The sequence below is a fragment of the Emys orbicularis genome, chromosome 13 (assembly GCF_028017835.1).
Source record: "Emys orbicularis isolate rEmyOrb1 chromosome 13, rEmyOrb1.hap1, whole genome shotgun sequence".
NCBI lineage: Eukaryota > Metazoa > Chordata > Testudines > Emydidae > Emys > Emys orbicularis.
The window spans coordinates 12,150,851-12,222,939 of NC_088695.1; the positions used below are offsets into that span (position 1 = coordinate 12,150,851).

The window sequence follows — 72,089 nt, forward strand, 5'->3', positions numbered from 1 at the left end:
AGTGGGCAAATTACTACGAGGGCTGCTGTGATCCAAGTAGCCAACACAATCACTGAGCTGCTGCTAACAAGGGTAGTGACTCTGGGAAATGTGCAGGTCATAGTGGATGGTTTGCTGCAATGGGGTTCCCTAACTGTGGTGGGGCAATAGACAGAATGCATATACCTATCTTGGTACTGGACCAGCTTGCTTATAAAATATACCTAATGCGGCTAAATTCAACCTACCCTCATAGTGTAGACCAGCCCCTAGTCCCATAAAGCTCTGCTGACTCTCAGGGCTGGGATCAGACACTCCAGGGCCATGCATGGGGCTCGGTCCCCTTGACCCTGTGCCCATGTGAAATATCAGTGGTGGGTGGGATGGTGGCATGGGACCCCTGCTCCCTCCCAGAAGAGACAGTGGGTGACTCTCCCCCACCCCTTGGGATCAGCAAGGTGCCCACAGACAGACAGAGGGCAATCGTGGTCCCCCCAGTCCTTACATTCCTTGCCAGGGTGTATCTGCTTGGGTGAGGGGGTCAGGACTGCTGTGCTCTTCCCCTTCCTCTGCACACTGAGCCCGCTGATGGGGTGGGGTTGTTGGGGTCCTCAGAGAAGTGGGGCTGAGAGTTCAAACCCCATGGAGTTGTGTGGGACAGTTTCCCTCTCCCAGAGCCATTGTCTCAAGCTCTCTGCAGACTCAGGCAGATAATGCTGCAGCTGCTGCACTGGGGACAGATCTCTCCACTTTCCAAACCTTTGCTCCAGGCTGTGGATGGTGCATCCTCTGGGGCTGGCCCCAGTCAGACCCAGGGCACTGGTCTCTGGCAATTCCTATGTTCCTGTGGAAAACAAGGAAAATCTGCTTGAAAAAAATAATTTGACAAACATTTCACCCAGATCTCTGAACATTCATTAAAAGCTCAAACAAAATGGAATCATGGATCAGCTCTAAATAAATGATTCTTTATGAATTGTTCTTCCTGTCTCAGTTAATATTCCTCAGATTAATTGTTTTGGTAAACTGAGGCACAGAGAGTTGAGGTAATATAGTGCATAGCCAGGTTTAGATCACAGGAGCTCCCGGTGTCTTGACCTCCTTTCTCTAGTCACTTCTGACTGCTCTACGGGCTATGATTTGAGGTTGTGATTCTTAAGGGAGTCTTAGGGAGTTAGAAGCCCAAGATGTACATGCCTTACTCCCTTAGGGTCCTTTGCAAATCCCTGCTGTCATTTTCTGAAATTGAAGAGAAGCCTAGGCCGTGGAAGTCAACAAAATAGATGCAGAGCCAGGATTACAAAGGGGTTTAGGCACCTAAAGAAGCTGATAGATGTCTACTGGGATTTGCAATAACACCAACAGTTTAGGCATCCAACTTCCATTGAATGCCCATGGGATTTAGCTACTTAGCTCACATAGGAGCTTTGATAAATCCCAGTCAGTGCCTGTCTCCATCTAATTAGATGCCTAAATCCATTTGTAATCCTGGCCTACAGATAAGACAGAAGCTGGGCTGGAATGAGGGAACCCTGGGGGAGATCATAGGCCCTGCGCTAGGCAGTGGATCAGATTAGAGGATTAGAAGGAATCTTTTGGCTTTATCACCTAGGCATCTATGCACTTGCCTCTGGGCCTTTGCTGCTGAGCTGTGCAGGGCTCCTGGGAGTGAGTCCCGCTAGCCCTTAGGAAATAGAAGTGGATAAATTACCTTCCTGCAGCATGGGTCCTTTAATGCCAGTGCAAATCAAAGCCAGCTACATACAGCTCACCTGCAGAAAGCAACAGATCAGAGTCTAGTTCAGTCACAGAGTGAGGGGTGAAAGGACACTCAGATACCTGGGCCTTTAGCTTCTAGATTGTGATATATAGATAGATATTGACCAAAGAATCCTGGTTCTGGATGACTGAATGCATCATATGTTGGGGAAAAAAATCCACAAAGATCATCATAGTAAGTTTGTTATTTCAATTAAATATGTTTGGGGATCAACATACAGTGGGAAATTATGATGATGAATATGAATTAAAATATGAACTTGTTAAGACTTTACTCTCAGTTTAATCAATTACCTACTGCTGATAGGAATTTTTCAGCTTCTTAGGGAAAGGTTGACTTTTCACTGAAAACGCAAAATCAATTTATTTATATTTTAATTTTTGGCAAAGAAAACTTTCTACTGAAAACTCGATTTTATCACAAAACCAAAAATGTTTTTTTTTTGAGATTTCAGATTCTTTACACAATAATCCCAAAATGTTTGAGAAAAGCAGACAGATTCTGAAATATGTTGTTGTTTAGCTAAAAAACCAACATCCATTATAAAAGATACAGCTAAAAATTTCCAACCAGCCTTAAACTTTAAATAAGTTGGGGAACATTAATATTCTCTGATAAAGCATTAATTTCAAGTCCATTTATTCTATTGCATATGTGTGATTTCTCTTTCAAAGTGATATTTGCAAGAAGGTAACAATGGAATAACAAGTAAAGTTGATAGTAAACAGAGTGCATTTAATACAGACTAGCCCCTTTTAACCCTGGTTTAGAGTTGAATCAAGCAGCCAAAGCCTGTCTATCCTGACCCTGTTCAAGGACATCATAGAATCCCATGGCTCAAAGGGACCTGAGGAGGCCATCTTGTTTAACCCCATGCTCAAAGCAGGTCCAGTCCCCAGACAGATTTTTGCCCCATATCCCTAAATGGTCCCTTCAAGAATTGAACTCACAACCCTGGGTTTAGTAGGTCAATGCCCAAACCACTGCACAGCTCACTGGGAGTAAAGCACAGAACTTCTGGTCTAGCTTCACACTCCTGCTGGCTGAGTATAAATGGTGTAAATGGCTGTGCAGAACTTACACATACCAAGACATGGGGCCATGTTTCCAAAGGTATTTTGCTGCCTACTGGAATTTTCAGAAGCAACTAGGAGTTTATAACTCGTTAATTTCAAGGGGTGTTGAGGGCCTAGATGTTTTGAGAATCCCACTAGGTGCCTCTATACCTTTAAAAATCTGTCCCACAGCCTCTCTCCAAAAGACCTTACAGTCCCAGTAGACAGAGCAGAGAAAGGGAGGGAGGGGAAACAGAGGCAGAAAGAGGGGAAATGACTGGCCTAAGGTCAGACAGCAGGTCACTGGCAGAGACAAGAGTAGAGCCCAAGTGTCCTGACAACCCCTGCACCGCACAGCACAGAGTAAACAATACAACATAGCAGTGATGGATGGATGCTGCTAGTCTATGCTTTCACGCATTTAAAATGTGTTGGCATTTTAGTCTATTCGTTTCATGGCCAAGCTGTGAGCTTGGTGATGGTCGCAACACAGGGACGTCCTTTGGAAGAATTGTTGGATTTGTATTGTACTTTGTTCCATCCTTCATACTGCATTTTAACAGGCCACATCTTGGGCCAAATCCTCAGATGATGTAAAGTAATGAAGCTCCATTTACTTTAAAGGAGCTGACCGAATTACACTAGTGTGATAACATGACTGAGTGATTGTCAGAGGCGAGGAGCGCTAACAACACCTAATCATTGTAAGTGACAAGTGCTGTGCACCTTTGACATTCATATAATGAGATATTAGACAAAGGGGAATCAGGGCTATTCCCTCTGTCACTCTAATCCTGACCATTGTCTTTCTCATTCCCTCCACAGACATCACACAGCGTAATGAGGAGGAAAATGTCCAACCAAACCGCCGTCACCGAGTTCCTTCTCCTGGGATTCTCTGACATTCAGGAACTGCAGATTTTACACTTTGTGGTGTTTCTAGTTTTTTACCTGATATCCCTGCTGGGGAACCTTCTCATCATCACAGCCATAGCCCTCGACCACCACCTTCACACCCCCATGTACTTCTTCCTGATGAATCTGTCCATCCTAGATCTCGGCTCGATCTCTGTCACCATCCCCAAATCCATGGCCAATTCCCTCATGAATACCAAATCGATTTCTTATTCTGGATGTGTTGCCCAAGTCTTTCTCCTCGTCTTCTTTGCTTCAACAGATTTTGCCATACTGACCGTCATGGCGTATGATCGATACGTCGCCATCTGCCAACCACTGCACTATGAGACAGTGATGAATAGAAGAGCTTGTGTCCAAATGGCAGCCAGTGCCTGGATCAGTGTCATTCTCTACTCTGCAGTGCACACTGGAAACACATTTGCAACATCCTTCTGTCGAGGCAACGTGGTGGATCAGTTCTTCTGTGAAATCCCCCAGCTCCTCAAGCTCGCCTGCTCTGACTCAGACCTCAGTGAAATTGGGTTTCTCATCTTTAGTTTATTCTTATGCTTAAGCTGCTTTGTTTTCATAATTGTGTCATATGTTCAGATCTTCACCACAGTGGTGAGAATTCCCTCTGAGCAGGGCCGGCATAAAGCCTTCTCCACCTGCCTCCCTCACCTCAGTGTGGTCTCCTTGTTCGTTGGCACTGCCACTTTTGCATACCTGAAACCCATCTTCAGCTCTCCATCGGTTCGGAATCTCTTGGTGGCCCTTCTCTATTCTGTGTTGCCACCAATGATGAATCCGATCATCTACAGCATGAGGAACAAGGAGCTCAAAGGTGCACTGAGTAAAATGATAGGTTGGAGGTTATTTATTAAGAATTAAATGTCCATAGTTATCTTTTGATCAAGATTTCATTCTGTGTTTCTTTAGAAATATAATTATCTGATGGAATTATTGTCTTCATGAGAACATAACATGCTATCTCTTCATGCCCAATTGGGTATTTAAACTAGTAAAAATCCAGACAAACTTGTCTGAAAAAAACAAAAAAGTGTTATTAAAGGTTTACACCAATGTAAATAAGATCAGAATCTATCTATCTATCTATCTATCTAGTAATTATAAAGGATTACCCATCACCATACTATATGAGCACCTTGCACATAATATCAGTAGCCATACCAAAAGACTCTAGTGGGGTCTCTGGCTCTTCTTATTTTGGGGGATAAGAATTCTGATTGAGATATCAATGCATTTGTTGTTTGTTTCTCTGTTTTTTTAATTTATTTTTGTTTAGCTGGTTGGTTGGTGGTTGATTTGTTTCTTTGTTCCAGGTGGTTTTGGAGGTGGAAAGGCGTGGGGAGATGGTGAGTGTTTGGTTCGACCTGATTTTCAACGTTTGTCCTCTCTTGGGAGTGCTCATATGTCATCTCTTTGATGAGGTTTTTCTGAGCGTGCTGAAAATTTGCTCCCCACAATGATAAAAGGGTGCAAAAGAGGTTTCTTCGTGGTTGAATTCCTGCTGAAATGATTATGTTTATACTATTGGGGTATTATTGTATTATTAATGATGTGTTGGGGAACAAAGAGCCTCAGGGAGGCATCTTTTTATCTTTTTAACTTAAATGATTATGTAAATGCTGTGTCATTGGTGCTTTGGTGGAAAGGCTTTTCTGAAGAGAAACTTTTTCCAGGGTTTCCTAAAGAAAATCTGATTTTGGATAATGAGGCCAAAACTGGATCCCATTGAAGTCACTAGGGTCTAACCCCTCACTTCTAAGATATCATGATTTGGACAATAGCCAGTGCACATAAGGATCAAGATTTGGCTCACAACACCCTGGAAAAAGTGAAGGTGACAGCGATGTAAGGGTCACATTTTCCAACTCAGCTAGACCAGCACCAGTGCAGAGTAGACTGACTGACTGAACCACTATAATACTGATGTTGTTTTGGCCCAAAGTCCCTTGGATACACACAGTAGTAATATAAACACTGATGTAAGTTAGTTGTCTGGGGTCATTTTGTTCTAACCGTGGTGTATTTCACTGGGGGGGGTGGGGGGGGGGTGAAGCACCGGAATGGATTACCTAGGGAGATGGTGGAATCTCCATCCTTAGAGGTTTTAAGGCCCGGCTTGACAAAGCCCTGGCTGGGATGATTTAGTTGGTGTTGGTCCTGCTTTGAGCAGGGGATTGGACTAGATGACCTCCTGAGGTCTATTCCAACCCTCATATTTTATGATTCTATGAAAAATGCCATCACATGCACTGATCTGGTGTTCCATATGCAATCCAGTGTAGTTCTACCCACATTCAAGCGGAGAAAGACTCTCAGGAATTATTAGTTTTAGAATACCATCTTTGTGCATGGCTGTGAACACTACATATGTGATAGTCAAAGGCAGAGCATGTGATTAGATAGACAGACATAGAGATAGGACCATTCCCTGTCCTAACACACAACCTCTTTTAGTCATAAAGATGGATTTTTTTTATTGTGAATTATGTTAGATAGATTAGATCAGATAATTTATGAACATTATTGTGTTTCTTTTCCTGTTAATGATTGTCTGTGTCCAGAGTATGATTGTCCTATAAGTCATCCTTATTAAATGTTATTTAGTAAAGATTTTTATGACTATATCTTACACCATCGCTCATTTACAAACAACTCCTCATATGTACTCTGTGTTTGAACTTTTAGAAGTTTTGATTGGATACATTTTTAACATGATCTCCTTCGTTTCTCTGAGTAAATGGAAGTATCACACTCAGGTTCCTTAAGAACGAAGGAGCCAGTTCTCAGGAGGTGTACATGGTTCTAGCTCCTCTGAAGCCAATAGAAATCTGAGAATTTACATCAGCTGAGGATCTGCTCTGAACAAAACTCACTTCCTTTGAAAATTCTGTACAAAGGCCATGATTCCACAAGCCGCTTCAGCACATTCTTAACATTAAACACATGAGTGGGCCCACTGAAGGTTTAAAGATAAAGCCATGTTTAAGTCCCTGTTGTATATGGGTTAGTATTATGGATAGGACTTAAGGCTAATACCAAACGGGTGTCAGACTCTGAGACTTCCTCAGTTTCTCTCCTTTCCGAGTCAAACAAAGCCCTACAATTGATGCACTGAAATTACTCTCCTCTTCTGGAGTCTAGATTATTAATGTAAAATAATAAGTTTATCTCAAAGCCAGAATCTCTGGGTCTTCTTCTCCAGACTCACCATTCCATTATGTCCTTCATCACCAACCTCTCCCTCCTGGAGGGCCTGCTCACCAGCATACTCATCCCCAAGATGTTGACCAATATGGTGAGTGAGAAGAAGACCATTTCCTTCTCTAGCTGCCATGCCCAGACTTATTTCCTCTTCCTGGTGGGCTCCATGGAGTTTTTCCTCCTTGCTGTCATGTCCTTTGACCACTATGTGGTTATCAGATAACCACTGCAATACGCCACCATTGAGAGCACTCATGTCTCCCTCATGCAGGTGGCTGTTGCATGGAAATGGGGGTTCCTGGCCTTGATTCTGCCCACTCTCTTGGTGGCTTGGCTTCCACACTATGGTCTCAACCTCACTGACCATTTTTTCTGCTACGTGGCGACACTCTCAAGCTCTCCTGCTTCAACACAGCTCTCTCCTGGACAGTCCAAATATATTAAGTCCGTTATTTCTTTAAGGGAATAATATATCAGCTTATTATTTTAAATAGCTATGCAGACACTTCAATTTAAATACACCGGATTAGATAAAACAATAAAACAAATTTATTAACTACAAGGAGATAGAGTTGAAATGAGTACCAGTAACGAGGTATAAAAGTTGGAAATGGATACAAGAAAAATAAATATAAAATGCTGCCCAACTTCACAAACTTTATTAAATTTGAAGCAAAGGTTTCTCCTCATATGCTTCCAGCAGTCTGACTGACCAAACCCCTTAAGTCAGGATCCGTCCCCCAGAGTCCAACAGCAGCTTCCTTTGTTTCCTTAGGTGCTTTGAATGCTATGAATAGGAAGAGAGAGGTGTCTTGGGGTGTCTGACCCTTCTTTTTATAGTCCTGTCCCCTTTTTGAGAAGCATTTCCAGTCAGGAGCAAGGCAACACGCAGTCTATGTGGAAGGGAACTCCATACTGTTTCTTTGCTAAAATGTAGAATTTTGCCACAGTCCACTTTCCTGCCAAAGCATGGCCACATTTCAGATAATGGCACATCAGCCTTGTTGACACCTGGCTGAGGCATTGGCTTGTTCTTTGTCTTTGAGAAACTGGTTTGGCCACTCCCCAGTCTTATATGGAAAACATCCTTTAAGTCATGAGAGATAAAAAACCATCTTTTAAAAAGTAGTAAATAGAAAGGAGCATAAACGCTACCAAATTAAGTGTAAAAATGTAATAAGAAAAGACAAAGAGGAGTTTGAAGAATGGCTAGCCAAAAACTCAAAAGGTAATAACAAAATGTTTTTTAAGTATATCAGAATCAGGAAGCCTGCTAAACATCCAGTGGGGCCACTGGACGATCAAGACACAAAAGGAGCATGTAAAGACGATAAAGTTATTGCGGAGAAACTAAATAAATTCTTTGCTTCAGTCTTCATTGCTGAGGAAGTTATGGAGATTCCCAAACCTGAGCTGACTTTTGTAGGTGACAAATCTGAGGAATTGTCACAGATTAAGGAGTCACAAGAGGAGGTTTTGGAATTAATTGATAAACTTAACAGTAGCAAGTCACCGGGACCAGATGGCATTCACCCAAGAGTTCTGAAAGGACTCAAATGTGAAGTTGCAGAACTATTAACTATGGTTTGTAACCTGTCCTTTAAATTGGCTTCTGTACCCAATGACTGTAAGATAGCTAATGTAATGCTAATATTTAAAAAGGGCTCTAGAGGTGATCCCAGCAATTACAAACCGGTAAGTCTAACGTCAGTACCGGGCAAATTAATTGAAACAACAGTAAAGAATAAAATTGTCAGACACATAGAACATAAATTCTTGGGCAAAAGTCAACATGGTTTCTGTAAAGGGAAATCATGTCTTACTAATCTATTAGAGTTCTCTGAAGGGATCAACAAACATGTGGACAAGGGGGATCCAGTGGACATAGTGTACTTAGATTTCCAGAAAGCCTTTGACAAGGTCCCTCACCAAAGGCTCTTACGTAAATTAAGTTGTCCTGGGATAAGAGGGAAGGTCCTTTCATGGATTGAGAACTTGTTAAAAGACAGAGAATAAAGAGTAGGAATAAATGGTAAATTCTCAGAATGGAGAGGGGTAACTAGTGGTGTACCCCAAGTGTCAGTCCTAGGACCAATCCTATTCAACTTATTCATAAATGATCTGGAGAAAGGGGTAAAAAGTGAGGTGGCAAAGTTTGCAGCTGATACTAAACTGCTCAAGATAGTTAAGACCAAAAGCAGACTGTGAAGGAACTTCAAAAAGATCTCACAAAACTAAGTGATTGGGCAACAAAATGGCAAATGAAATTTAATGTGGATAAATGTAAAGTAATGCACATTGGAAAAAATAACCCCAACTATACATACAGTATGATGGGGGCAAATTTAGCTACAAGTAATCAGGAAAAAGATCTTGGAGTCATCGTAGCTAGTTCTCTGACAACGTCCACGCAGTGTTCAGCAGCAGTCCAAAAAGCAAACAGGATGTTAGGAATCATTAAAAAGGGGATAGAGAATAAGATTGAGAACATCTTATTGTCCTTATATAAATCCATGGTACGCTCATATCTTGAATACTGCATACAGATGTGGTCTCCTCATCTCAAAAAAGTTATACTGGCATTAGAAAAGGTTCAGAGAAGGGCAACTAAAATGATTAGGGGTTTGGAATGGGTCCCATATGAGGAGAGATTAAAGAGCCTAGGACTTTTCAGCTTGGAAAAGAGGAGTCTAAGGGGGGATATGATAGGAGTATATAAAATCATGAGTGTTGTGGAGAAAGTGAATAAGGCAAAGTTATTTACTTGTTCCCATAATATAAGGACTAGGAGCCACCAAATGAAATTAATGGGCAGCAGATTTAAAACAAATAAAAGGAAGTTCTTCTTCACATGGCGCAGTCAATCTGTGGAACTCCTTGCCTGAGGCTAGTTTAAAAGAGAGCTGGATACATTCATGGAGGTTAAGTCCATTAATGGCTAGTAGCCAGGATGGGTAAAAAATGGTGTCCTTAGCCTCTGTTTGTCAGAGGGTGGAGATGGATGGCAGAAGAGAGATCACTTGATCATTACCTGTTAGGTTCACTCCCTCTGGGGCACCTGGCATTGGCCACTGTCAGTAGACAGGATACTGTGCTAGATGGACCTTTGGTCTGACCCAGTACAGCCATTCTTATGTTCTTATGAGCTCATCTTATGTTTATAACTTCACATATTACGCTGCTACGTGCATTTTGCCATTATATTATTGGTCATCAGATTCTGAGTTTTTAAATGATAACTCTCAAGGCATAACTTGTATGGACTTTATCACAATAGTGTGTAGAGTGTGAACAAAGGGATATATTAAGAACATAATAACGGCCACCCTGGGTCAGACCAAAGGTCCATCAAGCCCAGTATCCTGTCCTCTGACAGTGGCCAATGGGAATGAACAGACAGGTTATCATCAAGTGATCCATGCCCTATCACCCAAACCCAGCTTCTGGCAAGCAGAGGCTAGGGACACCATTTCTACCCACCCTGGCTAATAGCCATTGATGGACCTATCTTCCATGAATCTATCTAGCTCCCTTTTCAACCCTGTTATAGTATTGGCCTTCACAACACCCTCTTGCAAGGAGTTCCAGAGGTTGACAGTGCATTGCATGAAAAAATACTTTCCTGAAGGAGTAAATAACACTTCCTTATTTACTTTCTCTATACCACTCATGATTTTATAGACTTCTATCATATCAACAATTAGTAACCTCTTTTCCAAGCAGAAAAGTCCCAGTCTTATAATCTCTCCTCATACGGAAGCCATTCTACACCCCTAATAATTTTTGTTGCCCTTTTCTGAAACTTTTACAATTTCAGTATATCTTTTTTGAGATGAGGTGAACATATTTGCAAACAGTATTCAAGGTGTAGGTGTACTATGGATTTATATAGAGGCAATATGATAGTTTCTGTCTTATTATCTATCCCTTACTTAATGATTCCCAAGATTCTGCTCACTTTTTTGACTGCCACTGCACATTGAGTGGATGATTTCAGAGAACTATCCACAATGACTCCAAGATCTCCTTCTTGAGCGGTAACAGCTAATTTAGACCCCATCATTGTATATGTACAGTTAGGATTATGTTTTTCAATGTGCATTACTTTGCATTTATCAACATCAAATTTCATCTGCCATTTTGTTGCCCAGGCACCAGTTTTGTGAGATCCTTTTGTAGCTCTTCGCAGTCTGCTGGGACTTAACTATCTTGAGCAGTTTTGTATCATCTACAAATTTTGCCACCTCACTGTTTACCTCTTTTTCCAGATCATTTATGAATATATTAAAAAGGACTGAGCTCAGTACAGATCCTTGGGGGACACCACTATTTACCTCCCTTCATTCTAAAAACTGACCATTTACTCCTACCCTTTGTTTCCTATCGTTTAACTAGTTACCAATCCATGAGAGAAACTTCCCTCTTATTCCATGACAGCTTATTTTGCTTAAGAGCCTTTGGTGAGGGACCTTGTCAAAAGCTTTCTGAAAATCAAAATACACTATATCCACTGGATCTCCTTTGTCCTCATGCTTGTTGACCCCCTCAAAGAATTCTAGTAGATTGGTGAGGCATGATTTCCCTTTACAAAACCCATGTTGACTATTTCCCAACAAATTATGTTCATCTATGTGTCTGACAATTTTGTTTTTTATGATAGTTTCAACCAATTTGCCTCGTACTGAAGTGAGGCTTACTCACAGGTAGTTGACAGGGTTACCTCTGGAGCCCCTTTTAAAAATTGGCATCACATTAGCTATCCTCCAGTCATGTGGTGCAGAAGCTGATTTAAATGATAGGTTACAGATGATAGTTAGTAGTCCTGCAATTTCACATTTGAGTTCCTTAAGAACTCTTGGGTGAATACTATCAGGTCCTCGAGACTTATTACTGTTTAGTTTATCAATTTGTTCCAAAACCTCCTCTAATGACACCTCAATTCGGGACAGTTCCTGAGATCTGTTACCCAAAAAGATTGGCTCAAGTTTGGGAATCTCCCTCACATCCTCAACAGTGAAGACTGATGCAAAGAATTCATTTAGTTTCTCTACAATGGCCTTATCATCTTTGAGTGCTCCTTTACCATCTGGATTGTATAGTTGCCCCACTGGTTGTTTAGCAGGCTTTCTGCAAGATAGGTGAAGAAACATCTTTTATTGGAGCAACTTCTGCTGGTGGAAGCCACAAGCTTTCACACTTCTCAGAGCTCTTCCTTGGGTCTGGAGAAGAGAACCAGAGTGTCCAAGCTAAATACAAGATGGGACAGATTGTTACACAAAGGAGATCACACATGTTGTAGGAGACCACTTAAAATGAAGTGGACAATTAACATGAAGTAGGCAATTAACAGCTCTGCAGAGTAGGCATCAGGGACATAGACTGCAAAGGAGCTACAGCAAATTTACACATGCTGGGCATCTAATATGAATTACAGGTTTTTAAAATGTCATGCAGCGTTGCATCAGCACCCCAATGAGCCTTTAAGTTTAGTGCTGTCTGCAGTAAGAAGAAAAACAATGCAAATGTTGAGAAAGAAAGAAAGAAAGATTCTGGGCCATTCATCCCAACAGAAGTTGAAGATCAGATACAGAAAATCTTAGCAAGACTGAATTCCTCCAAAGTTCTATCCCGAGTAGAAATGAATCTCTCCATCACCATTAAAAGTTTCACTTGTAATTAATCCCAAGGGGCAAAGACCTAAGAAAGTGCAGACAGGTTAGGAACTTTGGAATCAGCTTCAGATCACTTTCACATGCAAAGAATATGGTTTTGAAACTGTGTAGCGGGCCAGATCCCCAGCTGGTGTAAACCAACATACCTCCATTCAAATCACAGGACCAGATTTCCAGTTGGAGTAAATAATCCTAACTACCCTGAAGTCAATGGAACTGTATCAATTTCCACTGGCTTTGTACCTGGCCCTTAGTTTTTAGTCTTTGCCTCTGGGTACCTCCTAGTGATCAGCTTCAAGCAACCAGGTCAGCCTGAGCAACAGGTACCTCTGGTGGCTGCATCCCAGGAGATGCTGGTGCAATGCAAGAGAAAAAATATCTCTGTTCTCCCAGAGGTAATTATGTGGGGTTAATGAAGGAACAGGCTATTCTAGGCCAACTGAGGCTCTGGTGCCACTGGGCTCTTAATTATTGCAAGTCCCATGGTTGTGCTATATATTTTATTTCTGCAAACACCTTGTGGTACCCTTTCAGACTCTGCCCTGCTTTTTTTTTAACCAAGGGTTCTTCTTCCTGGGTTGCTGTCATCATGAGAGACCCAGGATGGACTCTCTTTCTCCTTTGTGGGTTAGGATCAGGTAGGGAAGGTTGTCAGGATGGTTTGTTCCTGTGGTGAGATCAGAGCTGGGTTCACAGCCCTGGAGACCGGATTCAGCTGTTTAACCCCAGAGCAGGGACATCCTGGGCTGTGACCATGTCTGAAGCCTGCACAAGCTGGGATCAGCTCTAGAGCTGGGAGGGTCTTTCAGTCCCTGATCCCATTTAGTCCATTGCCTCTGAGCCAAGCCTGCCTTAGGAGGAGAGCAGGGAGCTCCCACCTGTGGAGTAGATCCTGATCTGCTAGGAACTTCAGAGAGAGCCAGCAGTTCAGGACATACAGCAAGGGGACAGCAAAGGGCTGCTGAATAACACAGTGACGGGTGCTAGATAGATAGAAAGATAGATAGATAATGTCCAAACAATTCTGATGCCTGAGAATTGACTGCATCACAAGCTGAAAAAAATTCCACAAACACCAGAACAGTAACTTTGCTATTTCAGTTGCATATTTTGGGCTATTAATATTTAAGAACATAAATGTGAAATTACAATGTGAGCTGTTTTAGGGCTGGTCTACACTACCATTCTAAATCGATCCGAGATACACTACTTATGTTATGTAAACAATGTAACTGAAGTCAATGTAGCTTAGATCCACTTACCACGGTGTCCACACTAAGCTATGTCGAAGGGAGACACTCTCCCGTCGACATAGCTTCTGCGTCTCGTTGAGGTGGATTATCGACATCGACAGGAAAGCTCTCTCCCATTGATTTAGCGCATCTTCACCAGACCCACTAAATCGATGCCGCTGCATCACTTAGGAGTTTTGATAAATCCTACTGGGTCCATGTCTCCATATTTAGGTGCCTAAATCCCTTTGTAATCCTGGCCCACAGAAATTACAGAAGCTGGGCTTTAATCAGGGTACCCTGCGGGAGATCCTAGGGCCTGTGCCATGCAGATATCAGACTAGAGGATCATACTAGCCCCTTTTGGCTTGAAAATCCATGAATTCATGACAGTTTGCCTCTGGACCTCTGCTTCTGAGCTGTTTAGGCCCCAGGGAATGAGTCCCTGCAAGCCATTAGAAAATAGACATAGATAGACAGCCTTCTACAGCATCAGCCCTCTAGTGTCAGGGAGGCTCAAAGTCAGCACCACACAGCTCATCTGCAGAGAGCAACGTTTCAGTCTAGTTCTGTCAGTTCATTCTCAGAGTGAGGGGTGAAAGGGCTCTTACGTAGCTGTGTCTTTGGCTTCTAGATATTAGAGTGGTAGGGAAATGGACATAGAGAAATTATGATCAAAGAATCCTGGTGCTGGAGGATCGAATGCATCACACGTTGGGGAAAAATCCACAATGACCAGCACAGTAAATTCACTATTTCAATTAAATATAGTCGTGGATTAATATACAGAGCAAATGTAAGACCCTAAACATAAATTATCATTTGGACCCTTTACGGCTTTAGCTGTCAATTAAGTCAGAGAGCTAGAGCAAATCAGAAAAAAAATCAGTGCAAAAGTTTGCCTTTGCATCAGATACCCAAAATCAGAAAAAGATTCGGGATTTGGCAACGAAACATATTTGTTTTTAGCAAAATACTAGGGTTAAGTGAAAATGTTACGTTCCAACAAAAGAAAATTGAGGTTTTCAGTTTAAAAAAAAAATTGTTTCAAGTATTGCAGAAACTTTCCTTGGACATTTTTGTTTAGTTTTAAATCCCATTTTGAAAACAAAAATGGGCAGAAAATCTCCGACCGCTCCTAATTGGAAATTGAGCTTTAAACAAAGTTGGGAAACATTATTCTTATATTTAATAATGCAGCCATTTCAAACCTGTTTCTTCTATTGCAACCGTGTTTATTTCTTTTTCAAAGAAATAGTTATGGAAAGGTAAAAAAAACAGGATAGCAGCAAAGCCTGCAGATTGTGTTTTGTACACACTGGCACCTGTAAACTCAGAGTCAGCTTTGCACCAGCCACCTGAAGCCTGTCTATCTCAACCCTGCCCAAGGACACAGAGGAAATTAAGGGAGACAGAATCAAGATCTCCTGTTCCAGCCCCATATCCTCTGTCCCACACTGGTGCCAGCAGAACACCAATGCTGTAAACAGGTGCACAGAACATACACATAGTAAAACACAGCCCCTCCCTAACCGAGATCACAGTCCTAGTAGACAAGGCAGAGAAATGGGGGAAGGGGAAACAGAGACACAGAAAGGGAAGTGACTTGCCCATGGTCACCCAGAAGGTCAGTGGCAGAGACAAGAACATAACCCAGGTCTCCTGATTGCCACTGACCTGCACAGCGCAGACATGAAGGTAGAGAGGAAAACGATAAACCATAGCAGTAACAGAGGGATGCTCCTAGCCCATCATTACACAGAGACACAAGTGCAGCAGGTATCAGGGGCCATGAATCTATCTGTAAGCAGGTAGCAGGACATCTCTGCACAGAACTCGGTGTGGAATCATCACAGACGAGCTGGTGCTCAGGACACTGGGTATGTCCATGTCATGTTTCCCTGGGAAGAGGGGATCAGGCTGTGCTGCTGGTTTAGAAGTTTAGTTTCCTGTCCAAGTTGTTTGTCCAAAGGAGAAATGACTGGAAGGGACCTGGGTCACGGAGTCCAATCCCCTGCTCTCACTGGCAACCCAGTCATATAATCCCCACCCTAAACTGACACAGCTCCATGTTAACACCAGTTAGGTTGTTTCTCCCCAACTGCTCCTATTCGGAGGCTGCTCTATATCATCCCTGCTCTGATGGGGACAAACTTTCTTCTCATTTCCAAGCTGTATTTACTCCTGGCCAATTTATCCCCATTCCTTCTTGTGCCAACATTGTCCTTTCGCATCAATAGCTCTTCTCCCTCCCTGGTGTTTACCCCCTCGATGTATTTATAGAGATATTCATAACCCCTCTCAGCCTAACCCTCTCAGCATTTTGCTAGGTTAAATTACCCAAACTCTTTTAGGCTACATCCACTCAGCAAGCTAGGACTGTGATTCACCAGCTTGCATAGATGTACTCGTGTGCTAGCTTGGTGAGCATAAATAGCAGTGTACCTGCAGTAGCCATGCTGAGTATAAACCCACCTGAACCCTGGGGCTATATATTCAGCACAGTTTCCCCTCCTGCTATGGCTATACTACTTTTCAGACTGTGCTAGCCATCGTCGAGCTATTGCAAGTAGTGTATGTGATCTGGGAATCACTCCCCTAGCTTGTAGTGTAGATGTAGCCTTACTCTTCTTTCCTAAACTATCTCTCCATTGTTGCAATAGGATGACCATCATTCCTAAGATTGTTGGGTTTCAGTTGTAACTTGTTCCATATTTGCACTGCGTTTTATCAAGCCTCATCTTGGACCAGATCCTCAGATGGAGGAAACGGATGCCATCTGTTGGCTGTAAGGGAGCTGTGGCAATTTCCACTGGTGTGACAATGCTTTTCACTAATGGTGTGATTGTCAGAGGTGAGGAGGCAGGAGTGCTCTAGCCTGACCATTGCCCTTTCCCTTCCTTCCACAGTCAGTCCATGATGTACTAAGAAAGAAAATGTCCAACTGAACCACCGTGACCATGTTCCTTCTCCTGGGATTCTCTGAGGTTCGGGAGCTGCAGATTTTACACTCTGTGGTGTTTCTAGGGATTTACCTGGCAGCCCTGGTGGGAAATCTCCTTGTTACTATCCTTGTAGTGGTCGACCACCACCTTCACACCCCCATGTACTTCTTCCTGATGAATTTGTCCATACTAGACCTCGGATCCATCTCCGTTACTGTCCCCAAGTCCATGGACAACTCCCTATTGAACACCAGGTTGATTTCTTATGCTGGATGTGTTGCCCAAGTCTTTCTCTTCATTTTCTTCACTGCGGTTGACTTTGCTTTTCTCACCATCATGGCGTACGACCGATACGTCGCCATCTGTCAACCACTGCACTATGAGACTATAATGAACAGGGGAGCTTGTGTCCAAATGGCAGCCAGTGCCTGGATCAGTGGAATTCCCATTTCTACTATGCAGACTGGGAACATATTTGCATTAACCTTTTGTGGCAGCAACAAGGTGGATCAGTTCTTCTGTGAAATCCCCCAGCTGCTCAAGATCACCTGCTCTGACTTATACCTCGGTGAAGTTGTTATTATTTCTTTTCTCTTGTTCTTAGGCTTAAGCTGCTTTGCTTTTATAATTGTGTCATATGTTCAGATCTTCAAAACAGCGCTGAGAATCCCCTCTGACCAGGGCCGGCATAAAGCCTTCTCCACTTGCCTCCCTCACCTCACTGTGGTCTCCTTGTTCTTTTGAACTGCACCTTTGCCTAAGTTATTCAAAAAGAATAAAATTTCCAGATTTCTCCCATGACCATGTTTTCATTCTATGCTTCTTTACAGATATAATCAACTGATGACATTATTGTCTCCATGGGAATGTGATGTTGAGGCTCTTTATGCAAAAATGTTGTGCATAAAGCCTTCTCCACTTGCCTCCCTCACCTCACTGTGGTCTCCTTGTTCTTTTGAACTGCACCTTTGCCTAAGTTATTCAAAAAGAATAAAATTTCCAGATTTCTCCCATGACCATGTTTTCATTCTATGCTTCTTTACAGATATAATCAACTGATGACATTATTGTCTCCATGGGAATGTGATGTTGAGGCTCTTTATGCAAAAATGTTGTGTTCACAATAGTAATAACCCCGACTAAGTTCACTGAAGTCAGTGGAGTTACTCTTCTGTGAATTAGATAAGAATCTATCTAATCTAATCTATCTATCTATCTATCTAAATTATTAGGGCATTTAGTTCAATTCTGCATTTCCTTGCTAGAAGCATCAGTGTAGCTGAACTTGACCTTCTGGACAGGCATGAGCTGTCACTGGGAAACCTTAACTCTGGGTTAATGAAGTTTTTTGCCATTTTATTTCCTAGTTTTTTAACAGAAAGAAAGCTTGTTGGTCAGAGTTAGTGGTCATTGTGGCAGCTGTAGGTGGCCATGGATATGGATGATGAGTGAAGTAAAAGGCTCTTTTAACAATCATCACATTTTTCTGAAAAGCAGCTGTATTCTGTTCACTGCTTGGCCAATCTGGGTTCCCCTCACTTCGACCCCTCATCCCCAAATCTCTCAGTAAGTGCAGCACAAAGCTGGACACAGCCATCTGCCACAATACAGGCTCAGAAAGATGTGAAGTGGCCTGTTCATCTCATTGAGCTGTTCTCAGCGGAGTGAGAAACACCTGCAGGAGATGGTACAGCCTGAAACAATCGCTCGGAGACGTGTGAACTGCTCCACTCATATCAGTCACCCACGTGCCAGCAGGCTGTTCAGTGTGTTGTGGGTTCATGTCCCCCTTTGCCTCTTCTCAGCTTCACACCCTGATGGACGGCGCTTCCCCAGACCTTGGCACACATTGGGAGGGGTGATTAGGGAGACAGGCTCAATTCCCCCTCCTGCCAAAAGGCAAGGAGAAAGCCCCCATAAAGCTGGAGAGGGAGGGGTATCAGACACCCATAGATGCATCGAGAGCCCCCTGATATTGGCACCCATAAGGGAGGGGAATGTGGGGCTGTTGGGCACCCTGCCCATTGTTCTAGTTCTGGGTCCAGCAGAGAAGGAGATAGACACACAGGCACAGAGAGCGCTGATGGAAACGCAGCTGGGTGCTGTGCTCGCTTTATTGTTCCTGTTGCAAAACTGAAGCTAACAGGAAAGTGAGGCTTTGCACTGGGGAGCGGAGAGAGCTTAGAGCCCTCTGAACATTGAAAGAGACAGGATATCACACCCCTCTGTTCTCCCAGTCCCCCATCACTCACCTGCATGTCCCCTCTTCCCAGTGTGCCACCGCTCCTCATCTTCTGACCCCCAACTCATCTCCTAGCTACCCACCCTATTCGTCCCCTTCCCCATAAGCCCCCTCCCCTTGCTGCCCCCCAAACCCCACTCCCGCAGTTCCCACCAGGTCTTCCACACTCATCATCCTTCACTCCCAGCAGGTAACTGCATTTCAAAATTTGTTTCATCACCTTCTAAATATCCTGCAGTGCCCAGGTGACATTTTCCCACAATTTGAAACCCTCAGACAGAGCCAGGTGCCTCCTTATTCTGAGGTTCAGATTTCGGCTCAGGGTTAGATCTGAACTCAAAGTGCCCAGAGGGCATGTGGGTTTGTCAGCCACTACTGGACATTCCCCCTTCAAAGACTCACAGCCTGTGAGCCAGAGGTAGCTTTCAATCAGCTCATCCTCTCTCCATGCACGTGTACAGCATAATCCATTTGATGCGACTCCAAGCACTTCGAAGGCTGACGGGCCTAACTGAGAGCTAGACCCTTTGGCTAATAACTGTCTCTTTATTTCCTCCAAAGAGCTGGTGAGTGGCCCTTGAGCACTGGAAACGCTTCCTGCTATGAGGATCTGAGCCCTGGTTTGATCTCTGTCTGTGCACAATAAATCAGCACCAAATCACACCAACATTAAGAAAAGTTAGAAGTAACTTCTTTGGAGTCAATGGAGTTGATTCCCTCTCACTCACCCTGGTGTAATCATTGGACTCAGTGGGGCTGATTTCCCCCTCACTCACCCCAGGGTAAGTCCATGGTGTGACAATGGAGTATGTCTGGTCTAAGGAAGAGGAGATTCAGGTCCTTTGACTTCAGCCCCTGCTGAGGTGTGGCCCTTGTGTGTGTGGTCCTGAGCCCTTCTGTAGTAGTAGGATTTTATGTTTGTATTAATATAATTTAGAATGAAGGATAACGAATAATAATGTAGCATGTATTAAATGTATTGGTGTATGATTTGATCATATCTTGCCAGCCACCCTTTTGGAATAACAGAAAGGAATGGACTAATGGGCCATTGGTAGAGATACATCAGCCAGAATCTGATTTCAAGGTAGTGACAGACTTTGAGGGTCACTAATTTGTTTTAGGTTTAGCATTTTAAAATAAGTAAAAGAATGCAATGATTGTTTTTCTTTTGTGTTGCAATTTGATGCTCCTGTTCAAAATGTTCTGTGTAAATTAATTCTGTTTTGTGTGTGAATGAGGAATGTATGTGTTAAGAGATAAGGGTGAAGGCCATCACTGAACCAGATGTAAGAGGGAGGAACTAGAGACAGATGCAAGGGCGCTAGGACGCTGCAACACACTCCTATTGAAATGTCAGAGGAGGGCATATTGATCACACTAAAGATGAGACAGGCTCTTATCTATGGGGATGAAATAGCTGTGATAAAGAATGAGAAGGACCATTTAAGAAAACAAGCACTCAACAACCAACAATTGATTACAGCATGACGGAGCAAAACTCATTGGTCCCAATGAAGGAAAATCACAATATAAACAGGTTGCCTTGCCAGAAAACTTTGGGTTTGTCCTGCCAAGACTTCTCTGGAGCATCGTGTCTTGACCGACAGAAACTGGCTCCTCCCTACCCGTGATCAACCTAGCTGGTCATTAGGTTGATCCGGTCTGGTAACTATAACATCGACTGGCGGAACAGTGTGCATGGTGTGTGTATGTGTGACTGAAAAGCATATGCTAACTGCTGTATTCTCAATAAATGCGGTATGTTGCCTTGTCCCCTAAAAACTATCTTGTGTGCTTTGTACAAGCATAACACTTCAATCCCAAATCCTCTTGGGGCACAGCCCTTCTTTATGAGTTGTTGGGACCCTCAACCCAGAATCCCCTGGGGCATGGCCCTTCTCTATGGGGTGCTCTGCCCCCCGTCCCCTACTGTCCATAGCATCTCCTACCCCATTTTGCTATCCTTCTGCCCCCCCTCTGTAAACCCCACATCTGGCAAAGCTTAACGAAACCCCCCTGATATCAGAGTGCCTACGGTACCACATCAAAGACGGCATGACCAAGCACCAGGAGTGGGGCGATGCTGGGGTTCTATGGGTGGGGGTGTCCAGTGCCCTGGATATGACTGGGGCCAGCAACAGATGCTGCATTACCCACAGCCTGGAACAATAGGCATGGGATGGGGACATCTGCCCCCACTGTCGTAGCCGCAGCATAAGAACATAAAAATGGTCCTATTGGCTCAGACCAAAGGTTCATGTAGCCCAATATCCTGTCTTCCGACAGAGGCCAATGCCAGGTGCCCCAGAGGGAATGAACAGAACAGGTAGTCATCAAGTGACCTATCCCCTGTCACCCATTCCCAGCTTCTGGCAAACAGAGGCTAGGGACACCATTCCTGCCCATCCTGGCTAATAGCCATTGATGGACCTATCCTCCATTAATTTATCTACTTCTTTTTTGAACCCTGTTATGGTCTCAGACTTCACAACATCCTCCAGCAAGGAGTTCCACAGGTTGACTGTGCACTGTATGAAGAAATACTTCCTTTTATTTGTTTTAAACCTGCTCCTGATTAATTTCATTTGGTGACTCCTAGTTCTTGTGTTATGAGAAGTAGTAAACAACACTTCCTTATCTAATTTCTCTACACCACTCATGATTTTATAGACCTCAATCTTATTCCCCCTTAGCCATCTCTTTTCCAAGCTGAAAAATCCCAATCTTATTAATCTCTCCTCATATGGAAGTTGTTCTATACCCTTAATCATTTTTGTTGCTCTTATCTGAACCTTTTCCAATTCCAATATATATTTTTTGAGATGGGGTGATCACATGTGCACACAGTATTCAAGATGCTAGCGTATCATGGATTTATATAGAGGCAACATGATATTTTCTGTCTTATTATCTATCCCTTTCTTAATTATTCCCATCATTCTGTAAATTTTTTTGACTGCCGCTGCACATTGAGTGTATGTTTTCAGAGAACTATCCACAATGACTCCAAGATCTCTTTCTTGAGTGGTAACAGCTAATTTAGACCCCATCATTTTATATGTATAGTTGTAATTATGCTTTCCAACATGCATCACTTTCTATTTATCAACATTAAATTTCATCTGCCATTTTGTTGCCCAGTCACCCAGTTTTGAGAGATCCTTTTGTAGCTCTTCGCAGTCTGCCTGGGTCTTAACTATCTTTAGTAATTATGTATCATCTGTAAATTTTGCCACCTCACTGTTTATCCGTTTTCCCAGCTCATTTATGAATATGTTGAATAGGACAGGTTCCAGAACAGACCACTGGGGGACACCACTATTTATCTCTTTCTCCATTCAGTTTTCTATCTTTTAACCAGTTTCCTATCTTTTAACCAGTTACCAATCGATGAGAGGTTTCAGAGTGGTAGCCATGTTAGTCTACAACTTATGCCCAAATTTATTTGGGCATAAGCTTTCATGGGCTAAAACACACTTCCTTAATTTATTAGTCTCGTTATAGTTGGTATGGCAACACCCATTTTTTCATGTTCTCTGTGTGTATATATCTTCCTATTGTATTTTCCACTGCATGCATCCAATGAAGTGGGTTTTAGCCCATGAAAGCTTATGCCTAAATAAATTTGTTAGTCTCTAATGTGCCACAAATACTCCTCGTTCTTTTTTTCAATCAACGAGAGCACCTTTCCTCTTATCCCATAACAGCTTACTTTGCCTAAGAGCCTTTGGTGAGGGACCTTGTCAAAGACTTCCTGGAAATCTAAGTATACTATATCCACTGGATCCCCTTGGTCCACATGCTTGTTGACACCTTCAACGAATTTTAGTAGATTGGTGAGGCATGATTTCCCTTTACTAAAACCATGTTGACTTTTCCTCAACAAATTATGTTCATCTATATGTCTGACAATATTGTTCTTTATTATAGTTTCAACCAGTTTGCCCAGTACTGAAGTCAGGCTTACAGGTCTGTAATTGTTGGAATCACCTCTGGAGCCCTTTTAAAAATTGGCGTCACATTAGTTATCCTCCAGTCATCTGGTACAGAAGCTGATTTAAATGATAGGTTATAGACTACAGTTAGTAGTTCTTCAATTTCACATTTGAGTTCCTTCAGAACTCTTGGGTGAATACCATCTGGTCCTGGTGACTTATTGCTGTTTAATTTATCAATTTGTTCCAAAAACTCCTCTAATGAAACCTCAATTTGGGACAGTTCCTCAGATCTCTCACCTAAAAAGAATGGCTCAGGTTTGGGAATCTCCCTCACATCCTCATCTGTGAAGACTGATGCTGTCATAAATATAAAGGGAAGGGTGAGAACCTTTATGTATGCAGTAACATAAAATCCCTCCTGGCCAGAGTACAGAATCACTTATGTTTAAGGGGTTAATCAGTTCAATTAAGCTAGTTGGCACCTGACCAGAAGGACCAATGGGGAAAGAAGATATTTTCAAATCTGCAGGGGTGGGGGCGGTTTTGTTTGTGCTCTCTTTGTTTGTTCTCACTTGGGACACAGAGAGAGAGACCAAGCAGGTAAATCAGCTCCTAAAAAGATACCTGAAATGATGCATGTAAAATTTCAGAAATTGTAAGTAAAGGCAAGGAAATGCATTAGATTATCTTTTGTTTTAGCTTGTGAATTTTCCCTATGCTAAGAGGTAGTTTTATTCCTTTTTTTTTTGTAAATGTGAAGTTGAGTCCAGAGGGGAGTCCTCTGTGTTTTAAATCTTTTATTACACTGTAAAGTTACTCTCTATCCTGATTTTGCAGGTGTGATTCTTTTACTTTTTCCTTTATAATAAAGCTATTCTTTTAAGAACCGGATTGATTTTTAGTGTCCTAAAAACCAAAGGGTTTGGTCTGTGCTCACTTTGTTAACCTATTGGTTAGTACATTATTCTCAAGCCTCCCCAGGAAAGGGGGTCAAGGGGCTTTGGGGGATATTTTGGGAAAATAGAGACTCCAAGTGGTCCTTTTCCTGAATCTTTGTCTAAATCACTTGGTGGTGGAAGCAATACCATCCAAGGACAAGGAAAGGATTTGTGCCTTGGGGAAGTTTTTAATCTAAGCTGGTATTTATAAGTTTAGGGGATCTTTCATGCGGGTCCTCACATCTGTACCCCAGAGTTCAGAGTGGGGAGGAAACCCTGGCAGATGCAAAGAAAACATTTAGTTTCTCTGCAATGGGCTTAATGTCCTTGAGTGCTCCTTTATTGTTTGCCTGAGTCTGAAGAGAGCCTGAGACAATGGCTCTGGGAGCAGGGAGTGAACTCCCAGCCCCACTGCTCTGGCCGACTCCACCAACCCCACCCCAGCAGGCTGCTCTGTGTGCTGGGGGACAGGAAGAGCACAGCAGTCCCAACCCCCTCACCCAAGCAGAAACACCCTGGCTGGGGAAGTAAGGACTGGGGGGACCATGACTGCCCCCTGGCTTTCTGTGGGCACCTACCTAATCCCAAGGAGTTGGAGGAGAGTCACCTGCTCCTCTTCTGGTACTGACCAGGGGTCCCATGCCATTGTCCCAGCCTCTCTTTGAAGCCCCCCAACCCCATGCATGGCCCTGGAATGTCTGAATCCAGCCCTGAGAGTCAGCAGAGCTTTATGGGACAAAATGTGCCTCTTTCCACAGGCTCCTGGGAACAGCCCAGTTCAGAGCTCTGACTCCTGGAGGGACCAGCACCAACTGCTGAAGAGGGAGGGACAGGAACACCCCCCCCCCCGCCAGTGGACAATTCTGCACTGACCTCCATGTCAGGGAGGTTTCCTGTGAGTTAATGGCTAGCTGGAGACCTGCACCATGCAGTTTAAAACATTCTCTGATCTAATGTAACCATGAAGGCTATTGTGATCCATGCCAATGTCTCACCCTGCTGGTCATTTTGCCTCTGCAATACCTTGTTGAAGTGAGTTCCCCAGGTTAGCTGTGTGCTGGTTGGCAGTGGGCAGAGGCCACCCTGGAAATACTGTTCAGAAAAGGGGCTGGGCCAGGCAGAGGAAGGAGGAGAGCAGGGATGGAAGGAAGTGGTGGCCAGGGCTTGCCTATGGGGAGAAGTAGGAGAGAATGGACAGGTGTTGGGAGCCAGGGGTCTGTGGCTGTTCCCTGGAGCTAAGGCCATGTCTGGGGACTGGGGCTGAGCAGAGGAGAGGACTGGTGGTCAGAAGAGGGGACTGGTGAGCAGAGGGGTTAAGCAGGGATCTCTGAGGAAGCTGAGTCAGGAACTCTGGGTGAGGAATTGACTCTCAGCCATGGGAGAGGGGAATCTCAAAGAACAGGTGCTAAGAGGGTCTGTGGGGTGGGGATTGTGAGAGGGGTGGGAGAAGATTAAGGGCTCTGGGTGTTTGCTTGGGGGTCTGGGCTAGGTGAGGGAGAGGGAGGGAAACACTCAGGATCTACGGTAAGATGGGTTCAGTAGGTGAATCATGGATCATCTCTAAATAAACATTTCTTTATAAATTTTTCATCCAGTCTCAATTATTATCCCTCAGATTTTGGTAAAGAGAGGCAGAGAGAGTTGAGGTAACATAGCTGCATATCTGGGCTTAGATCACAGGAGATCTTAGCATCTTGATCTCCTTCTCTAGATGCCTGGCTGTACTAGTTATCTTTACAGGCTGGGAATCTCAAGGGCATCTAAGGGAGTTAGGAGCCCAAGATGTACATGCCTTACTGCCATAGGCTCCTTTGCAAATCCCAGGCACCATTTTCTGAAATTCAGCAGAAGCCCAGGCCTTGGAAGTTAACAAGAAACACAGGGCCAGGATAACAAAGGAGTTTAGGCACCTAAAGAAGGAGATAGCTGCCTATTGGGATTTACAATAGCATCTAAACAGGTTAAGCTCCTCACTCCCACTGAATGACCATGGGACTTAGCCACCTAGCTCATTTAGGAGCATTGATAAATCCCCGTAGGTGCCTGTCTCCATCTTTGTGATCCTGGCCCACAGATAATACAGAAGCAGGGCTGGAATCAGGGAACGCTGGGGGAGATCGTAGGCCCCGTGCTAGGTGGGGTTGAGACTTGAGGGACAGAATGGCTCTTTTGGCTTTATCACCTAGGCATCTATGCACGTGCCTCTGGGCCTCTGCTGCTGAGCTGTGCAGGGCTCCAAGGAGTGAGTCCCGCTAGCCCTTATGAAATAGACATGAATAAATCACCTTCCTGCAGCATCAGTCCTTTAATGCCAGCGATGCTCAATGCCAGCTACACACAGCTCATCTGCAGAGAGCAACAGGTTTGAGACTAGTTCTGGTTGTGCAGTCTCAAAATGAAGAGGGAAAGGATTCTCAGATGCATGTGCCTTTAGCTTCTAGATTCTGGTACATAGATGGATACTGACAAAGGATCCTGGTGCTGGACCAAATGGATCATCGGTTGGGAAAAAATCCACAAAGATCAGTACAGTAAGTTTGCTATTTCAATTAAATATGTTTGGGAATCAACATACCGGGGGAAATTAAGATGAGAAATATGAATTACGGTATGAACTCATTAAGACTTTTACTCTCAATTTTATTGGATACCTGCTGCTGATTGGAATGTTTCCACCCTTCAGGAAAAATTTGACTTTTCACTGAAAACCAAAAATCCATCCCAACCCCCCCCCCCCCCCGCCCAATTTTTGGCAAATGAAAACTTTCTGCTGAAAAGTGGTGGATTTTTTGTAATCACAAAACCAAAAATGTTTTGTTTTTGAGTTTTCGATTACTTTACAAACCAATCACAAAATGTTTGGAGAAAAGCAGACAGATTCTGAGATTTGTTGTGGTTTAGCTGAAAACCCACTCGCCATTAAAAAGAACACAGCCGAAAATTTCCAACCAGCCTTAAACTTTAAATGAATTGGGGAACATTAATATTGCCTGATAAGACCTTAATTTCAAACCATTTATTCTATTGCATCTGTGTGATTTCTCTTTCAAAGTGATAGTCATGAGGAGGTAACAACTGAATGACCAGTAAAGTTGACAGGGCACAGACTGTTTTATACAGACTAGCCCCTTTAAACCCTGGGATAGAGTTGAACCAAGCAGCCAAACCCTGTCTATCCTGACACCATTCAAGGACATACAGGAGATCACTGGGAGCAGAACTGAGAGCTCCTGTCCTAGCTCCACACTGCTGCCGACTGAATGTAAATGGCTGTGTAGAACTTACACGTACCAAGACATGGGGCCATGTTTCCAAATGTATTTAGGTGCCTAGTGGGATTTTCAGAAGCACCTAGGAGCTCACAACTCATTGATATCAAGGGGTGTTGAGGGCCCTGATGCTATTGAGAATCCCACTGGGTACATCAATACCTTTAAAAATCTGCCCCACAACCCCTCTCAGAAAGCCCTTACGGTCTTAGTAGACAGAGCAGAGGAAGGGAGGAAGGGACGGGAAACAGAGGCAGAAAGAGGGGAAATGTCTCTGCCAGTGACCTGCTGTGTGACCTTAGGCTAGTCAAGAGTAGAGTAAAAGTGTCCTGACAACCCCTTCACCACACAGCACAGAGTAAATGATACAACATAGCATGACAGAGGGATGCTGCTAGTCCATTGTTACACACAGGCTGAAGTGCAGCTGGGAGTTGGTGCCATAAATCAGTTTGGAAGCAGGCAGCAGGCCATCTAGGCAAAGAGATTAGGGTAGAAAAATCGAAGATGAGCTGCTACTTATGATGCTGGGTGAGTCCACATTATATTGCACTGGAAAGTGGGAATCAGGCAGTGTTGGCATTTTCTGTTTCATAGCTGAGCGGTGAGCTTGGTGATGGTCAAATTATTTGGAAGAATTGTTGGGTTTGGATTGTACTTTGTTCCGTCCTTCATACTGCATTTTAACAAGCCACACCTTGGGCCAAATCCTCAGATGGGGTAAAGTAACGAAGCTCCATTGACTTTAAAGGAGTCGACCCAATTTACACTAGTTGTGATAACGTAACTGACTGATTGTCATAACGGGACTGATTGATTGTCAGATGCGAGGAGCACTAAAAACACCTAATCACTGGAAGTGATAAGTGCTGTGCACCTTTGACATTCATATAATAAGATATTAGAGAAAGGGGAAAAGGGCCATTCCCTCTGTTGCTCTAATTCTGACCATTGTACCCCTACAGCCAGCACACCGTGTGCTGAGGAAGAAAATGTCCAACCGAACCGCGGTGACTGAATTCCTTCTCCTGGGATTCTCTGATGTTCAGGAGCTGCAGATTTTACACTTTGTGGTGTTTCTAGTCCTTTACCTGATATCCCTGATGGGGAACCTTCTCATCATCACAGCCATAGCCCTTGACCACCACCTTCACACCCCCATGTACTTCTTCCTGATGAATCTGTCCATCCTAGACCTTGGCTCCATCTCTGTCACCATCCCCAAATCCATGGTCAATTCCCTCATGAACACCAGATCGATTTCTTATTCTGGATGTGTTGCTCAAGTCTTTCTTATCTTCTTCTTCGCTTCAGCAGATTTTGCCATACTGACCGTCATGGCATACGACCGATACATTGCCATCTGCCAACCACTGCATTATGAGACAGTGATGAACAGGAGAGCTTGTATCCAAATGGCAGCCAGTGCCTGGATCAGTGTCATTCTCTACTCTGCAGTGCACACTGGAAACACGTTTGCAATATCCTTCTGTGGCGGTAACGTGGTGGATCAGTTCTTCTGTGAAGTTCCTCAGCTACTCAAGCTCGCCTGCTCTGACTCAGACCTCAGTGAAGTCAGGTTTCTCATATTTAGTGTGTGCTTAGGCTCAAGCTGCTTTGTTTTCATAATTGTTTCATATGTTCAGATCTTCACCACAGTGCTGAGAATTCCCTCTGAACAGGGCCGGCATAAAGCCTTTTCCACCTGCCTCCCTCACCTCATTGTCGTCTCCTTGTTTATTTGCACTGGGACCTTTGCCTACTTAAAACCCACCTCCAGCTCTCCATCAATTCTAAATCTCTTTGTGGCTGTTCTCTATTCTGTGTTTCCACCAATGATAAATCCAATCATCTACAGCATGAGAAACAAGGAGCTCAAAGGTGCACTGAGTAAACTGATACGTTGGAGGTTATTCTCTAAGAATAAAATGTCCTTATTTCTCCTTCAGTAACAATTTCATTCTGTGTTTCTTTATAAATATAATCAGCTGATGACATTATTGCCTCCATGAGAAAATACTGTGCAATTTGTTTATGCAGAATTGGGTATTTACACTAGAAAAATCCAGACAAACGTGACTCAAGAAAAAAGAAGTTACTATAGGTTTACACCAATGTAAATAAGATCGGAATCTGTCTATCATATACTGCTACCCATCACCATACTATCTGAGCACCTTGGCCATAAAATCAGTAGCCATAGCAAAGTCTGTAGTGAAATCTCTGGCTTATTTTTTTGGGATAAAAACTCTGATTGAGGTATCAATGCATTTTGCTTAACTGGTTGGTTTGTTTCTTTGTTTCAGGAGGTTGTGGAGGTGGGAAGGCATGGGGAGATGGTGAGTATTCGGTTAGATGGGATTTTCAATGTTTGTCCTCTCTTGGAAGTGGCAATATGTCATCTCTCTGATGGGGTTTTCTAAGTGAGCTGAAGGTTTGCTCCCCTTTAAAAATAAAAGGGTACAAAAGAGGTTTCTGCTTGGCTGAGTTCCTCCAGAAATGATTATGTGTATACTGTTGGGGTATTATTGTATTATTAATGATATGTTCGAAAAATAACAATCTCAGTTAGGTATCTTTTCCATTATTTTTACGTAAATGAATATGTAAACCTGTCATTCTTTCTATAGTGGAAAGTCCCCTGAGTTTCCTAAAGAAAATCTGACTCAGGATAATGAGGTCAAATCTGTATTCAATGGAAGCCACTAGGGTTTAGCCCATTACTTCAAGGAGATCAGGATTTGGCCAATAGTCTCTATACACAAGGATTCAGATTTGGCTGACAGCACCCTGGAGAAAGTGAGTGTGACAGAGAGGTAAGGGTCAGATTTCCCAACTCAGCTAGACCAGTATGAATGCAGAGTAGACCCAATAACATCATAAGTTTACTACTAATGAGGTTCTGGCCCAAAGTCATTGGGCAGCACTCAGTAGGGACATGAACACTCGTGTAAGTTTCTTGTCTGGGGTCGTTTTGTTCTAACCTTGGTGTAAGTGGAAAAGTGCCATCCTTGCACTGATCTGGTGTTCCATACACCATCCCATGTAGATCTATTCACATCCAAACTGAGAAAGGATCTCTGAAGTTGGCCTGTTATTAGTATTAGAATATCATCTTTGTGCATGGTTGTGTACACTACATATGATAGACAAAAGCAGAGTATGTGATTAGATAGAGAGACAGACAGACAGGACATTTCCTCATCCTAACACACAACATCATTTAGTCATAATGATAGATTTCTATTTGATTGTGAATTATGTTAACTAGCTCGCTAAATAATGAAATTATTGTGTAAATTATTGTGTTTCTTTTCCTGTTAATGATTGTCTATGTCCAGATCATGATTTTCTTATAAGTACTCCTTATTAAACATTATTTAACAAAGATTTTTATGGCTATAGCTTACTGTGTCATTTACAAACAGTTCATCCTAAAATACTCAGCGTTTGAACTTTGAGCTGTTTTGACTGGATACATTTTTAACATGCTCTCTTTTGCTTCTCTGAACAAATGGAAGTATCATACTTTGGATCCTTAAAAATGGGGAATGATCTCCTGGTCAGTGAAAAGGGAAGAAGTCTAATTTGGTTAAGGCAAATTGTATAGATTGTGAATAGGGAATAAGGAAGAGGGAAGGTCTGTGATTGTTGTCAAGTGCAGAAGACGGTGGGTGTTGAAGGGCAAAGAGGTCTATGGCTGGTTCTGCTGGAGAATGTTTTGGTGGGTGAATGGAGGATAATCTTATCATTAGTAGAGGGCAGAGGACTCTATGGATGGTGAAGGACAGATTTGTCTGGTTAGTGGAGGGCAGAAAAGTCTACAGCTGGTTGAAGGAGGAGAATGGTCTAGTTGACTGATGGGGGAAATTCTGCCATTGGTTAATGGTGAAAAATTACAATGTGTTAATGGGAGAGTTTAATGCTGAAGGAAGGAGAATGTTACCCAGGATGAATGGGTGAGGATTTGGTGGACCAAGTCAGTGTATTTTGCATATATTCTTACAATACTGGGCAGAGGTCTAGCGTTTGGGCTTTCTTATGAGTCCAAATGAACAAATAGCACAAATATTGCTGCCACTTGATTTTACGGCATTTCTGAGAACTTGCAAGGAGTCTCCAGACTTGAAGCTGTGGGTCTCGCGAGGAACAGCACAAATTCAGCTCTTATGTAAACTGGCAGGGCAATGTTACCTACATTACAGCTGTGCCCTCTGACACCAGTATTGGATTTGGCTCACTGAGTGTTACAGCACTGGTAGTACCCCATTTCAATAGAGGGGGGAGTCATTCTTCCACTCTTGCTGGCTTCTTTCAATAATTAGGATTCCGGGACCTGGTGTGTCAGTGACTTTAGACAGCACACTGATGAATGGAGGAGAGAGAGAGAGATCATCATTGACGAGTGCTTGCATAGAGAAAGGATCCAGTGCCCCGTCCATGTCATCAGTGTTAGGGGTATTCTGATGTGAGGCTCCCACAATCATTCCATTTGAAGCTGTTCAGTTCTGGATAAATAATTGTTAGGTTTTTCTGATTTCTTTATGGTGGCCTGTATGAAATGCACTGGGGATCTTTGTCCAGTTCCTAGAGGATGTCTCCCCATCGCACTAATATCAACATTACTGGCCATAATTTGCACCCTTGTGGTCCATTACTAAGAAATCATGCAGGGATATGGAGAAGGGAATCTCCTTTTATGTACAGAAAGGGTCTTTCCAGGGAAGGGTAGAGGCACATTTCCAGAGAGTGTTGAGTGGGGGAAGATTGCAGAGCTGCCACTTGGTCTTCTGTCTGCTTTGTTTTGTTCTATGACCAGAGGAGTGTTAATGTGACACTTCATCTTGAATGGTACCTGGAATATGTGCTAACTACTTATGCTAAACTATCTGTTCTACCTCATATTTAGCTGCGACACTGTGGCCTTGTCTACATTACACAGTTTTGTCGACAAAAGGCAGCTTCTGTCAAAGATACAGTGGTGATGTACACACTGCAATTCTTAGCCCACTGATGTAACTCTCCTGCTACGCCAGCATAATAAAACCACCTTGATGAGGGGCGTGGAGTTTTTTGCGACATAGATAGAGCGACACAGTGTCAGTGTAGATACTACATTCCTTACATCAGCATAAAATGGCCTTCAGGAGGTACTCCACAATGTCCACCGTGACTGCTCTATTCACCGTTTTGAACCCTGCTACCCTGCATCCAGCTACACTGGCGTGCGCCCCTTCCCTTTCAAAGCCCCAGGAAGTTTTGAAATTGCTCTTCCTGTTTGTTTGGTGTGGAGAGCTCACATAGCTACTGCCCAGCTGAGCATGCTGGCTCCCTGCAGCAAACACATTCCTGCCTGGACTGCATGAGAGGGGGTGGATCTCCTGGGTTTGTGGGGAAAGAGGGCTGTGGGTCTGTGGCTGGGTCTGTGGGGATAAATCACTGTAGGGAGGCAGTGGGAGATAATCACATGGACCTCCCTACACTCCCCCCACCATTGTTTCCCCCAGTAATTGAAATGGGGGGGGGGTTGGAATATTCAGGGGGGTGAGGGCAAACTAAGGTTGAGACTGTTAGTGCAAAGGTGGGCTGTATGACAACATAGTAAAAACAGAAAAATGTTTCATGACCATTTTATTAGATTTAACTCATGTTTTAAAATCATCATAAAAATTAAAGTTGGCTACTCAAGCCTAATAGGAAGCACAGCATCAACATCCGTCTTAGTTTTTTGCACTCTTTGGTGTCTTCTTGTGTGTCTGTTACTTCCAGTCCTTCATGACATGCTCATGATCAGGCAGAAGGCGACTTCTTTTAGTAAACAAAATTCTATTTAATGAGGAAAAAGAACACTCAACTGTAGCTGTTGTCACTGGGAGTAGCAAGAGATGAATTACTACATCTTTCATCCCAGGAAACATAGCACAAAAATTGGGTCAAACCACTAGTGATGATAAAGAAGTTGAAGTTAAATCTTCATTCATTCGTCGTATCATATTACACTCTGTGTTCAAGTTCTCTATTCTGTCCTGATCACATGGCAACCCCATTGCTGGTAGTGCCTCACTCCACTCAACTGTTGGTGTTTTATAAGACAGGCATCTCCAAAAATGACGTGGAGGTTGATAGAATCCAGAAATTGCTACTGTAGATTTGTAAGAATCAAGTCTGTGTACTTTTTCAGCTGGCTTAACAAACACTTCTTGTCCTCTTCACTTAAGGAGTCAATATAAGTACCTTCATTAGTCAACTTCTGAACTGAAGTCTTTGCTTCTTCCAGTACATTTTCAGTGGATATCTGTGATTGATCCAAGGGTAGCTTCTATTGCTGGACAAAGATCTACTACTGTAGCAGCAGATGCCTGGATGTCATTGTATAATGGTGGTTACCAAGTGGTTTTAACAGGAGACTTACAAGAGAGAGAATTGCAATAGTCTTCTCTGAACATAGTAGCAAAAGTAATCCACCATCCTCACTACTTAGATCCGTCCTATCTCGGTGGATACTTTCCAAAGCCATTAATAACAGTTGCAGTAATTTTAAGACAACAGCCGAGGATCGCTCATGAGAAAGCCAGCAGGTTTTCCCAAGTTGGACTAATTTGAACTTCAATCCCAGTGTATCTTCTCTCTGTTTCCAAGAGGTTCAGTCCTTTTGGACTCTTGCTGAAAAAAAAAAGAGTATAAAAAGCCAGCATATTTATTGCTTTTTAATGTCTTTTGAAGATTCTGCAGCTTGTACTAGCGCTTGCTGGAGTAGATGGCCTCTGCACTGTGTATAGGAGAGATTAGGGTTACACTTTTCTCTGAGAAAAGCTTGTACTCCACCATGTCTTCCAAAGATGTTTGTAGCTCCATCAAATGCACAAGCAACCATCTGTTTGAGGTTCAATTTACATGCATTTAACTCTTCTTAGATGTCCCAAATGTAGCTGATGTGTCTTCTATAACCTGAACATCTAGAATGCATCTACTGGCCTACCACAAACATCAATGACATACGCGATGACTTAATATTTGATACATAATACTTGATGCCTATTTGCACTGGTGCATTCATCAGCCATGTATGAACATATTTTGAATATGGTGAGAGAGTTCTTCACTTTTTCAACTGCTGAGACTTTCACTGTTGCACCACATGCTTCTAGAGAATCAGATGAGTTTTTTCAGAAAGATAGTGAGCATTTGCCAGTCTTGTTTGAAACCAGTGTCCAAATTCAGATTAACAAGTGATAATGCACTTAACATTGGCCTCTGATTTGCAGTGTGTGGTATGATGCAACAGCCATGTTGGTTCACATAAACTGAGTTGTGTCTCCAGCATTCTTAACAGCATCAATAAGTTCTTATAAAATTGGATTTGACAGTGACTGCCTTATAAGGCTTTCTGCATGGTGATGCAGTCCAGAGGCATGGTGTTTTGCAGCCTTTTCATACAGATTGCCAGTATTAGTTTATTTGATCAATCTGGCAAACCAAGCTCCTCCACTTGTACTATATAAATCCATGATATGCCCACATCTTGAATACTGTGTGCAGTTCTGCTTACCCCATCTCAAAAAAGATATATTAGAATTGGAAAAGGTATAGAGAAGGGCAACAAAAATGATTAGGGGTATGGAACAGATTCCATATGAAGAGAGATTAATAAGACTGGAAATTTTCAGCTTGGAAAAGAGACGACTGAGAGGGGATCAAGTATCAGAGGGGTAGCCGTGTTAGTCTGAATCTGGAAAAAGCAACAGAGGGTCCTCTGGCACCTTTAAGACTAACAGAAGTATTGGAGCATAAGCTTTCGTGGGTGAATGCCCACTTCATCAGACGCAAGTCTGATATGAGGGGATATGATAGAGGCTTATAAAATCTTGACTGATGTTGAGAATATGAAAAAGGAAGTGTTATTTACCACTTCACTTAACACAAGAACCAGGGGTCACCCAATGAAATTAATAGGCAGCAGGTTTAAAACAAACAAAAGAAAGTATTTTTTCACACAATGCACAGTCACCCATGTAACTAATTGCCAGGGATGTTGTGAAGGCCAAAATTATAACAGGGTTCAAAAAAGAACTAGATACGTTCATGGAGATTAAGTCCTTCAATGGCTATTAGCCAGGATGGGCAGGGATGCAAAACCATGCTCTGAGTGCCCCTAGTCTCTGTTTGCCAGAAGCTGGGAGTGGACAACAGGGGATGAATCACTCCATGAGTCCCTATTCTGTTCATTCCCCCTGAAGCACCTGAAATAGTCACTGTCGGAAGACAGGATACTGGGATAGATGGACCATTGGTCTGACCCAGTATGGCCGTTCTTACATAAAAATAATTATAATAATAAAAAAGTTTAGTACAGAAACACCCCAAGATAATGACCTCTTGAGATAGCGATGTTGTGAGATAACGAGCTTGGCAAATAATACATTTTAAAAATCTTGGCCTATACTCTCTCTCTCTATATATATATATATACACAGAGAGAGAGAGAGAGAGAGAGAGAGAGAGAGAGAGAGAGAGAGAGAGAGAGAGAGAGAGAGAGAGAAGTTTCCCAGTCACAAATCTAGCATTCTGGAGTGAAGTCACTAAAACATAGTCCAATGCTCTAGCCGTTGTTGTTTGTCATGCCACCATTCTTTGTACCACTGTGTCCCCAATTGCCCTGCACTGTCACCTTCTGCTGCCACCTGCCTCTGTGATATCTGCAAGTTTCTCGAGGTTCCACCCACCTCTCAGCGATTTCAGCTCTCAGTGGGGGAACCTTGCTGCCAGATGTAATGCATCCAAGGGTGCGGAAGGAATTGGCTGATGTGATTGCAGAGCCATTGGGCAGGGCCTCCCAGAGGATTCAGGGGGCCTGGGGTCTTCGGCGGTGGGGGTCCTTCCACTCTGGGTCTTCGGGGCACTTTGGCGGTGGGTCCCGCAGCGAGTGAATGACCCGCCGCCAAACTACCATCGAAGACCCGGAGCGGAAGGAACCCTCGCTGCCGAATTGCTGCCGAAGATCTAGAGTGGAAGAAGCCCTCCCTGCTGAATTGCCGCCGAAGACCTGGAGCCGAACAAGCTCTGGGTCTTTGCTCCGGGTGTGCTTGGCGGCACTGAAAGACCTGCCGCCGAAGTCCCGCCGAAAACTCTCGTGAGAGTCCCTGAAAACTCTCGTGGGGGCCCCTATGGGGCCCAGGGCCTGGGGCAAATTGCCCCACTTGCCCCCACCCTGGGCAGCCCTGCCATTGGCCATTATCTTTGAAAATTCATGGTGATTCGGGGAGGTCGGGGACGATTGGAAAAAGGCAAATATAGTGCCCATATTTTAAAAAGGGAAGAAAGAGAACCCAGGGAACTACAGAATGGTCAGCCTCACTTCACTCCCCAGAAAAATCATGGAGCAGGTCCTCAAGGAATCCATTTTGAAGCACTTGGAGGAGAGGAAGGTGATCAGGAACAGTCAACATGGATTCACCAAGGGCAAGTCATGCTAGACCAACCTGATTGCCTTTTATGATGAGATAACTGTCTCTGTGGATATGGGGAAAGCAGTGGACATGATATATCTTGACTTTAGCAAAGCTTTTGATATGGAATCCCAGAGTATTCTTGCCATCAAGTTAAAAAAGTATGGATTGGATGAATGGACTCTAAGGTGCATAGAAAGCTGACTAGATTGTCGGGTTCAATGGGTAGTGATCAATGGCTCGATGTCTTGTAGGCAGCCGGTATCAAGCAGAGTTCCCCCGGGGTTCAGTCCTGGGGCCGGTTTTCTTTAACATCTTTATTAATGATCTGGATGATGGGATGAATTGCACCCTCAGCAAGTTTGCAGATGACACTAAGCTGGGGGGAGAGGTAGATACGCTGGAGGGTAGGGATAGGGTCCAGAGTGACCTAGACAAATTGAAGGATTGGGCCAAAACAAATCTGATGAGGTTCAACAAGGACAAGTGCAGAGTTCTGCACTTAGGAAGGAAGAATCCCATGCACCGCTACATGGCTGGGCACCAACTGGCTAAGCAGCAGTTCTGCAGAAAAGGACCTGGGGATTACAGGGGACGAGAAGCTGGATATGAATCCGCAGTGTGCCCTTGTTGCCAAGAAGACCAATGACCTATTGGGCTGTATTTGTAGGAGCATTGCCAACAGATTGAGGGAAGTGATTATTCCCCTCTATTCGGCACTGGTGAGGCCACATCTGGAGTACTGCATCCAGTTTTGGTCTCCCCACTACAGAAGGTATGTGGAGAAATTGGAGAGAATCCAGCAGAGGGCAATGAAAATGATTAGGGGGCTGGGGCACATGACTTACTAGGAGAGGCTGAGGGAACTGGGATAATTTAGTCTGCAGAACAGAAGAGTAAGGGGGGGATTTGATAGCAGCCTTCAGTTACCTGAAGGGGGGTTCCATAGAGGATGGAGCTAGGCTGTTCTCAGTGTTGGCAGATGACAGAACAAGAAGCAATGATCTCAAGTTGTAGTGGGGGGGGGGGGTCTAGGTTGGATATTAGGAAAAACTAGGAGGGTGGTGAAGCACTGGAATGCGTTATCTAGAGAGGTGGTGGAATCTCCATCCTTAGAGGTTATTAAGGCCTGGCTTGACAAAGCCTTGGCTGGGATGATTTAGTTGGTGTTGGTCCTGATTTGAGCAGGGGATTGATCTAAATGACCTCCTGAGGTCTCTTCCAACCCTAATCTTCTGTTATTCTAGTGCAGGCTGGGCTGTCTTTTCCACAGAAACACTGTCCCACAGCAGGTCTAAGCTGTCAACTTTCATGGCCCCACTCCTCCAGCATCCGGCTGGCCCCGTTCTCAGATCACCATCTGGTGACCGTGACAGCCGCTCTCAGCGTGGAGAGGCCAGGGCTGGCCTATTGGCACTTTAATAACAGCTTGCTGGAAGATGTGGGCTTTGTGGCATCCTTCCGAGAGTTCTGGGATTTTCAAAATAAGGCCATCTAACTCCCTTAAGCAGCTTTGACAACAGCAACCCCCATCACTGTCTTATTGCAACTTAAGATATAGTTTGGGAGAGTCAGATTTCCATTGGTGGTAGCCCATTTGCTGATGGATTTCCTTATGGCCTCATTCACCTCTTTGTTTCTCAGAGTATATATAAGGGATTTAACCATTGGAATTAGGACCAAGTAAAAGAGAGAAAAGAATTTGTTGACCTTTATTGAAGGGTTGTCTGATGGCACCATGTAGACGATGATTTATGCTGTGTAGAACCATTGGGAACAATGGCAGTACAGGACAGATTTTTCAAAAACACCTCTAAGGATATGTCTACACAGCTGGCCGCAGTAAGCCTCCCAGCCTGTGTTGACAATTTGCCCTTCTCACAACCAGCCAAAACATCTAAGAACCAAGAAAGCTCACATCCACTCCTCTTTTCTCACCTATGCTAATCTTTCCTAGGCAACTTTCTGCCCAACATATGAAGTTGGTCCATTGTCCATTCTCCTGAGTGGTTAAGAGCTGAGAGTGCAGGAACCCCTGTGGTCAGGGTCACAAACTGAGCCCAACCGAAGGCACTGAAGCAAACTCAAATTGTTCTTCAGCTTCCTCCCTCAGAATCACAAGAGCAACACAAAGAAAACTCAAGAGGAACAAGCCTCCGCTGCTTTCATGTACCCCAGTGCCACCCTCTCAGCAGCCTACCTGCACCCTCTTCTGGGAAGGACACTCAGCTGGTAGGAGCGCTAGCATAGAACTAAAGGAGGGGTGTTGCTCCCCCTTGCTGTGAGCTGATAGCATTCTGACTCCGTGTAATGAGGCTCTGAGCTTTGCCATGTTGTTAGTTCTGTGCCCTCAGGAAGCAGCCAAAGTGCTGAACCCCCGCTGCTTCTCTTGGTCCCCTGGGAACATGGTGTTTGTACAGCAGCTGTAAGCCCTTCTTTCCTGTCTTTGTCTTCCTTGGCTACCCAGGCCCCTTCCCCAAAAATGGTTTAATCAGACACTGGAGGGGCCTAAGGCCCTGCAGGTTTCCCTCACCCACCTCCTAAGACAAACAGTCATTTCCTTATCTGACATTCCTGGAGCCGCACATCCTTGGAGGAGTTTTACCCCTGGGAGATCTGATTCCCTGCAAAAATATGTGTCTGGCGGTTGGTGGGGGACTGTCTTGTCTGCCCCCTGTTTGGGAGCTGGGATGCTTTTTTGGAATCTCCCTCACTGGATGAGTGCAACAGCACCTCCTCCTGGTGGGAGAATCCTAAATTCCACCCTCCCGCAAAGGTTTCTCTGAGCAGCTGCTAGATGAACCCCACATCTCTGGTCTAGACACCAGCAGCTAACCAGCCTTGTAACAGGCCCTGTTTGCTAGCTGGAGAGCGAAGGAACCAGGAAAGAAGGCAAATGTCAGAGAATGAATCTCAGCTCGCAAAGAAACTTCCTTAGGGCTCCTGCTGCACCATCTGTGCCTTTGAAAAGGCTTTAGGGATGACCTGACTAGCTCAGTTGGTAGAGCATGGGATTCTTAATTTCACAGTTGTTGGTTCAAGCCTCATCCTGGGTGCTTGATCTTGCAGCCTTAGGGTATGTCTACATTGCAAAATTAGGTCAAATTAATAGAAGCTGATCTTTAGAAAATGATTTTATACCATCCATTGTGTATGTCCCCTTTCTCTAGTCACTACTGACTGCTCTACTTGCTATCATTTAAGGTCGCGATTCTTAAGGGAGTCTTAGGGAGTTAGAAGCCCAAGATGTACATGTGTTACTCCCTTTCAGGGCCGGCTCTAGGCACCAGCAAAACAAGCTGGTGCTTGGGGCGGCACATTTTTAGGGGCGGCATGGCCGGCGCCAGAATGCCGCCCCTAAAAATGTGCCCCGGCCGCCCTAGCTCACCGCCGCTACTGCCGCTCACGTGCCGTGGCACAAGAAACAGCTGATTCGCGCGCCGCTGCTCCCCCTCCCTCCCAGGCTCTCAAACCTGGGAGGGAGGAGATCCCGAGCGGCTGCGGCAAGCGAAACATCTGATGCGCACGCCGCTGCTCCCCCTCCCTCCCAGGCTCTCAAACCTGGGAGGGAGGGGGAGATCCCGAGCGGCGGTGGCGCGCGAAACAGCTGATTCGTGCGCCGCTGCTCACCCTCCCTCCTAAGTTTGAGAGCCTGGGAGGGAGGGAGGGGGAGACTCCGAATGGCCACGGCGCGCGCGCCGCTTCTCCCCCTCCCTCCTAGGCTTGAGAGCCTGGGGGGAGGAGGCAGGGCTGGGGATTTGGGGAAGGGGCGGAGCTGAGGCGGGGCTGGGGGTGGGGTAAGAAAAAACTGGGGGGGGGGGGCAAAATTGTTTCTACTTGGGGCGGCAAAAATCCTAGAGCCGGCCCTGCTCCCTTAGGCTCCTTTGCAAATCCCTGCCTTCATTTTCTGAAATTGCAAAGAAGCGCAGGGCTTGGAAGTCAACAGAAAAGTTGCAGTGCCAGGATTACAAAGGGGCTTGGGCACCTAAAGAAGCTGATAGGTGCCTACTGGGATTAACAATAGCACCAACAGTTTAGACACCCAACTCCCATTGAATGCCCATGGGATTTAGCCACTTATCTCACATAGGAGCTTTGATAAATCCCAGTCAGTGCCTGTCTCCATCTAATTACATGCCTAAATCCATTTGTAATCCTGGCCTACAGATAACACAGAAGTTGGGCAGGAATCAGGGAACCTGGGGAGATCGTAGGCCCTGTGCTAGGCAGGGGATCAGATTAGAGGATCAGAAGGACACTTTTGGCTTTATCACCAAGGCATCTATGTACTTGCCTCTGGGCCTTTGCTGCTGAGCTGTGCAGGGCTCCTGGGAGTGAGTCCCACTAGCCCTTAGGAAATAGAAGTGGATAAATCACCTTCCTGCAGCATGGGTCCTTTAATGCCAGTGCAAATCAAAGCCAGCTACACACAGATCGCCTGCAAAGAGCAACAGGTCTGAGTCTAGTTCAGTCACAGAGTGAGTGGTGAAATGGCGTACAGATACCAGTGCCTTTAGCTTCTAGTTTGTGTTATATAGATAGATATTGACCAAAGAATCCTGGTGCTGGATGACTGAAAGCGTCATATATTGGGAAAAAAATCCACAAAGATCAGCACAGTAAGTTTGTTATTTCAATTAACAATATACAGGGGAAATCATACGGGGGAAATTCAGATGATAAATATGAATTAGAATATGAACTTGTTAAGACTTTACTCTCATTTTAATCAATTATCTACTGCTGAGAGGAATTTTTCTGCCTCTCAGGAAAAGGTTGACATTTCACTGAAAATGCAAAATCAATTTATTTACTTTTTAATTTTTGGCAAATGAAAACTTTCTACTGAAAACTCGATTTTTTTTATCACAAAACCAAAAATGTTTGTTTTTTTGAGTTTTCAGATTCTTTACACAATAATCCCAAAATGTTTGAGAAAAGCAGACAGATACTGAAATTTGTTGTTGTTTAGCTAAAAAACCAATGTCCATTATAAAAGATACATCTAAAAATTTCCAACCTGTCTTAAACTTTAAATTAATTGGGGATCATTAATATTCTCTGATGAAGCATAAATTTCAAGTCCATTTATTCTATTGCATCTGTGTGATATCTCTTTCAAAGTGATAATTGTAAGAAGGTAACAAGTGAATAACTGTGTTTTATACAGACTAACCCCTTTTAACCCTGTGTTAGAGTTGAACCAAGCAGCCAAACCCTGTCTATCCTGACACCGTTCAAGAACATACGGGAAATGACTGGGAGTAGAACTCAGAGCTCCTGTCCTAGCTCCACACTGCTGCTGGCTGAGTATAAACGGTGCAAATGGATGTGCAGAACTTACACATAACAAGACATGGGGCCATGTTTCCAGAGGTATTTTGGCACCTAGTGGGATTTTCAAAAGCACCTAGGAGCTTATAACTTGTTAATTTCAAGGGTTGTTGGGGACCTAGATGTTTTGAGAACCCCACTAGGTGCCTGAATACCTTTACAAATCTGCCCCACAGACTCTCTCCAAAAGCCTTTACAGTCCTAGTTGACACTGCAGAGAAAGGCAGAGAGGGGAAACAGAGGCAGAAAGAGGGGAAATGACTGGCCGAAGGTCACACAGCAGGTCACTGGCAGAGACAAGAGTAGAGCCCAAGTGTCCTGACAACCCTTGCACTGCACAGCACAGAATAAACGACACAACATAGCGGTGATGGAGGGATGCTGCTAGTCCATTGTTACAGGCATTTAAAATGTGTTGGCATTTTAGTCTATCTGTTTCATAGCCAAGCTGTGAGCTTGGTGATGGTCGCAACAGAGGGACCTCCTTTGGACGATTTTTTGGGTTTGGATTGTACTCTGTTCCAATCTTCATACTGCATTTTAACAAGCCACATCTTGGGCCAAATCCTCAGATGGGGTAAAGTAATGAAGCTCCATTGACTTTAAAGGAGCTGACCCAATTACACTAATTTGATAACAGGACTGATTGCTTGTCAGATGCGAGAGCACTAACAACACCTAAACATTGTAAGTGACGAGTGCTGTGCATCTTTGACATTCATATAATGAGATATTAGAGAAAGGGGAATCAGGGCTATTCCCTGTATCACTCTAATCCTGACCATTGTCTTTCTCATTCCTTCCACAGCCGTCACACAGCATACTGAGGAAGAAAATGTCCAACCAAACCGCCGTGACCGAATTCCTTCTCCTGGGATTCTCTGATGTTCGGGAACTGCAGATTTTACACTTTGTGGTGTTTCTAGCGCTTTACCTTTTATCGCTGGTGGGGAATCTTCTCATCTTCATAGCCATAGCCCTCAACCACCAACTTCACACCCCCATGTACTTCTTCCTGATGAATCTGTCCATCCTAGACCTCGGCTCCATCTCTGTCACCATCCCCAAATCCATGGCCAATTCCCTCATGAACACCAGATCGATTTCTTATTCTGCATGTGTTGCCCAAGTCTTTCTCTTTGCCTTCTTTGCTTCAGCAGATTTTGCCATCCTGACCATCATGGCATACGACCGATATGTCGCCATCTGCCAACCACTGCACTATGAGACAGTGATGAACAGAAAAGCTTGTGTCCAAATGGCTGCCAGTGCCTGGATCAGTGTTTTTCTCTACTCTGCAGTGCACACTGGAAACACGTTTGCAATATCCTTCTGTGGAGGCAACATGGTGGATCAGTTCTTCTGTGAAATCCCCCAGCTACTCAAGCTCGCCTGCTCTGACTCAGACCTCAGTGAAGTCGGGATTCTCGTCTTTAGTGTGTGCTTAGCCTCAAGCTGCTTTGTTTTCATAATTGTGTCATATGTTCAGATCTTCACCACAGTGGTGAGAATCCCCTCTGAGCAGGGCCGGCATAAAGCCTTCTCCACCTGCCTCCCTCACCTCATTGTGGTCTCCTTGTTTATTTGTACTGGGACCTTTGCCTATTTGAAACCCACCTCCAGGTCTGGATCTAGTGGTGGCTGTTCTCTATTCTGTCCTGCCACCAATGATGAATCCGATCATCTACAGCATGAGAAACAAGGAGCTCAAAGGTGCACTGAGTAAACTGATAGGTTGGAGGTTATTCACTGAGAACAAAATGTCCATATTTGTCCTTCAGTAACAATTTCATTCTTTGTTTCTTTATATAATCAGCTGATGACATTATCGCCTCCATGACAAAATACTGTTCAATCTGTTTATGCAGAATTGGGTATTTACACTAGTAAAACTCCAGACAAACATGACTCAAGAAAAAAGAAGTTATTATAGGTTTACACCAATGTAAATAAGATCGGAATCTATCTATCATATACTGCTACCCATCACCATACTATCTGAACACCTTGCCCATCAAATCAGTAGCCATAGCAAAGTCCCTAGTGAGGTCTCTGGCTCTTCTTATTTTGGGGGGTAATTTCTGATTGAGGTATCAATGCATTTGTTCTTTGTATTTCTTGTTTACTCGTTTGTCAGATTTTTATCTTTTTTTTTTCTTTGCTTAACTGGTTGGCTGGTGGTTTGGTTTGTTTCTTTGGAGGTGGGAAAGCCTGGGGAGGTGGTGAGTGTTTGGTTAGACAGGATTTTCGATGTTTGTTCTCTCTTGGAAGTGCCAATATATCATCACTTTGATGGGGTTTTCTGAGTGAGCTGAAGGTTTGCTCCCCACAATGACAACCTCATTTATTCATAATGATAGATTTCTATTTCATTGTGAATTATGTTAGCTAGCTAGGTAAATAATGAATAATCTATGGAGATTATTGTGCAAATTATTGTGCTTCTTTTCCTGTTAATGATTGTCTATATCCAGATCATGATTTTCTTATAAATACTCCTTATTAAACATTATTTAACAATGATTTTTATGGCTATATCTTAGTCTATCTGTCATTTACAAACAGTTCATCCTAAAATACTTGGTGTTTGAACTTTGAGCTGTTATGACAGGATACATTTTTAACATACTCTCTTTCATTTCTCTGAACAAATGGAAGTATCACACTCGGGATCCTTAAAAATCAAGGAGGCAATCCTCAGCTGGTTTAAATTGTCATAGCTCCATTGAACTCAATAGATCTCTGAGAATTTTCACCAGCTGAGGATCTGCTCCAAACACTCATGATTATGAATTTAAAACTCACTCCCTTTGAATACTCTGTACAAAGGCCCTGATTCCACAGCCATTTCAGCACAGTCTTTACTTTAATCGTATGAGTGGCCCCATTGAAGGTTTAAAGGTAAACTCATGCTTAAGTCCCTGTTCGATATGGGTTAGGGTTATACATAGGGCTTAAGGCTAACAACAAACTGGTGTCAGACCCTGACACTGTCTCCATTTCTCTCCTTTCCCAGTCAAATAAAGCCTTACAATTGGTGCATTGAAATTATTCTCCCCTTCTTGGGTCTGAATTATTAACATAAAATAATTTTTTTATCTCAAAGCCAGAATCTCTGGGCCTTCTTCTCCAGACTCACCAGTCCTTTACGACTTTTCATCATCAACCTCTCCCTCCTGGAAATCCTGCTCACCAGCATGCTCATCACCAAGATGTTGACCAACATGGTGTGCAATTGGAAGACCAGTTTCTTCCCTAGCTTCCATGCAAGTGCCATTGCGTGCACTGGCCAAAACCCCATCCCATTTGCCTAAATGTCACTGTTTCCATAAACGTTCCTGTTTGCATGGCTGGAATGTTCACACAGGGGCCATCAACTCAGCTGAATCACATTCCCTGAAAAAGCAAAGTTATTATTCACACAAAAAGATTTAGCTGTATTCATTCAGTTTTTCCAGTGACACAGAGTAGGAGCTCACTCCAGCTTCTGGCAGAGGAAAATCACAGGGTAGCTCACAAGTAGAGCTGGATGGAAAATTTCTGATGAAACAGAGTTTTGTCCAAAAATGCCGATTCATAGAACCCCAAATGATTCACAGAAACATCTCAGGTTTGATGGACTTTCAGGGAAGCAAGGTCAGATTGGCAATGGACTGCCTGTCTGCCAAGCTGAGCTGCTAAGGAGCAGGAAGTTTGAAGACCCTGGTATGGGCTCCCAGAGGCCGTGGCTCTAGGGTAATCTCAGTATGCAGACGGCCCTGGCCCAGGAACACCAGGGCTTCCAGACTTCCGGGGCAGCTGGCTTCCTAAAATGGCCACTGAGTCACCTAGTCTGGGCAACCAGCTGGCCTGGAAGCCTGGAATCAGCTGTTGAGTGAAACTCACATTCTGCTCCTATTAGCAGCCATGAAACTGACAAGAATGTCAATTTCACTCAGGAGATGCCGGGGTCCTGTGGAGCAAATTTTGTTTCTGAAGCACCATGTGTTGGTGTTTGTAAAACATTCACCCCCCCCCCCCCGACCCCCAGAGTTTTCAGTTAGAGGGAAATTTTGAAATAGCAACATTTCCCACAAAGCGGAAATCCCATGTTTTGGCCAGCTCTGCTTTCAAGCTTTGTTTGTTGTTATGGCCTCATTGGAAAACATCAAGGTACAGTGTCCCTCCTCTCATCCTAAAGTAGACACCAAGGCAACAGTAATCTGCTGAGGCACGTGAACAAACCAATGACACTTCATTGACAGTGGAATTGTCTTCTGAAGTTGCAAACCAAGTCTGTTGACCTTCAGGATGTGCTGCTGGCCTACCTATTCTCCCAATCTTTCCTTGAGGGCTTGGCTGGGTTGATGGGAAAATTATATGGAAGTTTCATTGGTTGAGGAGGGAGAATGTTAAAGTCAATGAATGGGGAATGATCTACTGGTCAGTGAAAAGGGAAGAAGTCTAGTTTGGTTAAGTCGAATTGTATGAATTGTGAATAGGGAATAAGGAAGAGGGAAGGTCTGTGATTGTTGTCAAGTGCAGAAGACTATGGGTGATGAAGGGCAAAGAGGTCTATGGCTGGTTCTGCTGGAGAATGTTTTGGTGGGTGAATGGAGGATAATCTAATAATTGGTAGGGGGCAGAGGAGTCTATGGGTGGTGAAGGACAGATTTGTCTGGTTAGTGAAGGGCAGAGAAGTCTACTGCTGGTTGAAGGAGGAAAATATTCTCATTGACTGATGGGGGAAATTTTGCCATTGGTTAATGGTGAAAAATTACAGTCAGTTAATGGGAGAGTTTTATGCTGAAGGAAGGAGAATGTTTCCCAGGATGAATGGGTGAGGATTTGGTGGACCAAGTCAGTGTATTTTACATATATTCTTACAATACTGGGCAGAGGTCTAGCGTTTGGGCTTTCTCATGAGTCCAAAAGAACAAATAACACAAATATTGCTGCCACTTGATTTTACGGCATTTCTGAGAACTTGCAAGGAGTCTCCAGACTTGAAGCTATGGGTCTCGCGAGGAACAGCACAAATTCAGCTCTTATGTAAACTGGCAGGGCAATGTTACCTACATTAAGGTCATGCCCTCTGACACCAGTATTGGATTTGAATCACTGAGTGTTACAGAACCGGTAGTACCCCTTTTCAATAGAATGGGGAATCGTTCTGCCACTCTTGCTGGCTTCTTTCAATAATTAGGATTCTGGGACCTGGTGTGTCAGTGACTTTAGACACCACACTGATGAATGGAGGAGAGAGAGAGAGATGATCCTTGATACGGGCTTGCATAGATAAAAGGATCCAGTGCCCCTGTTCACATTGTCAGTGTTAGGGGTATTCTGATGTTAGGCTCCCACAGTCACTCCATTTGAAGCTGTTCCACTCTGGATAAATAATTGTTAGTTCTTCCCAATTTCTTTATGGTGGCCTGTACAAAATGCACTGGGGATCTTTGTCCAGTTCCTAGAGGATGTCTCCCCATCACACTAATATCAACATTACTGGCCATAATATGTACCCTTGTGGTCCATTACTAAGGAAGCATACAAGGATATGGAGAAGGTAATCTCTTTTTATGTACAGAAAGGGTCCTTCCAGGGCAGAGTAGAGGCACATTTCCAGAGACTGTTGAGTGGGGGAAGATTGCAGAGCTGCCCCTTGGGCTTCTGTGTGCTTTGTTTTGTTCTACAACTGGAGGAGTGTTAACGGGACACTTCATCTTGAATGGTTCCTTGGAATATGCGCTAACTACTTATCTTAAACTATCTGTTCTACCTCATATTTAGCCGTGACACTGTGGCCTTGTCTACATTATACAGTTTTGTCGACTAAATGTAGCTTCTGTCAACAAAACAGTGGTGGTGTACACACTGCAATTCTCAGCCCACTGATTTAACTCTCCTGCTACAGCAACATAATAAAACCACCTCGATGAGAGGCGTAGAGTTTTTTGCAACATAGATAGAGCGACACAGCGTCAGTGTAGACACTGAGTTCCTTACATCACCGTAACTGGCCTCCAGGAGGTACCCCACAATGCCCACCGTGACCGCTCTGGTCACCGTTTTGAACTCTGCTGCCCTGCATCCAGCTACACAAGCATGCTCCCCTCCTCTTTCAAAGCCCCAGGAAGTTTTGAAATTGCTCTTCCTGTTTGCTCGGTGTGGAGAGTTCACATAGCTACTCTCCAGCTGAGCATGCTAGCTCCCTGCAGCAAACATATTCCTGCCTGGACTGCATGGGAGGGGGTGGATCTCCTGGGTTTGTGGGGAGAGGAGGCTGTGGGTCTGTGGCTGGGTCTGTGGGGAGAAATCACTGTAGGGAGGCAGTGGGAGATAATCACATGGACCTCCCTACACTGTGTTTTCCCCAGGAATTGAAATTAGGGAGGGTGTTGGAATATTTGGCAGGGGGGGGGGTGAGGGCAAACAAAGGTTGAGACTGTGAGTGCACAGGTGGGCTGTATGGCAACATAGTAAAAACTGAAAAATGTTTCATGACCATTTTATTAAATTGAACTCATGTTTTAAAATCATCATAAAAATTAAAGTTGGCTACTCAAGCCTACTAGGAAGCAGACCATCAACATCCGTCTTGGCTTCTTGCACTCTTTGGTGTCTTCTTGTGTGTCCGTTACTTCTAGTCCTTCATGACATGCTGATGATCCGGCAGAAGGTGACTTCTTTTAGAAAATAAAATGAGGAGAAGGAACACTCAATTATAGCTGTTGTGACTGGGAATAGAAAGAGATGAATTCCTATATCTTTCATCCCAGGAAACATAGCACAAAAATTGGGTCGAACCACTAGTGATGATAAAGAAGTTGAAGTTAAATCTTCATTCGTTCATTGTATGATATTACACTCTGTATTCAAATTCTCTTTTCTGTCCTGATCACATGGCAACCCCATTGCTGGTAGTGCCTTATTCCACTCATCTCTCAGTGTTTTATAAGACAGGCATCTCTAAAAATGACGTGGAGGTTGATAGAATCCAGTAATCGCTATTGTAGATTTGTAAGAAACAAGTCTGTGTACTTTTTCAGCTGGCTTAACAAACACTTCTTGTGCTCTTCACTTAAGGAGTCAATATATTAAGTTACCTTCATTAGTCAACTTCTGAACTGGTGTCTTTGCTTCTTCCAGTACATTTTCAATGGATATCTCTGACTAATCCAAGGCTAGCTTCTATTGCTGGACAAAGATCTTCTACTGTTCCAGCAGATGCCTGGATGACATTGTATAATGACCCAAGTGGTTTCAACAGGAGACTTACAAGGGAGAGAATGGCAATAGTCTTCTCTGAACATAGTAGCAAACGTAATCCACCAGCCTCACTACTTAGATCTGTCCTATCTTGGTGGATACTTTCCAAAGCCAGTAATAACTGGTGCAGTAATTTTAAGACAACAGCCAAGGATCATTCATGAGAAAGCCAGCAGGTTTTCCCAGGTTGGATTAATTTGAACTTCAATCCCAGTGTATACTTTATTTTTTTCCAAGAGTTTCAGTCCTTTTGGACTCTTGCTGGAAAAAAAGAGTATAAATAGCCATTACATGTAATTTTTAATGTCTTTTGAAGATTCTGCAGTTTGTACTAGCACTTGCTGGAGTAGATGGCCTCTGCAGTGTGTATAGGAGAGATTAGGGTTACACTTTTCTCTGAGCAAAGCTTGTACTCCACTATGTCTTACAGAGATGTTTGTAGCTCCATCAAATGCACAAGCAGCCATCTGTTTGGGGTTCAATTTACACACATTTAACTCTTCTAAGATGTCACACATGCAGCTGATGTGTCTTCTATAACCTGAACACCTGAAATGCGTCTACTGGCCTACCACAAACATCAGTGACATACACAATGACTTAATACTTGATACTTAATACTTGATGCCTATTTGCACTGGTGCATTCATCAGCCATGTATGAACATATTTTGAATATGGTGAGAGAGTTCTTCACTTTTTCAACTGCTGAGTCTTTCACTGTTGCACCACATGCTTTTGGAGAGTAAGCTTAGTTTTTTCAGAAAGATAGTGAGCATTTGCCAGTTTTGTTCAAAACCAGTCTCCAAGTTCAGGATTAACAAGTGACAATGCACTTAACATTTGCCTCTTGTTTGTAGTGTGTGGTATGATGCAACAGCCATGTTGGTTCACACAAACTGAGTTGTGTCTCAAGCATTCTTAACAGCCTCAGTAAGTTCTTATAAAATTGGATTTGACAGTGACTGCCTTATAAGGCTTTCTGCACGTTGATGCAGTCCAGAGGCATGGTGTTTTTCAGACTTTTCATACCATGCTATCTGTTTATGCAGAATTGGGTATTTACACTTGTAAAAATCCAGACAAACTTGACTGAAGAAAAAAAAGAGTTATTATAAGAATATAAGAACATAAGAATATGGCAATTCTTATGTTCTTATAAGAATGACCATACTGGGTCAGTCCAAAGGTCCATCCAGCCTAGTATCCTGTCTATCGACAGTAGACAATGCCAGGTGCCCCAGAGGGCATGAAGCTAACAGGTAGTGATCAAGTGATTTCTCTCCTGCCATCCATCTCCACCCTCTGACAGAGGCTATAGACACCATTCCTTGCCATCCTGGCTATTAGCCATTAATGGATTTAACCTCCATGAATTTATCCAGTTCTTTTTTAAACCCTGTTATAGTGGGTTTTTTACCCATGAAAGCTTATGCCCAAATAAATCTGTTAGTCTTTAAGGTGCCCTATTATAGGCTTACACCAATGTAAATAAGATTAGAATCTATCTCTCTATCTCTCTATCTATCTATCAAGCAATTATATAGCGTTACCCATCACCATGCTATATGAGCACCTTGCACATAATATCAGTAGCCATAGCAAAAGTTCCTAGTGGGGTCTATGTCTCTTCTTATTTTGGGTGATGATAAATCTGATTGAGGTATCAATGCATTTTTTATTTGTTTCTATGTTTTTTAATTTATTTTTCTTTAGCTGGTTGGTTGGTGGTTTGATTTGTTTCTTTGTTCCAGGTGGTTTTGGAGGTGGAAAGGCCTGGGGAGATGGTGAGTGTTTGGTTCAACAGGATTTTCAATGTTTATCCTCTCTCGGGAGTGCCCATATATCATCTCTTTGATGAGGTTTTTCTGAGCGCACTGAAGGTTTGCTCCCCACAATGATAAAAGGGTGCAAAAGAAGTTTGTGCTTGGCTGAGTACCTGCTGAAATGATTATGTATATACTGTTGGGGTATTATTGTATTATTAATGATGTGTTGGGGAACAAAGAGCCTCAGGGAGGCATCTTTTTATGATTTTACTTAAATGATTATGTAAAAGCTGTGTCATTGGTGCTGTGGTGGAAAGGCTATTCTGAAGAGAAACTTTTTCCAGGGTTTCCTAAAGAAAATCTGATTTGGGATAATGAGGCCAAAATTGGATCCCATTGAAGTCACTGGGTCTAGCCCCTGACTTCTAAGAGATCAGGATTTGGCCAATGGCCAGTGCACACAAGGATCCAGATTTGGCTTACAGCACCCTGGAAAAAGTGAGGGTGACGGAGATGAAAGGGTTACATTTTCCAACTCACCTAGACCAGCACCAATGCAGTGTAGATCCACAGACATCACCAGTATAATACTGACGTTGTTCTGGCCCAAAGTCTCTGGGTTACACTCAGTAGTGTCGGAGAAAAACACAGTTCTCACTTTTTGTTTGGGTACAGCAAGTCAGATGCTTTATTTTCTCTCTATCGATTGCATAGAGGGAGAGAGCTAAGCAGGTCTCTCAACAGGTAAACAATTGCAGCAAGCATTTATACCTTTTGTTACAAACGATAATGAGCAACAGCTGCATTTTGTTTATACATAGGTCATTCTGATATCTTGTTTTGCTCACTAATGTAGACTCTTAGTCTACATTCCATATTATCTACACATTATCTACACAAGGTTGCAACAACTTCTCACACAGTTCTTTCCCACTCGCCTCACACATTACTCGCTTGTACAAATCTCGCGTTATTAGGGTTACAGTTAGCCTAACTCTTGCTAACGAACTATCATGCATTGCATCCCCTTCCTGTCAGTTCTTTCTCTGCTTCCACAGTAGTAATATAAACACTGAAGTAAGTTACTTGTCTGGGGTCCTTTTGTTCTAACCTTGGTGTATTTCACTAGGAGGGTGGTGAAGCATTGGAATGGGTTACCTAGGGAGGTGGACAAAGCCTTGGCTGGGATGATTTATTCTTCTACGTAAAAGAATAAATGGACACAAATTGGACATCAGCAATAGTAACATACAAAAGCCAGTAGGGGAACACTTCAGTCTTCCTGAACATTCTATAACAGATTTAAAAGTAGCCATACTTGAACAAAAGAACTTCAGAAACAGACTTCAAAGAGAAACTGCAGAACTAAAATTCATTTGCAAATGTAACACCATTAATTTGGGCTTGAATAGGGACTGGGAGTGGCTGGCTCACTACAAAAGCAGCTTGGCCTCTCCTGGAATTTACACCTCCTCCTCAATTATTGGGAATGGACTACACCAACCCTGATCGAATTAGCCCTATCAACACTGGTTCTCCACTTGTGAGGTAACTCCCTTCTCTTCATGTGACAGTATAAGAATGCCTGCATCTGTAACTTTCACTCCATGCATCTAAAGAAGTGGGGGTTTTTTATGCATGAAAGCTTATGCCCAAATAAATCTGTTAGTCTTTAAATTGCCACCAGACTCCTTGTTGTTTTTGTGGATGCAGACTAACACGGCTTCCCCCTGATACTTGACACTATATCCACTGGATCTCCTTTGTTCGCATGCTTGTTGACCTCCTCAAAGAATTCTAGTAGATTGGTGAGGCATGATTTCCCTTTACAAAAACCATGTTGACTATTTCCCAACAAATTATGTTCATCTATGTGTTTGACAATTTGGTTCTTTAGGATACTTTCAACCAATTTGCCCGGTACTGTAGTGAGGCTTACTGGCCTGTAGTTGCCAGGGTCACCTCTGGAGCCCTTTTTAAAAATTGGCGGCATAGTAGCTATCCTCCAGTCATGTGGTACAGAAGGTGATTTAAATGAGAGGTTACAGATGACAGTTAGTAGCCCTGCAATTTCACATTTGAGTTCCTTCAGCACTCTTGGGTGAATACCATCAGGTCCTGGAGATTTATTACTGTTTAGTTTATCAATTTGTTCCAAAACCTCCTCTAATGACACCTCAGTTTGGGACAGTTCCTCAGACCTGTCACCCAGAAAGAATGGCTCAGGTCTGGGAATCTCCCTCACATCCTCAACAGTGAAGACCGCTGCAAAGAATTCATTTAGTTTCTCTGCAATGGCCTTATCGTCTTTGAGTGCTCCTTTAGCATCTCGATCGGTCAGTGGCCCCAATGTTTGTTTAGCAGGCTTTCTGCTTCTGATGTATTTGAAATTTTTTTTGCTATTGCTTTTGGAGTCTTTGGCTAGCTGTTCTTGAAATTATTTTTGGGTCTTTCTAATTATATTTGTAAACTTCATTTGCCAGAGTTTATGCTCTTTTCTATTTTCCTCATTAGGATTTATCTTCCACTTTTTAAAGGATTCCTTTTTGTCTCTCACTGCTTCTTTTACTTTGTTGTTTAACCGCGGTGGTTCTTTTTCAGTTCTCTTCCTATGTTTTTTTAAATTGGGATATACATTTAAGTTGAGCCTCTATTATGGTGTCTTTAAAAAGTTTCCACGCAGCTTGCAGGGATTTTACTTTTGGTACTGTATCTTTTAATTTCTGTTTCACTAACCTCCTCATTTTTGTGTAGTTCCCCTTTCTGAAATTAACAGCTACAGTGTATTCTGTCACACTTATCCCTGAGGCCAGAATTTTCAGAATAACTCAGTTCCCATTCAAGCACCAAATTAAATGGTGACCAGGAATGAATTTCATCTGATAATAAAAATAGTCTCATGATTCCCTCTAAGTGAGGGAACCATCATAACTCAACGCTAAAGCTGACCAGGAAAAAAAGTCCCATTATTCACCATTCCATCTATCTAGAGCGTGTCTACCTGCCTGCCATGACGGCAGTATCTGTGCCAGGAGTGCTCAAAAATGTTCCATCAAAACCTTTTCCAATAGAAAATTGCAGGGTTCACTGAAAAAAAAATCACACAAAGTCTCTACTATGCTTGGACTTTTTCAGTTTTTCTTTAAAAAAAAAAAAGAAATCTGGAAAAAGAAACATTTTGGCTGAAAACTGAATTTTTAAATTTAATTTAATAGTTTCTGGCAATTTTCAGACAAAAATGTTCAGTTTTAGAATTTTTTTGAGAAAAAGTCAAAATTTTCATAAAGTACAAATATTTCCAACCACCTCCGTTTTAACCCATACCTCTTTACTATATTTATCCTCACCCTATCCCTATAAGGCAGGGCCGTGTTATTATACCCATGTTACAGATGGGAACTGAGGCCCAGAGAGAGTGATGTGCCCAAGATCACACAGGAAATCTGTGGCAAAGCAGGGATCAGAGCTGGGTCTTCCAGGTTAGAATCATAGCATATCAGGGTTGGAAGGGACCTCAGGAGGTCATCTAGTCCAACCTCCTGCTCAAAGCAGGACCACTCCACAACTAAATCATCCCAGCCAGAGCTTTGTCAAGCCTGACCTTAAAAACCTCTAAGGAAGGAGATTCCACCACCTCCTTAGGTAACCCATTCCAGTGCTTCACCACCGTCCTAGTGAAAAAGTTTTTCCTAGAATCCAACCTAAACCTCCCCCACTGCACTTGGGACCATTACTCCTTATTTTGTCATCTGCTACCACTGAGAACCGTCTAGATCCATCCTCTTTGGAACCCCCTTTCAGGTAGTTGAAAGCAGCTATCAAATCCCCCCTCATTCTTCTCTTTGGCAGACTAAACAATCCCAGTTCCCTCAGCCTCTCCTCATAAGTCATGTGCTCCAGCCCCCTAATCATTTTTGTTGCCCTCCACTGGACTCTTTCCAATGTTTCCACATCCTTCTTGTAGTGTGGAGCCCAAAACTGGACATAGTACTCAAGATGAGGTCTCACCAATGTTGAATAGAGGGGAATAATCACGTCTCTCGATCTGCTGGCAATGCCCCTACTTATACAGCCCAAAATGCCATTAGCCTTCTTGGCAACAAGGGCACACTGTTGACTCATATCCACCTTCTCGTCCACTGTAACCCCTTGGTCCTTTTCTGCAGAACTGCTGCCAAGCCATTCAGTCCCTAGTCTGTAGCAGTGCATGGGGTTCGACTGAATGGCACATCCTTCCTCAGTCATTGCAACATGACTAAGGGACTGGGACTCAGTACACCTGAGTTCTGTTCCTCTGAGCAGCTGTGTGATCTCAGGCCAGTCATTTCCCCTCTCTGTACAATCTGGAAAATGTGGCTGATGATACCGACCCTGCTTGATATATCACTTTGAGATCAACAGCTAAATTTTATTGTTGTCTACATGTACATGGTGACCAGACACAGACCACAGAAGAATACTTGAAGAGTAAATTTGGGTGGGAAATGGGTTTACTGTCCTGCAAGACTTGTCAAGATTTTGAGAGAGACAAGGTAGGTGAGGTAACATCATTTATTGGAGCAACTTCTGCTGGTGGAAGGCGTATGCTTTCACACTTCTCAGAGCTCTTCCTTGGGTCTTGGAGAAGAGAACCAGAGTGTCCAAGCTAAATACAAGAGGGCACATATTGTTATACTAAGAAGATCACACATGTTGTAGGAGATCACTTAAAATGAAGTGGATAATTAACATGAAGTAGGTGATTAACACTCTGCAGAGTAGTCATCATGGACGCAGACTCCAAAGGAGCTACAGCCAATTTACACATGCTGGGCAACTAATATGAATTACAGGTTTTTAAAATGTCATGCAGCATTGCATCTGCAGCCCAATGAGCCTTTTAGTTTAGTGCTGTCTGCAGTAAGAGGAAAAACAATGTAAATGTTGAGGAAAAGAAAGAAAGAAAGAAAGAAAGAAAGAAAGAAAGAAAGAAAGAAAGAAAGAAAGAAAGAAAGAAAGAAAGAAAGACTGATTCTGGGCCGTTCATCCCAACAGAAGTTGAAGATCAGATACAGAAAATCTTAGCAACAGTGAATTCCTCCAAAGTTCTATCCCAAGTAGAAATGAATCTCTCCATCACCATTAAAAGTTTCACTTGTAATTAATCCCAAGGGGCAAAGAGCTAAGAAAGTGCAGACAGGTTAGGAACTGTGGAATCAGCTTCACATCACTTTCACATGCAAAGAATATAGATTTGAAACTCTGTGGTGGGCCGATCCCCAGCTGGTGTAAACCAGCATATCTCCATTCAAATCACAGGACCAGATTCCCAGTTGGAGTAAATCATCCTAACTACTGTGAAGTCAATGGAACTGTATCAATTTCCACTGGCTTTGTACCTGGCCCTTAGTTTTTAGTCTCTGCCTCAGGGTACCTCCTAGTAACCTGCTTCAAGCAATTTGGTCAGCCTGAGCAGCAGGTACCTCTGGTGGCTGTATCCCAGGAGATGCTGGAACAATGCAAGAGAAAAAAATGTCTCTGTTCTCCCAGAGGTAATTATGTGGGGTTAATGAAGGAACAGGCTATTCTAGGCCAACTGAGGCTCTGGTGCCACTGGGCTCTTAGCTATTGCAAGTTACATGTCTGTGCTATATACTTTATTTCTGCAAACACCTTGGGGTACCCTTTCAGACTCTGCCCTGCCTTATTTTTAGCCAAGGGTTCTTCCAGGGATGCTGTCATCATGAGAGATCCAGGGTGGATGCTTTTTCACCTCTGTGGTGTTAGGATCAGCTAGGGAAGGTTGTCAGGTTGGTTTGTTCCTGTGGTGAGATCACAGCTGGGCTCACAGCCCTGGAGACCTGATTCAGCTGTTTAACCCCAGAGCAGGGACATCCTGGGCTGTGACCATGTCTGAAGCCTGCACAAGCTGGGATCAGCTCTAGAGGTGGGAGGGTCTTTCAGTCCCTGATCCCATTTAGTCTATCGCCTCTGAGCCAAGCCTGCCCTAGAAGGAGAGCAGGAAGATCCCACCTGTGGAGTAGATCCCGGTCTGCTAGGAACTTCAGAGAGAGCCAGCAGTTCAGGACATACAGCAAGGGGACAGCAAATAACTGGATAACACAGTGACGGGTGCTAGATAGATAGATAGATAGATAATGTCCAAACAATTCTGATGCCTGAGAATCGACTGCATCACAAGCTGAGACAAATTCCACAAAGACCAGCACAGTAAGTTTGGTATTTCAATTACATATTTTGGGCTATTAATATTTAAGAACATAAATGTGAAATTACAATCTGAACTGTTTTTGGGCTGGTCTACTGTGCTAAATTGATCCGAGATACACTACTTATGTTACGTAAACAATGTAACTGACGTCGACATAGCATAGATCCACTTAGCACGGTGTCCACACTATGCTATGTCGAAGGGAGACACTCTCCCCTCGACATATCTTCCACCTCTCATTGAGATGGATTAACGACATCGATGGGAAAGCGCTCTCCCATTGATGTAGTGTGTCTTCACCAGACTAGGTAAATCGATGCTTCTGCATCACTTAAGAACTCTGATAAATCTTACTGGGTGCCTGTGTCCATCTTTAGGTGCCTAAATCCTTTTGTAATCCTGGTCCACAGAAATTAGAGAAGCTGGGCTGGAGTCAAGGTAACCTGCGGGAAATCCTAGGGCCTGTGCCATGCAGATATCAGACTAGAGGATTATATTTATATTTTGGCTTGAAAATCCATGACTTCATGACTTTTTGCCTCTGGGCCTCTGCTTCTGAGCTGTTGAGGCCCCAGGGAGTGAGTCCCTGCAAGCCCTTAGAAAATAGACATGGATAGACAGCCTTCTACAGCATCAGCCCTCTAGTGTCAAGGAAGCTCAAAGTCAGCTTATCTACAGACAGCAACAGGTTTCCGTCTAGTTCTGTCAGTTCATTCTCAGAGTGAGGGGTGAAAGGGCTCTTACATAGCTGTGTCTTTGGCTTCTAGATACTACAGCGGTAGGGAAATGGAGATAGAGAAATAATGACCAAAGAATCCTGGTGCTGGAAGATCGAATATATCACAAGTTGGGGGAAAATCCACAGTGACTAGCACAGTAAATTCACTATTTCAATTAAATATAGTCATGGATTAATATACAGAGCAAATGTAAGACCCTAAACATAAATGATCATTTGGACCGTTTAAGGCTTTTGCTGTCAATTAAGTCAGAGAGCTTGAGCCAGTCAGAGAAAAAATCAGTGCAAAACTTTGATTTTGCAATAGATACCCAAAATCAGAAAAAAATCAGGATTTGGCAACCAAACATGTATTTGTTTTTAGCAAAATACTAGTGTTAAGTGAAAATGTTATGTTGCCAACAAAAGAAAATGGAGGTTTTCAGTTAAAAAAAAACATTTCAAGTATAGCAGAAATTTTACCTGGACATTTTTTTTAGTTTTAAATCCCATTTTAAAAACAAAAATGGGCAGAAAATCTCCGACTGCCCCTAATTGGAAATTGAGCTTTAAACAAAGTTGGGAAACATTATTTTTATATTTAATAATACAGCCATTTCAAACCTGTTTGTTCTATTGCAACTGTGTTTATTTCTGTTTCAAAGGAATAGTTCTGGAAAGGTAAAAAAACAGGATAGCAGCAAAGCCTGCAGATTGTGTTTTGTACACACTAGCACCTGTAAACACAGAGTCAGTGTTGCACCAGCCACCTGAAGCCTGTCTATTTCAATCCTGCCCAAACAGAATCAAAATCTCCTGCTCTAGCTCCATATCCTCTATCCCACACTGCTGCCAGCAGAACACCAATGCTGTAAACAGGTGCACAGAACATACACATAGTAAAACACAGCACCTCCCTAACCAAGATCATAGTCCTAGTAGACAAGGCAGAGAAAGTGGGGGAGAGGAAACAGAGGCACAGAAAGGGGAAGCGACTTGCCCAAGGTCACCCAGAAGGTCAGTGGCAGAGACAAGAACATAACCCAGGTCTCCTCATTGCCACTGACCTGCACAGCGCAGGCATGAAGGTAGAGAAGGAAACGATAAACAATAGCAGTAACAGAGGGATGCTCCTAGCCCATCATTACACAGAGACGCAAGTGCAGCAGGTATCAGGGGCCATGAATCTATCTGTAAGCAGGTAGCAGGCCGTCTCTGCACAGAACTCAGTGTGGAATCATCACAGACGAGCTGGCGCTCGGGGCACTGGATATGTCCTTTTTGTGTTTCCCTGGAAAGAGGGGATCAGGCTGTGCCGCTGGTTTAGAAGTTTAGTTACCTGTCCAAGTTGTTAGCCTGCTGTTTGTCCTAAGAAGAAATGAGTGGAAGGGACCTGGGTCACCGAGTCCAATCCCCTGCTCTCACTGGCAACCCAATCATATAATCCCCACCCTAAACTGACACAGTTCCATGTTAACACCAGTTAGGTTGTTTGTCAATGGCTCCTATTGGGAGGCTGCTCTATATCGTCCTTCCTCTGATGGGGACAAACTTTCTTCTCATTTCCAAGCTAAATTTACTCCTGGACAATTTATCCCCATTCCTTCTTGTGCCGACATTCTTCTTTAGAATCAACAGCTCTTCTTCCTCTCTGGTGTTTATCCCCTCGATGTGTTTATAGAGAGTGATCATATCCCCTCTCAGCTGGCATTTTTCAAAGTTAATTAGCCAAACTCTTTTAGGCTACATCGACTCAGCAAGCTAGGAATGCGATTCACCAGCTTGCATACATGTACTCATGTGCTAGCTTCGTACGAATAAATAGCAGTGTACCTGCATTAGCCATGCTGAATTCAAACCCACCTGAACCCTGGGGCTATGTATTCAGCACAGTTTCCCCTTCTGCCATGGCTATACTAAGTTTTAGACTTGTGCTAGCCATCCTCGAGCTATTGCAAGTAGTGTATGTGATCTGGGAATCACTCCCCTGGCTCGTAGTGTAGAGGTAGCCTTACTCTTCTTTCCTAAACTAGCTCTCCATTGTTGCAATAGGATGACCATCATTCCTAAGATTGTTGGGTTTGGGTTGTAACTTGTTTCATATTTACACTGCATTTTATCAAGCCTCATCTTGCACCAGCTCCTCAGATGGAGGAAACGGACGCCATCCATTAACTGTAAGGGAACTGTGGCAATTTTCAGTGGTGTGAAAATGCTCCTCACTAGTGCTGTGATTGTCAGTGGTGAGGAGATGGAAGGACTCTAGCCTGACCACTGCCCTTGCCCTTCCTTCCACAGACAGTCCATGATGTACTGAGAAAGAAAATGTCCAACCGCACCACTGTGACCGATTTCCTTCTCCTGGGATTCTCTGAGGTTCGGGAGCTGCAGATTTTACACTCTGTGGTGTTTCTAGGGATTTACCTGGCAGCCCTGGTGGGAAATCTCCTTGTTACCATCCTTGTAGTGGTCGACCACCACCTTCACACCCCCATGTACTTCTTCCTGATGAATTTGTCCATACAAGACCTCGGATCCATCTCCGTCACTGTCCCCAAGTCCATGGACAACTCCCTATTGAACACCAGGTCGATTTCTTATTCTGGGTGCGTTGCCCAAGTCTTTCTTTTCATTTTCTTCGCTGTGGTTGACTTTGCTTTTCTCACCATCATGGCGTACGACCGATACATCGCCATCTGCCAACCACTGCACTACGAGACTATAATGAACAGGGGAGCTTGTGTCCAAATGGCAGCCAGTGCCTGGATCAGTGGAATTCCCGTTTCTACTATGCAGACCGGGAACATATTTGCATTACCTTTTTGTGGTGGTAACAAGGTGGATCAGTTCTTCTGTGAAATCCCCCAGCTGCTCAAGATCACCTGCAATGACTCATACCTCAGTGAAGTTGTTATTACTTCTTTCTTCTTCTTCTTAGGCTTAAGCTGCTTTGCTTTTATAATTGTGTCATATGTTCAGATCTTCAAAGCAGTGCTGAGAATCCCTTCTGAGCAGGGCCGGCATAAAGCCTTCTCCACCGGCTTTCCTCACCTCATTGTTGTCTCATTGTTTGTTTTGTGATGGGGCAAGGCCAGATGGCTACAGTAAAGTAGTGAGGAACAGGTATGTTAGCCCCAGGCTAAACAAATCCCTGGTACCATGGTAACCAAATGGCAGTTGCTCCAGGCTAATCAAGACACCTGGGGCCAATTAAGATCCTTCTAGAAGGCAGGAGAGACAGCTAGATTGATTGGGACACCTGAAGCCAATCAAGGACTAGCTGGAACTAGTTAAAAGCCTCCCAGTTCGTCAGTGTGGTGTGGGTGTCAGGAGCTATAGGAGGGAGCTGTGCTGTTGGAGGAACGAAGTAGTACGAATCCATATCAGGTGCAAGGAAGGAGGCCCTGAGGTAATTGTGAAGAAGATATTGAGTGGGGGCTGCTGTGGAGAAGTAGCCCAGGGAATTGTACACGCCCTATTTCCAAAAAGTCAGCTTTCATAGCTGCTAAGTTTAGGGTCCCTGGGCTGGAGCCCGCAGTAGAGGGCGGGCCCGGGCTCTTCCCTCCCCTCCCTGATTCATCACTGATACTGGGAGACAACAGAGACTGTGTGAGAGAGGGTAGTTTCTCCTCACCTCCCTTGCTGGCTTATGATGAAAATGGCTCCGTAGACTGTGACCCTTGCCTCTAGAGAGAGAAGGGCTATGTGGAGGGTCACAGTGAGCCTCTGAGGCTAGCAAAAATCCATCCAGAAACGCTGGACCCATGGAGTCAAGGACAGAACTTTGTCACAACTGGTGTCGGGGTGGGATCATCATTCACAGCGTGGCAGAAGAAAGAGGTTAAAAAAAAAGTGCACTGGGGTTTTGGATTTGTTTTTGTTTTTGTTTGGTTTGCTTTGTATCACAATGGAGGAGGTGGTAAGAGCTCTGGTACAAGCCACTGCAGCCCAGCAGGAGGCCACCCGGGTTCAGGCAATGGCGCAACAGGAGTCTATGCAGCTACAGCAAGAAACCAATCAATTATTAATGGACCAGGCAACCCAAGATCGTGCCCTCTTGTGAGAGGTTGTGGACAAGCTAAAGATCCTTACCACCCAGGCCCGGGGGTCAGATGGGACGCGAATCCTGAGGGCCACTGGTTGTCTGCCAAAGATCACGTCAGAAGATGACGTAGAGGCATATCTCCTCTCATTCGAAAGGACTGCTCAGCGTGAGACGTGGCCCCAGAAGCAGTGGGCCAGCATTCTCGCTCCTTTTTTGTGCGGAGAGGCCCAGAAGGCCTACTTTGACTTGCCTGCCATGGACGCCACTGACTATACCCGACAGAAAGCAGAGATCCTAGCACGATCAGGGGTGACGGCAGCAGTACGGGCCCAGAGGTTCATGTAGTGGAAGTACCAGGAGAACAAACCCCCGAGGTCCCAGCTATTCGACCTCATACATCTCGTGCGGAAGTGGTTACAGCCCGAGGTGTGCAGCCCAGAGCAGATTTTGGAAACCCTGGTTATGGACCATTACATGCGAGGACTGCCACCAGATCTCCGCAAATGGGTAGGCGAAAACGATCCATCCACTTATGATGAGATGATCATGCTGATAGAAAGACACATGACAGCCAGGGAATTGACCCGACTACCCAAGGAAGGCCCCTTTTGAAGCAAGCACCCTACCCCAACCCTGGAAGGTGGGACTGCCAAACCCCTGGGGAGTCCTAGGTGGAGGAAGGGGGTGGGGCTGAAAACCAGCGGGAACCTCAGATGGAAGGGATTGGCCTGAGTGGGGGGAACCCTGGGACTAAACCCCCTAACCTCCGTGATAGGGGAGTGATTAGAAACAATTATAGATGTTATGCATGTGGGGAGTGGGGACACATAGCAGCACAGTGTCCCAGCACTGAGGAGCCTATGCAATGCAATTTGGGGGATTGGGAGATCCCGTGCTCCCTTATCCACCTTGCAGGCGTCGCATTAGCCCCACATAACTACACCAGGCCGGTGAAGATAAATGGAGCAGAGACTACAGCGCTTGTGGACTCGGGGAGTGCTATCACCCTTATATCGGGTAAGCTGGTAAAAAGTAGCCAGCTGCTACAAGCCAAATGTGTAGCAGTGATGTGTGTGCATGGGGCCGTGAGCCATTACCCCACCATCCCAGTGGAGATAGAGGTTCAGGGGAACCCCATTGAGGTGACAGTGGGCGTGGTTTCTAAACTCCCATATCCTGTAGTCATTGGGAGGGACTATCCAGGGTTTGATAATTTACTCCCCCCAGAGAGACTGGAGGGAAGTGGGGACCCTGATGGCAGCGACTCATCATTGGGGGAATGTCAACCCCCAATGTTCGCTGAGATTTCTCAGGATCTATTCTCAGCCCCCCAAAAGGCCCGGAAGACAAAAAAAGAGAGGAAGGCTGCGAAGGCCTTGGGAACCCGGATCCTGACGCAGGGCCAGAAGACCACCCTAGTAGGCAGCGGGACACGAGCAGCCATCAGAGAAACTACCACCCTGGAAGGTGAGCCAGAGGCTGGCCGCAGCCATGACAGCGGTGAGCCGTTGGAAGAAGCAGAAGCCGGCCCCTGGGAGCTCAGGCAGGTTAGTCCTGGGAGAGAGACTTTCGGGCGGGACCAGGCAGAGGACCCTTGATATGATAACATCAGGAAAGAGGTGGCTGAGATAGATGGGATACCAATGGAGGGGAAGGTCCGGAGTCCAGGACCTTACTTTATAGTGAAGAAAGATCTCCTGTACCGCGTGGTGCAAATGCAGGAGCAGGAGATGCATCAACTTCTGGTGCCACGAAAACATCAAAAAGCCATATTGAGCCTCGCCCACAGTCACCTGTTTGGAGGACACCTAGGGGTAGAGAAAACCCAGGCACGGATCCTGCGGAGGTTCTTCTGGCCAGGAGTACATGAAGATGTCCGGCGATACTGCACCTCTTGTCCAGAGTGTCAGCTACATAGCCCTCACCCGCACTTGTGGGCCCCTTTGATACCTCTTCCAATAATAGAGGTACCATTTGAATGCATAGACATGGATCTGATTGGGCCCCTAGAGAAGACAGCTAGGGGCCACCAACATGTGCTTGTTGTACTAGACTATGCAACCCGATACCCAGAAGCCGTCCCCCTACGCAGCACGGCTTCCAAGACAATAGCTAAGGAGCTAGTACAGATCTTTCCCCGGGTTGGGCTACCCAAGGAGATACTGACTGATCAAGGGACACCTTTTGTGTCCAAGTTGATGAAAGATCTCTGTTCATTGCTCCATGTACAAGCCCTACGGACCTCTGTATACCACCCACAAACAGTCAGTCTTGTGGAAAGGTTCAATAGGACCCTCAAGGCTATGATCAGGAAAGTGGTGAGCCGGGATGGGAAAGATTGGGATACCCTATTGCCTTACCTCATGTTCGCCATCCGGGAAGTCCCACAAGCCTCCACAGGTTTCTCTCCGTTCGAACTACTATACAGGCGCCACCCCCGGGGCATATTGGATATAGCCAGAGAAGCCTGGGAAGAGGAGCCAAATCCCGGAAGGAACATAGTCGAGCATGTACTGCAGATGAGGGATCAGCCCGAGTTACACCCATTGTACGGGAACACTTGGAGAAAGCACAGGAAACCCAACGAACCCATTATAATCACCAAGCAAAGCTTCGAAGGTTCCAACCAGGGGATCGAGTGATGGTCCTGGTGCCCACAGCAGAAAGTAAGCTGTTGGCCCAGTGGCAGGGAGCCTACAAAGTGATCGAAGCCATGGGAGAGGTGAACTATAAAGTGCGGCAGCCAGGCCGCAGGAAACCGGAGCAAATTTACCACATCAATCTTCTAAAACCTTGGCATGATCGAGAGGCATGCTTAGTCACCCAGGAGACCCTTCCCCAGGAGGATAACTTACATGAGCAAGTGAGGATATCACCCGACTTGACGCCGATCCAAAAGATCGAGGCAGCCGACATGATTAATCACAACCGAGATGTGTTCTCTACAAAACTGGGGCAGACGACTGAGACCTATCACCATATCCGCACAATCCCTGGAGCCAAGGTAACATTGAGACCCTACCAAATCCCAGCAGCTAAAAGAGAAGAAATCAAGGCTGAAGTAAAGAAAATGTTAGAATTAGGGGTTATTGAAGAATCTTACAGTCAGTGGTGCAGTCCAATTGTTCTAGTGCCTAAACCTGACTGTACCATGAGATTCTGTAATGACTTTCGCCGACTGAATGAAGTATCCCAATTCGATGCATATCCCATACCACGCATCAACGAACTGGTTGACTGACTGGGTAGTGCCCGATTCTTGACTACAGTGGATCTGACAAAAGGGTATTGGCAGATTCCCCTGACCAAAGAATCTAAAGAAAAGACAGCGTTCTCCACCCCGGACGGGCTATTCCAGTACACCGTCCTCCCTTTTGGGCTACATGGGGCCCCGGCCACATTCCAGTGCCTCATGGATAAGCTGCTGCGCCCCCATACTAGTTATGCAGCCGCATACATAGATGATGTCGTCATCCATACGCCAGACTGGGGAACCCACTTGGAGAAAGTTGAGGCAGTACTGTGCACCTTAAGGCGGGCTGGCCTCACTGCTAATCCCGCTAAATGGTCCATAGGGCTAGCAGAAGCTAGGTACCTGGGATATATTGTAGGGAGGGGCATAGTGAAGCCCCAAATGAATAAGCTAGAGGCGATTGAAAACTGGCCCCGGCCGACCCAAAAGAAGCAGGTCCATGCGTTTCTAGGTGTGGTAGGCTACTACCGACGTTTTATTCCCCATTTCGCCACTAGGGCAAGTCCCCTAACAGACCTGGTGAAGGCCCGAGGTCCAGACATGGTGAAGTGGACCGATGCAGCAGAGGGGGCATTCATAGACCTTCGGACGGCCCTCTGTAATGACCCTGTACTCATAGCCCCGGACTTTAACAAGGAATTTATCTTACAAACAGATGCTTCCGAGGTGGGGTTGGGGGCAGTTCTGTCGCAAATGGTGGGAGAAGAGGAACACCCGATCCTCTACCTAAGCAGAAAGCTTCTCCCAAGAGAACAGAAATACGCAGTAGTTGAGAGAGAATGCCTTGCTGTCAAATGGGCCATGGAGACACTGCGCTATTACCTCTTAGGCCAGCGATTTACTCTTGTGACGGACCATGCACCCCTTCAGTGGATGCAGCGGAATAAGGAAAAGAACGCAAGGGTCACCAGGTGGTTCTTATCCCTCCAACCGTTCCAGTTCCGCATACGGCACAGGGCTGGATGCCACCATGGCAACGTTGATGGTCTGTCATGAGCACACTGCCTGGCATCCCAAGTTGCCCAACTCCATGGTGTTGAGCAGAGGGGGGGGGATATGTGATGGAGCAAGGCCAGATGGTTACAGTAAAGTAGTGAGGAACAGGTATGTTAGCCCCAGGCTAAACAAATCCCTGGTACCATGGTAACCAAATGGCAGTTGCTCCAGGCTAATCAAGACACCTGGGGCCAATTAAGATCCTTCTAGAAGGCAGGAGAGACAGCTAGATTGATTGGGACACCTGAAGCCAATCAAGGACTGGCTGGAACTAGTTAAAAGCCTCCCAGTTCGTCAGTGTGGTGTGGGTGTCAGGAGCTATAGGAGGGAGATGTGCTGTTGGAGGAACGAAGTAGTACGAATCCATATCAGGTGCAAGGAAGGAGGCCCTGAGGTAATTGTGAAGAAGATATTGAGTGGGGGCTGCTGTGGGGAAGTAGCCCAGGGAATTGTACACGCCCTGTTTCCAAAAAGTCAGCTTTCATAGCTGCTATTTTTAGGGTCCCTGGGCTGGAGCCCGCAGTAGAGGGTGGGCCCGGGCTCCCCCCTCCCCTCCCTGATTAATCACTGATACTGGGAGACAACAGAGACTGTGTGAGAGAGGGTAGTTTCTCCTCACCTCCCTTGCTGGCTTATGATGAAAATGGCTCCGTAGACTGTGATCCTTGCCTCTAGAGAGAGAAGGTCTATGTGGAGGGTCACAGTGAGCCTCTGAGGCTAGCAAAAATCCGTCAGGAAACGCTGGACCCACGGAGTCAAGGACAGAACTTTGTCACAGTTTGCACTGCCACCTTTACCTACCTGAAACCCACCTCCAGCTCAACATCAGGTCTTGATTTAACGGTGGCTGTTCTTTATTCCGTGGTGCCTCCAGTGATGAATCCAGCCATCTACAGCATGAGGAACAAGTAGATCAAAGGTGCCCTAAGGAAACTGACTGAGGGGAAGTTATTCAAAAAGAATAAAATTTCCAGATTTCTCCCATGACCATGTTTTCATTCTGTGCTTCTTTACAGATATAATCAACTGATGACATTATTGACTCCATGGGAATGTGATGTTCAGGCTCTTTATGCAAAAATGTTGTGTTCACAGTAGTAATAATCCAGACTAAGTTCACTGAAGTCAGTGGAGTTACTCTACTGTGAATTAGATAAGAAACTATCTATCTATCTACCAGCCTGAAACAATCGCTCAGAGAGGTTTGAACTGCTTCACTCATATCAGTCACCCAGGTGCCAGCAGGCTGTTCTGTGTGTTGTGGGTTCATGTCCCCCTTTGCCTCTTTTCGGTTTCACAACCTGAGGGGCAGCGCTTCCCCAGACCTTGGCACACATCGGGAGGGGTGATTAGGGAGACAGGCTCAGTCCCCCCTCCCACCAAAAGCCAAGGAGAAAGCCCCCAAGATCACAAAAGGGAGAGAAGGAGGGGTATTGGACACCCATAGATACATTGAGAGCCCCCTGATATTGGCACACACAAGGGAGGGGAATGTGGGGCTGTCAGGCATCCTGCCCCTTGTTCTAGTTCTGGATCCATCAGAGAAGGAGATAGACACACAGGCACAGAGAGCACTGATGGAAACGCAGTGGGTGCTGTGCTCGCTTTATTGTTCCTGCTGCAAAACTGAAAGTAACAGGAAAGTGAGGCTTTGAACTTGGGAGGGGAGAGAGCATAGAGCCCTTTGAACATTGAAAGAGACAGGACATCACACCCCTCTGTTCTTCCAGCCCCCTGTCACTCACCCTCATGTCCTCTCTTCCCAGTGTCCCACCCATCCTCATCTCCTGACCCCCAACTCACCTCCTACCCACCCATCCTATTCATCCCCTTCCCCATAACCCCCGTCCCCTCGCTGCCCCCCAAACCCCACTCCCACAATTCCCACCAACTCTTCCACCCTCATCATCCTCCCCTCCCAGCGGGTAAGTGTATTTCAAAAATTGTTTCATCACCTTCTAAATATCCTGCAGTGCCCAGGTGACATTTCCCCACAGTTTGAAACCCTCAGACAGAGTCAGGTGCCTCCTTATTCTTAGGTTCAGATTTCGGCTCAGGGTTAGATGGCAAGCGAGTTTGTCAGCCACTACTGGACATTCCCCCTTCAAGGACTCACAGCCTGTGAGCCAGAGGTAGCTTTCAACCAACTCATCCTCTCTCCATGCACATGCTCAGCGTAATCCATTTGGTGCGACTCCAAGCAGTTCGAAGGCTGACGGGCCTAATTGACAGCTAGACCCATTGGCTAATAACACTGTCACTTTATTTCCTCGAAAGAGCTGGTGAGTGGCCCTTGAGCATTGGAAACACTCCCTGCTGTGAGGATCTGAGCCCTGGTTTGATCTCTGCCTGTGCACAATAAATCAGCACCAAAACACACCAACATTAAGAAAAGTTAGAAGTAACTTCTTTGGAGTCAGTGGGGCTGATTTCCCCCTCACTCACCCCAGGGTAAGTCCATGGTATTACAATGGAGTATGTCTGGACTAAGGAAGAGGAGATTCAGGTCCTTTGACTCCAGCCCCTGCTGAGGTGTGGCCCTTCTGTATGTGGTCCTGGGCCCTTTAATCCCAAATCCCCTAGGGCACAGCCCTTCTCTATGAGGTGTTGGGACCCTCAATCCCAGAATCCCCTGGAGCATGGCCCTTCTCTATGGGGTGCTCTGTCCCCCATCCCCTCACTGACCATAGCATCTCCTACCCCATTTCTCAATCTCTCTGCCCCCCTCTACAAACCCCCCACCTGGTGAATCTCAATGAGAACCTCCTGATATAAGAGTGCCTGCTGTACCACATCAAGGATGGCATGACTAGATACCAGGAGTGGGGCAGGATGGGGTACTATGGGTGGGGGTGTCCACTAATCTGGGTCTGACTGGGGCCAGCAACAGATGCTGCACTACCCACAGCAATGGCACAATAGGGGTAGGATGGGGAGATCTGCCCCCACTGCAACAGGTGCAGCATTGTCTGCCTGAGTCTGAAGAGGGCCTGAGACAATGGCTCTGGGAGAAGGGAAGTGCCCCAAGCATCTCCATGGGGTTTGAACTCCCAGCACCACTGCTCTGGAGCACCCCACCAAGCCCACCGCAGCAGGGGGCTCTCTGTGCAGGGGAGGGGAAGAGCACAGCAGTCCCAACCCCCTCACCCAAGCAGTCAAACCCTGGCTGGGGAGGTAAGGACTGGGGGGACCATGACTGCCCTCTGCCTGTCTGTGGGCACCTACCTGTTCCCAAGGGGTTGGGCGAGAGTCACGTGCTCCCCTTCTGGGACAGAGCAGGGGTCCCATGCCATTGTCCCAGCCTACCTTTGGAGCCCCCCACCCCCACCCCATGCATGGCCCTGGAGTGTCTGAATCCAGCCCTGAGAGTCAGCAGAGATTTATGGGACTAAATGTGCCTTTTTCCACAGGCTCCTGGGAACAGCCCAGCTCAGAGCAGTGACTCTTGGAGGGACCAGCACCAGCTGCTGAAGATAGAGGGACAGGGACTCCCCGCAATGGACAATTCTGCACTGACCTCCATTTCAGGGAGGTTCCCTGTGCGTTAATGGCTCACTGGAGACCTGCACCATGGCAGTTTAATTCATTCTCTGATCTAATCTAACCATGAAGGCTCTCGTCATCCATGCCAATGTCTCACCCTGCTGACCATTTTGTCTCAGCAATACCTTGTGGAAGTGAGTTCCCCAGGTTAGCTGTGTGCTGGTTGGCACTGGGCAGAGGCCACCCTGGAAATACTGTTCAGAAAAGGGGCTTGTCCAGGAAGAGGAAGGAGGAGAGCGGGGAAGAAAGGAAGTGGTGGCCCGGCCTTGCCAATGGGTTGAAGGAGGAGAGAACGTGCAGGTGTTTGGAGCCAGGGGTCAGTGGCTGTTCCCTGGGGCTGGGGCCATGTCAGAGGAGTGGGGCTGAGCAGAGAAGAGGACTGGTGGACAGAAGAGGGGACTGGTGGGCAGAGGGGTTAAGCAGAGATCTCTGAGGAAGCTGAGTCAGGAACTCTGGGTGAGGAATTGACTCTCGGCCATGGGTGGGGAATCTCAAAGAACAGAGGCTGACAGGGTCTGTGGGGTGGGGGTTGTGAGAGGGGTGGGAGAAGATTAAGGGCTGTGGGTGTTTGCTTGGGGGTCTGGGTTAGGTGAGGGAGAGGGAGGGAAACACTCAGGGTCTAAGGTAAGATGGGTTCAGTAGGTGAATCAAGGATCATCTCTAAATAAACGTTTCATTATAAAATTTTCATCCAGTCTCAATTATTATGCCCCAGATTTTGGTAAAGAGAGGCACAGAGAGTTGAGGTAACATAGCTGGGCTTAGATCACAGGAGTTCTTAACATCTTGACTTTCTTTCTCTAGATGCCTGGCTGTACTAGTTATCATTACAGGCTGGGATTCTCAAGGGCATCTAAGGGAGTTAGGAGCTCAAGATGTACATGCCTTATTGCCACAGGCTCCTTTGCAAATCCCAGGCACCATTTTCTGAAATTCAGGAGAAGCCCAGGCCTTGGAAGTTAAAGAGAGACACAGGGCCAGGATTGCAAAGGGGTTTATGTACCTAAAGCAGGAGATAGCTGCCTATTGGGATTTACAATAGCATCTAAGCAGGTTAAGCTCCTCACTCCCACTGAATGACCATGGGACTTAGCCACCTAACTCATTTAGGTGCAATGATCAATCCCCGTAGGTGTCTGTCTCCATCTTTGTGATCCTGTCCCACAGATAACACAGAAGCTGGGCTGCAATCAGGGAACGCTGGGGGAGATCGTAGGCCCCGTGCTGTGTGAGAGTCAAACTAGAGCATCAGAATGGCTCTTTTGGCTTTATCATCTAGGCATCTATGCCCTTGCTTCTGGGCCTGTGCTGCTGAGCTGTGCAGGGCTCCAGGGAGTGAGTCCCACTAGCCCTTAGGAAACAGACATGAATAAATCACCTTCCCGCAGCATTAGTCCCTTAATGCCAGAGATGCTCAACGCCAGCTACACGCAGCTCATCTGCAGAGAGCAACAGGTTTGAGTCTAGTTCTGGCAATGCAGTCTCAAAATAAAGGGGGAAAGGATTGTCAGATGCATATGCCTTTAGCTTCTAGATTCTGGTACATAGATAGATATTGACCAAAGTATCCTGGTGCTGGATGACTGAATGGATCATACGTTGGGAAAAAATCCACAAAGATCAGTACAGTAAGTTTGCCATTTCAATTAAATATGTTTGGGGATCAACATACAGGGAAAAATTAAGATGATAAATATGAATTACAATATGAACTTGTTAAGACTTTTACTCTCAATTTAATCAGATATCTACTGCTGATTGTAATCTTTCCACCCTTCAGGAAAATTTTGACTTTTCACTGAAAACCCCAAATCCATTTTTTTTTCAGTTTTTGGCAAATGAAAACTTTTTGCTGAAAACTGGATTTTTTAAATCACAAAACCAAAAATGTTTGAGTTTTGAGTTTTCAATTTCTTTACAAACCAATCGCACAATTTTTGGAGAAAAGCAGACAGATTCTGAGATTTGTTGTTGTTTAGCTGAAAACCCACTCGCCATTAAAAAGAACACAGCTGAAAATTTCCAACCAGCTTAAACTTCAAATAAATTGGGGAACATTAATATTGTCTGATAAGACCTTAATTTCAGACCATTTATTCTATTGCATCTGTGTGATTTCTCTTCCAAAGGGATAGTTGTGAGGAGGTAACAACTGAATAATCAGTTAAGTTGACAGCACACATTATGTTTTATACAGACTAGCCGCTTTAAAACCTGGGTTAGAGTTGAACCAAGCAGCCAAACCCTGTCTATCCTGACACCATTCAAGGACATACAGGAGATCACTGGGAGTAGAACTCAGAGCTCCTGTCCTAGCTCCACACTGCTGCTGGCTGAGTATAA

General features: G+C 44.6%; 4 protein-coding genes and 1 pseudogene across 4 annotated transcripts; all 5 read left to right on the plus strand.

The window, feature by feature from the left end:
- Positions 1-3,666: 3,666 nt before the first annotated feature.
- LOC135888261 (olfactory receptor 14I1-like) lies at positions 3,667-4,602 on the plus strand. Its single transcript, XM_065416070.1, has one exon. It carries the CDS (start codon positions 3,667-3,669, stop codon positions 4,600-4,602), a length of 936 nt encoding a protein of 311 aa, XP_065272142.1.
- A 12,204-nt stretch (positions 4,603-16,806) lies between these two features.
- Positions 16,807-17,535, plus strand: LOC135887423 (olfactory receptor 14C36-like). The gene has a single exon (XM_065415189.1). The coding sequence runs from the start codon at positions 16,807-16,809 to the stop codon at positions 17,533-17,535; it is 729 nt and encodes a 242-aa protein (XP_065271261.1).
- A 10,638-nt stretch (positions 17,536-28,173) lies between these two features.
- On the plus strand, positions 28,174-29,133 carry LOC135887891 (olfactory receptor 14A16-like). Its single transcript, XM_065415677.1, has one exon. It carries the CDS (start codon positions 28,174-28,176, stop codon positions 29,131-29,133), a length of 960 nt encoding a protein of 319 aa, XP_065271749.1.
- Positions 29,134-42,796: 13,663 nt separating this feature from the next.
- Positions 42,797-43,745, plus strand: LOC135887931 (olfactory receptor 14A16-like; annotated as a pseudogene).
- A 16,489-nt stretch (positions 43,746-60,234) lies between these two features.
- LOC135887424 (olfactory receptor 14C36-like) lies at positions 60,235-60,990 on the plus strand. Its single transcript, XM_065415191.1, has one exon. It carries the CDS (start codon positions 60,235-60,237, stop codon positions 60,988-60,990), a length of 756 nt encoding a protein of 251 aa, XP_065271263.1.
- Positions 60,991-72,089: the final 11,099 nt, after the last annotated feature.

Bases quoted from the DNA above. Each gene is read 5' to 3' on its own strand.
- LOC135887891 (XM_065415677.1), top strand. From the start codon at position 28,174: ATGTCCAACCGAACCGCGGTGACTGAATTCCTTCTCCTGGGATTCTCT.
- LOC135887423 (XM_065415189.1), top strand. From the start codon at position 16,807: ATGTTCCTTCTCCTGGGATTCTCTGAGGTTCGGGAGCTGCAGATTTTA.
- LOC135888261 (XM_065416070.1), top strand. From the start codon at position 3,667: ATGTCCAACCAAACCGCCGTCACCGAGTTCCTTCTCCTGGGATTCTCT.
- LOC135887424 (XM_065415191.1), top strand. From the start codon at position 60,235: ATGTCCAACCGCACCACTGTGACCGATTTCCTTCTCCTGGGATTCTCT.